This window comes from Osmerus eperlanus, chromosome 3, assembly GCF_963692335.1.
Source record: "Osmerus eperlanus chromosome 3, fOsmEpe2.1, whole genome shotgun sequence".
In the NCBI taxonomy this organism is placed as follows: Eukaryota; Metazoa; Chordata; class Actinopteri; order Osmeriformes; family Osmeridae; genus Osmerus; species Osmerus eperlanus.
Window position 1 is genome coordinate 11809877 of NC_085020.1, and position 72089 is coordinate 11881965.

Sequence of the window (72089 nt, forward strand, 5' to 3'; positions counted from 1 at the left end):
ACTGGCATACATTTATACTTACAATAAAATTAGTTACAATATACTTTACTGTCTTGGCAATGGTAAATTAGCTGGTATTATTGATTTGTCACACAGTAAATACAAATGAATACACTCCTTCAGTTTAAGAAAAAAATAAAATATTGAGTCTGAAGTTGGCACTTAAACACGGCATATTTCTAAAGACGTATTCAGGCCTCATTCAACAGCCTGGCCACCTTAGTCAGACATAATGATAGGTTCCTCTCAGGGTAACAAGTGGAGTCCCACATATGTGACTTTCATATTTCTCTCTGCTGAATCCTCAGTGGACACCTGGATGGGTTATTACCAGCTCAACCCTATTAGTTCAGTTCCCTGACAGAAAGGGTTTCGCTCCGTCTAATCCTACTAACTACCGGAAGAGAAAGAGAGATGTGTTGATCTGGGAGGGGGGACAGTGCCCCACTCTTCCGCCCTCACCTCACTCGCATGCCAAAGTCATGTTCAAACAATCCTACAGGTGTTGTAGCATTGCTCCATACATAATGTATCGCTGCCTTTCCAGCGTTACCGTGTGACTAGCACTTTGGTCATACAGCCAATTATACTGTGATGCCATGCACAATCCCCACCCCCCCTCCCCCATTAGAAAGACAGAGGCTGCTGCAGTGTGTCAACCCCCCCTCAAAGCGCTGTTGCCTTTTGTGCATAATTGATTTTGAGGCGGGAAACTATATGTGTTTGTTCTCTCCGCATTTGGTGTGTAGGCATGAATACTTTATAACCCATTTTGGTGTCCCAGATAAGTCATGTGGTTAGTAAAAGTAAGAAAGAAATGCAACTTCAAATGCCACCACCTGGAGAGAAATGTATAGACTGTAGGAAAGCTTGAGGCGTCAGGACTCACATTGTATGTGACCATATTTATAATTGGCATAGTATTTTCCATGTTAGGCTCTCAATAGCCTCTGCCTATTAGACTCACAATAATGGTGCATGGAAAACACATTTTCCATACAACCAATTCTTAATTTATCGCATATAGACAATATGCATTTGCAGGTGTCGAACGATCGTGTGGGGACTCGAGGACGCTGACCAGGGTGCTGATCCCCCGGCACAAATATATATATATATATACAGTGGCGGCCGGGACTTTGCAGAGGCCCCCCGCAAAGTCGGAGCTCGAGGCCCCTCCCCTAAATCCACTCAAAATGTATATCCATCCTATCTTATACATTGCTGTCTACCTTTAAATATAGACTCTATATGTGAGAGAGAAATAAAAAAGTTTAAAAATAACAAAAGCACAACAGCAGCCTATTTGTGTGGCGTCCTGCGGAAACCCTTCGGATGTCGCGGCAGCTCATTGTTGGCTATAAGCCATAAAAGATCGAAAATCGTTTTCTGTCAAAATTGAGATTTTTGATGTTTTCTATAGTTAACACCCTAAACTTCATTGTAATGTACAAAAAGTATATATTTACTTATTAAAAACAGTTAATTTCAACGGTTTTTGGACATGTCAGCTAGCAAGATTTCCAAGCCATTTCAAATCGAATGCTTAGTTTGCCTGCTCTTATGAGTGCTGCAGCATCTCCAAACAACTCAAAATAACTTTCTAAGAAGTTATTAATGTAGCTTATACTTAAACTGACATTTACATTCACAACGTGATTACGAACAAAATGATTTTCTTTCCATATTCGCCACAGAATTAGAATGAAACGGAGTGGAATCTTTGAATGCAATTTTCTAGCTTATAACTTTTTGACACAGGTCAACTTTAAAATGATGTAACTTCAGTTGTGATAAAGATATCTGAGTGATATGAACAGAGTTGTATTCAGGAGAGTTTGTAGTTTCCAAATATGTATAATACCCAAAAGACCCAAATGTTCACGATGTGAAGGGTTTCTGCAGGCCGCCACACATTTGTCGTTGTTCAAAACCAAAGACAGCGCTTGCCTTCTGATAGTTCAGCACCAAGGATAGCATCGCCGAAATAACACAATCAACGGAGGAAAGGAAAACATTTATTCTTGCCAATAAGTAGGCTAAGCAAGTATATTTATTGTTGGTTGCTGGTGAAGACGTGCTGCTGCTAGCTACCTGCGGCTGCGGTAGTGTTTCGTCTGTGGAGATGTCTTTAATATTCCTCTCTGGCTGGTCTAAATAAGTGTGTAATCTTCTTTTTGTTCGACCTTGTTCAGACAACAGTTTATTGCTGCGCTTTTGGGCACCGCTTGCATATTTTCTTTTACTCATGTCTCTACCGTCATCTAGCAGAACGTAATGATTAGCATTTTTTAAATGTGCGCGTTCAATAGGCGTAATGGCGCAAAAGGCACGTAAGATGCGCAAAAGCCATTGTTGCCAGATTCTGGGATTTTGAGACTATTTAGCCCATGGAAGTGGATGAAGATCTGTTACGTTGCCTACATTACGGAATTCCTTTACCTGGCAGTTGAAACTTGGGGCTCTCAATGAGCGCCCAAAGTGTTTTCCTTATTTTTATATATATATATTTTATATTGGCCATTAGTCTGTTTTTTGATATGCAGGGCGGGGCCCTTAGGGCGTGGGGGCCCCCACGCCTCGCGGGGGCTGCGGGGGCTTCCCAGCCGCCACTGTATATATATAATATTGTTACGCCTCGCTACGCCACCCAACTCACGCCCGGGGTCTCACGAATTTGCATAGGCTACGTGTGCGGAGAACACACGCTTGGCTACGAGTTAGTCTGAGGCTCCCTCCCTACCGGGAAGGAATCTCCGCACCCAACCAAACCACAATGTCACAGACGCTCACCGGGGCCTCCGAACGCAGACCTCAAGAGATCTTTTATAGCAACAAATGTTTATAGGCCCTTTTTTGGGCAACACATCATAGTTTATCGATCACTTATTCCTTGGCTACGTTTCCCTCCCGGTTACAACGCCCTTCCCACCCGATAACAAAAAACGTTCAAGGGCCCTCGTCCGCCCTTATTCCCCCTGTTAGTTTATCTGTGAGACGCAACACCGCACCTATCGAGAGAGTATATGTGTCTGAACAGACGAACACTTCAAGACCCTGTTTCGCGTAAACACCAGCTGGGCAGTTTTCGTGCCTAAATGACTGGTCGCGATTCCCGGGGAACTCACCTGAGTCTAGGCGTGGGGCGCTGAGTGGATCCTCTGGTCTCAAGCGAGGGGCGCACAAATGGGCGGTAGGGCAACGACTGTCTTTTCAAATTTTTATTGGCAGATTATTGGAACAGAAACAAAAAGTGCAAAAATAAAATAAAAAAGGAAACTAAACCTCCTTTACTAAGGCCGATAAAGAAAATAAGAAAACGCGGACCCTGGGTCACTAATAAAACAGCACAACTGACAAAAAGAAGCTCTTTGCTAAAATCAGGCACAGGTGGACACTCTACAAGAAACAGGCTCAGGAAAAAACCTCGACTGCTCGACTCACGACTCAAGAAGTACAACTCAGAGTTCTCTCTCTCCCCCAACTTTCATTCTTTATATCTTTCAATACGGGATGGCCCTGTCTAGACTTTGGGCCATACATGACGCAGGTATCTGTCTACACGTTTCCTGTATTCTCCAAAAAGTCAAATGTGGTTTCATCTATGCAAGCATTTCCTAACCACATCCTCTGCATCTGTCATACTGAAACATTCTGCCTTAAACTTTTACACATTGGCAATTCTACATATCCATTTTAAGGTGCACATCTACAAAGTGTTTAAAATTCAAAAAAGGTAAAAAAGGTTCTAAAACATTTGCAAGCTATTTCTTAACATTCTTTAAAATATTATGCAAGCACTTTCTTAAAAACATTTGCCAATGCACATTCTTTCTAATAAAACACATGCGTATGCTAGAGGTCAAAACTCCTCTTGAAAACACCAAACTTGGTATATGTATGCACAAAAAATTGCAAAACCTTTATATATGTATGCAAGCATCTACAACTTTTTAATGCACAACTTGGATATACGCATGCACAAAGTCAAACACATTTGCCAAATGCACACTTTTCATTATTAAGCATTATTTTTTTTTTTTCAAAATTGTTTCTCCAAAGTCCATCAAAACGAAGGCTCCTTCAGGGGCGTTCGACACAGGCAAATCTACAATGTAAAGGTAAATTCCTAAACAGCATTTCATACCATTTAACTAAACAACACGGTCCACCCTAAACTTACAGTAACACCCACCCTAACTTTGAGCCTATGAAGCATTTGCTATTTTACAGAGATCATGAGAATTTATAGCTCTAGAAAACAATATCTGCTAGATATCCCATCAGAAGACATAACTGCCATGTTAGAGACCCGTCTGTGTCTACTGTTTGCAGAAGGTGTCCAAGGTCTAACTATGACAACCCAAAATGCCCCCATGGTAGCATTAGATAAGCATAAGTGCAGTCAGACCTGGTACAACCTCCACTGAGTCAATTTCATTTTGCCGAAAGCAGCCCTCAATGCATCCGCATAACTGTTTAATTCCTAAAGAAAACAGCAGGTGGGTGTTTGAGATTGTCGGATTTCACCTGACAGTAATCCTTGCATACTAGACTGAAATGGTAATGTATTCAGGCCTCAGAGGTCCTTCTGTGCTGCGCTCAGCTGACAGTACCATCTCTTCTCCAGCCAGGGGTCCTGGGGGTCACCAGCACACTCCAGCTCTGCATTCGGTGATTACAAGCTGGCAGTTGTCAGCTCTCAAGGGCAAGTGAAGCCTTAGGAGTAGTAAGCCCTTTTTTCTAGAATGCCATTATACATTCCCAACTTCAGAGATTTGGATTCTCAGTGATCTGAAAGGTGACTTTATTGTTCTGGTTTGGATGATTTTGTAGAACGTTGAGGCTGGCAGAGTCAGCAGTGCATGTGTTCTTTGTGCCCATGCTTCCCTATCCTGCACCATAACAGATCAGGAGTGACTTGTAAAAATGTCCAACATGACACAAAGGATCTGTTTTGTATTTTCATTCTACTTCAAGCACTGTGATCGGCTCTTCTCATTCCACGATATCCCAAACAAGGGAATGTCAAGGCAGCCATACCTCCCATAGACATAGACTCACATATCTGTCAGATATCCAATGCTCTTCCGGCAAAAACAGGGAATGTAATACTGTCTGTTTATATGCAGATTGCTTCCCACTTCAATATATTTGAACAAATCAAATCGGAGATGGCGCTGGCACTTCAGACTGAAAAGCAGCCTTCCGTAGGTTCAGATGTTTCAATCACCGAAAATGAATCTTTGAAGAAGCTGTCTATAGATTTGGAAGAGGAACGCTTCAGCTGATTTAGCCAGGATATTGCTGACTGTCCAAAACTTTTGCGTGCTGTGTCAATCAAAAGAAAATGCATATTTTTTCAATGTGACCATTTATGAAATACACAATGTTTCAGAAGTCACTGCCAAATTATTTCCAGAGTGGTATGGATGCATCTCAATTGTCCTCAATGTTCCTGTTCAGTAAAATGAGATGAAAGCCATGATTCCAAACTGTCTTAAACCATTTATTATTTTCTCCCTGGGTAAAGTTTGCCCCTGGTCCTATGACAGATGACCAACAGTATAGGCAGTAATATGTTAAATGGCCTATGTCCACTGTTTTTGAGGGTGTAAACAGTACTTTCCAAAAAGATTCCCCTGTGTCAGTGATTGCACTGCTCTCGTGGTCATTGTCTGGTCATTTCTGTGTGAGGTCAAGGGTTTCTTTCGCTCAACCTAAGGCTCATTATCTGGACTCCCAGGAGCAGACAAGACCAATGGCTCTCTCTTCGATGGTGCAGCTAGATGCCCTGAGTGAAAAAATTCAACAATTCTTCTCTTGCTCATTGTCATTCCTGGTAGATAATTTTTCTTCCCACCGTCCGACTATTATTAACTTGTTCTAAAGTAAACCGAGAAACTCAAAAACTTAAAAAAGAAGGAAATCATAATTGTTAACCATTGAAGTTGAACCCAGACGCACAACGATGTTCTCCGTGTGTGAGAAGGGTGCAGAAGGTTGAGTTACAACAAGGTGCCTCCTACTCGCTCCTCCAGGTAGTGTTCTTCTCAGATTGACCCAGGAGAGCATGTGAATCATCCCCTGGTATTAAAACCTCTTTCTGCTGCACCAGCTCCTGCCCACAGCAACTCTGCCCATGTCAGGGTTGGTTGTCACATTTCGAGAGGACTATTTTGAGATGGAGAGTCTACTGCCATGTTGACCCTCCTCTACTCAACTATGCAAAGCTTTTTGTGTAGTTCACTTGGTATGAGTGTGTGTGTGAGAGGAGTTTGCGTAAGTTTATACAAGTTTGAATATGTGTGTGTGTGTCAGTGTGTTTGAACAAGTGTGTGTGCTGTGTGTCCATGTGTGCATCTGTGTGTGTGTGGTGTGATGTATGAATGTTTGAACATGTGTGTGTGTGGTGAAGCACCCTAGGGTTTTGGGGGCCCTAAACAAAAAATGTGTAGGGGGCCCCTTTGACTATTTTTTACTAATGTTTTTTTTGGGGGGGCCCCAAACCAATCGCGGGGCCCTAAACAAATGCTTAGTTTGCTTATTGTGTCAGGCCGACCCTGAGTAAATACATCCAAGAGAAAGTTGCTTCTTGCCTTATGCCAGTTGAAAAAAAATACAGTGCAGCAAAAAAAAACATGTTCCTTTTGTGCCAGAACTGTAGGTGACAGGAGTGAAATTGTATAAAGAGAGGCTCATTAATATATCTCTGCAGTTATTATGAATGCTTTCATCTTCAGACTCTGAGATAATAGAACCTGAATGAACTAGCGACACCTTATTGTGAAGTACTCATTGTAGGCTAGACAACTCTGTCTTTTTCCACAGCATGTATGTTTCAGAATCTTAACTAAACCTTTCATCTGTTCACTGACAGACGCAGAAAGGGAACTGTTTTATCAATATTTTGTTTTACCTTGAGTGAAGTTTAACAAAGTAAACAAAGTTCACAAAGTATATTTTAAGGAGGAAAACATTCATTGGTGTATCCTTGTACCAAGTACCAAATGTTCACCAATTATGACCAACATTTATACAGTGGATGAGACAGAATACGTCAGAACGAGACTGTTCAGTATTGTGTATTGCTTAGTCACCCTCCATGTCCTTCAGTAAGTAGTAAGTTGGTAACAACGGGATATATATGGTAAATTATAATGTGTTATTGAGTAAATACCGCTGCTACTAAGTAGGTAAAGACGGCCAAGCTCCAGCAGAATTACGAACAAAATACTCTACTATTACCCTGCAGTTACGTAAGGTTTATGTCGGTAACAGTCCACGTCTAATGAGAAGATAAGATAGTACTTTACAATAAAATACCTTTTCAGATACATTTATTGATGATGGCCTCATTTACTTGGCTGGTATAGCTACCAACTTACTACCTAATGGTATCTTGTACATTTGTATTTTTTGTAATATTTGTATTTTTATATTGTAATTTACGGCAATTTATATTTTATTGTATATTTAATTCTATTCTAATCCCACTTAGTACTGCTAGTTTATGTACCCTTAGTATAGATAGTCCACATATTTAAATTTTAGGTATATGTTTATTGTATGCACCTTCCTGCCAAAGCAAATTCCTTGTCTGTGCAAACTTTCATGGCGAATAAATCCCATTCTGATTCTGATTCTACCTCCGCGGGAAGAGTTTTCCTCTAGCGTTACTGTCATGGTAAATCTTCTTGGATACTGGGTATGTTCTTGCGCATGTTTGGACTATTTACTCAGTAAGTAATCTGAAACTGAACTGTAAAAGGAAGCTGTGTTTGTTTCCATGGTGTTACCAGGCTCTTACCATACCCTTTGTAAGCGAATACCACTTTGTCAACGTTACCCCTTACTATGAACTTGTACTATACGTTCCAAGGCGATACCAGGTAAAACATGGCTATTTACTCAGTAAGTAATATGAAACTGGACTTTAAAAGGAAGCCGTGTTTGTTTCCATGGTGTTACCAGGCTCTTACCATACCCTTTGTAAGCGAATACCACTTTGTCAACGTTACCCTTAGTAAGAACGTGTACTATACGTTCCAAGGCGATACCAGGTAAACATGGCTATTTACTCAGTAAGTAATATGAAACTGGACTGTAAAAGGAAGCCGTTTGTTTCCATGGTGTTACCAGGCTCTTACCATACCCTTTGTAAGCGAATACCATTTTGTCAATGTTACCCTTAGTAAGAACTTGTACTATATGTTCCAAGGCGATAACAGGTAAACATGGCTATTTACTCAGTAATATGAAACTGGACTGTAAAAGGAAGCCGTGTTTGTTTCCATGGTGTTACCAGGCTCTTACCATACCCTTTGTAAGCGAATACCACTTTGTCAACGTTACCCCTTAGTATGAACTTGTACTATACGTTCCAAGGCGATACCAGGTAAAACATGGCTATTTACTCAGTAAGTAATATGAAACTGGACTGTAAAAGGAAGCCGTGTTTGTTTCCATGGTGTTACCAGGCTCTTACCATATTGTAAGCGAATACCACTTTGTCAACGTTACCCTTAGTAAGAACGTGTACTATACGTTCCAAGGCGATACCAGGTAAACATGGCTATTTACTCAGTAAGTAATATGAAACTGGACTGTAAAAGGAAGCCGTTTGTTTCCATGGTGTTACCAGGCTCTTACCATACCCTTTGTAAGCGAATAACATTTTGTCAACGTTACCCTTAGTAAGAACTTGTACTATATATTCCAAGGCGATACCAGGTAAACATGGCTATTTACTCAGTAAGTAATATGAAATTGGACTGTAAAAGGAAGCCGTGTTTGTTTCCATAGTGTTACCAGGCTCTTACCATACCCTTTGTAAGCGAATACCACTTTGTCAACGTTACCCTTAGTAAGAACTTGTAATATACGTTCCAAGGCGATACCAGGTAAAATGGCTATTTACTCAGTAAGTAATATGAAACTGGACTGTAAAAGGAAGTGTTTGTTTCCATGGTGTTACCAGGGGCCGGTTGCACAAAGCACCTTAAGTTTTTTCCTTAAGTATGACACTTAAGGGTAGATTTCTCCTTAGCTAAGGGATTTACTTAAGGGGGTTGCACAGAATCCCTTAAATGGTTTCCTTAGCTAAGGTGAAACGTTAAGGGATTTACTACATTAAACGTGATTTCACAGCAGTAAAATTCGACCGTTTCCACGGTGACCGCGTCTGTTCAGTTTTATCGTTAGTAGGCCTACATCACCTTACAAGAGCTACAGTAGAGCTAAAAATTGGAAAAAAAAGGGCAAGAAAACCGAATTGGTCAGAGGAGGAAAAGATTGTCCTTCTACAGGAATATAGCAAAAGAAAACACATACTGAAAAGTAAATTCGATCCGCACATAACAGCCCACAAAAAACTACGAATGTGGGAGGAAATAGCAACCAACATAAACTCACAAAGTTTGATCAAATGGTCAATTTCAGAAATTCAAAAAAAATATGATAACTTAACTGTAATGTCCAAAAAAGAGATCACGCATTTCAGGAGGGAGTCCAACAAAACTGGTGATATCAACTTTACTTGTAGGTGTAGCTTACTGTAGTTGCTACACAGTAACGTTTTGTAACATTTACTGTTACAGTAGCTAGTCGAGGTAGACTAGCCGACCCGTAAATAGCCTTCATGTTTAGACTGCAGCAGCACAGTAGCCTATACAGAGTGCTATAAAACAACTACATTGACATAAAATACATTTTGTTTGGAATACATTTTCAGGTGGTGGTCCACCTCCAAAACCACTTTCAGATGAGGCAGTGATGGTAGCAAACATCATTGGTATCGACTCAACTGTAAACGGTCGGACAATTCGTAAATTGACTGCCGGTCAAATCTATAATTTAAGATCAATTGCTCATCATTAAGTGTATCCATTGGGTTTTCGCGGTCGCGGAACACTTCTTGGGATAGGCCTACGTTCATTTATATCCATAAACTCGGCCATGTTGGGGATTAAAAATGAACTAGAGGTACCTTAAATTTTCTTCCTTAGTTTGGTTGCTAAGGTCTTTCGTGCAACGCTTTAACGAACTTTAAGGGATTCCTTAAGTATAAGACGAAGTTAAGGAGAAAACCTTAAATACTTAAGGGAACATTTAAGGAAACCTTAAGGAAAATACTTAAGGGTGCTTTGTGCAACCGATTACATTTTAAGGAAACCTTAACTCTGACTTTAAGGAAAATCTTAACTTAAGGTGCTTTGTGCAACCGGCCCCAGGCTCTTACCATACCCTTTGTAAGCGAATACCTACGGTGGCCGACATGTGCAAACGCGCTGCAAATTAAGAAAACACATGCAAATAGACAAAGCACAAGCAAATTAAGCACAAGCAAATTAAGAAAACAATTTCATGAATTTGACAACACATGCGCAGCATTCAGCAAACGCGCTGCAAATACACACAACACAACCAAATACATAAACGCATTGCAAAAACGAAAGCACGCAAACCAAAAACACTGCAAATACATAAACGCATTGCAAAAACGAAAGCACTCAAACCAAAAACGCTGCAAATACATAAACGCGTTGCAATAACGAAAGCACGCAAACCAAAAACGCTGCATCCAGTTTTCACAACGAAAGTTGTCCAGGCCTCTAGAGGGGGTCCCATTTCCAAAACAAACTTTTCATATGTCTCTCTCTCTCGCTCCGTGGGGCCGAAAATCAAGCTGTTCCACTTAGCGCTCCCCCTAGAGGCCTGGACAACTTTCGTTGTGAAAACTGGATGCAGCGTTTTTGGTTTGCGTGCTTTCGTAAGCACGCAAGCCAAGTAAATGAGGCCATCATCGGTAAATGTATCTGAAAAGGTAAATATTGTTAAGTACTATCTTATCTTCTCATTAGACGTGGACTGTTACCGACATAAACCTTACGTAACTACAGGGTAATAGTAGAGTATTTTGTTCGTAATTCTGCTGGAGCTTGGCCGTCTTTACCTACTTGCAGCGGTATTTACCCAATAACACATTATAATTTACCATATCTCCCGTTGTTACCAACTTACTACCAGCGGTATTTAAATAGTAATATTTATAAGTTTCCAGTTTTAAGTAAGTTTTGTCCTCTGTCTTTACCTAATTAGGACCAGTGAAAATTACCCAGTAATGACCAGCACGTTAGTATTTAGTTAATGGGTAAATACTTCGAATTATCTAGGTATTTACCACCTTACCAATCGGTAATACCCAATAATACAGAAAATATACCCAGTAATGACCAGCACGTTAGTATTTAGTTAATGGGTAAATACTTCGAATTATCTAGGTATTTACCACCTTGGTACCAATCGGCAATACCCAATAATACAGAAAATATACCCAGTAATGACCAGTACGTTAGTATTTAGTTAATGGGTAAATACTAAGAATTATCTAGGTATTTACCACCTTGGTACCAATCGGTAATACCCAATAAAACACATAACATACCCTTTACTTTCTATGTAAATACCTACTTAAGGGACTGTAAAAGGAAGGGTTACCCGTGACCTTACCTTTACAAATTTGTGTCAAACTGTTCAGCGACTCATCAGTATTTCTTTCAATACTAGGATGCTCAGAAAACTGTGTGAGGTCTCACCTCTCTCTTTCTGTGTCTCTGTCTCTCTCTTTATCTCCCCCTCTCTCTGTCTTGCTCTCTCTGTCTTTACCTTTCTCCCTCTCTCACTCCACCTCTCCTGCTGGTGTCACATGTGGAGTTCAGTTAAATGTCAAATGTCTGTTAAACGGTGAGCTCTGATAAGCTGTGTGAGAGTGGAGGGTGAGGGCACAGGACTTCTGTCTGGCCTTGGTGAGAGCAGATGTCGGGGGGTAGCAGGGGATGGACAGGCCTCCATTAGCCTGGCTGTCAGTCTGAATTAAAGCAGAAACCAGAGGAGGGGCGGACACGTGGTGATGTCCCCGCCTCCTTCTCAAATCCATACCCATTCTCTCCAATTTATCCAGTAACATTTAGAATATAGTTTATAGTTGCACAAGGTGGGGATCTTAAAAGTTACAATCAATCTCTGTCTTACAATGAGAAAGCTGGCTAGTTGGCTATCAGCCACAATAATTAATGTTTTTTTTCTAATCTAAAGGACTGGAAATTATTACTGTCTCAGGACATAAATATACAGATGTACACTTGGACTGGGTAATGGCTTCTTCCAGAACACTGAGTGAACTCAAGTTAACCATTTTAAAGGAGGGAGACATTGTTGCACTTCGTGATAATTTAGTGTGGGAATTGGGGAATACAGGATGAAATGGAGTGACTTTAAGTAACAAATATAGGGTTTTGGGTTGCTTTCAGAAAACATTCAGTCTACCATTTCATGAGAGGAACATTATTTTTAGTTGTTGGCCATGGTGCAAAGAAAATTGATGGTGGCTGAGGTTGCTGTGTTACATTTTAAAGTATAGTACTTCTGACTTTTCTTGTTTTCCATTCTCACATTTATATTGTATGTGATTTTGATGAAATCTAAGGTCTTCAAAGTCATTGATGCAGAATCCACTCTGCAGCTTCTCAAACAGATGCATTTATTTTATTTCCGAAATGGCACTACCATAAATGATTAATATATTTTATTTATTCTTGGTAAATTTATTATTCAACTGGTGGAAAAGTGTACCAACGCTTCACTGTTCCCTGAATGACTTTTACTATGTTTTTCTGTGTCTTTTCTCCTTCTTAAATGAATCAAAACAATTCCAAAGCATTAAAGTGGACTAGTAGATGCTTCCATCTAAGTGGTAGGAGAAGGTACAAACCCTCTCTGTGCACCAGATGAGTACCTAATGGATGGCACTGAGTCACAATAACGACTTCTTCCTTTCCTATCCTTCTCAGAAGGCCTGTGGGTCACGACAAGGACAGTCCACTTCACTGCCCGAGGCAGTCATGGGAGGAGGGAACACCCAGTTGCAAATCTTTGCTGATGATATCTATACAGTGGAGAGGTGTGTCTAGTTGGCGTCACACCGTTCAAGAAAAGACAAGCTTAATCTTGTCAATATTGTCTGAATCCTTCCCTGTGTCTTCCATTTGACATAGCAAGCATTCCAAACAGTGCCATTATTTCCTCAGCCTGCAGTGGAACCCAGCTGCTAGAACACATGGGCATCCCTTGGCAGTAAATAACACTACTTACTCTTGACAGGTGGAGGACAGAGTCCCCCTGGTAAAAAGGTAGCAGGTGCTATCAGAGTTTAAAGCCAATGTTCCATTTCAGACAAGAACGATTCACCTCTGTGTTCTCAAAGCACATTTAATTGCTGGGGTGGGGATATGCCAATTTCTCAACAGGCAATTTTCTAACAATTGGTTGAGCCATTTTGATACCTAGGGAGAGTAAAACTTAATTTGAGCATAGCTCAGTTCGTTTTGATTAATTGTTATGAGAAAGGGGCAGTGATACAGCAATCTAATATTCACAGTCCAAGAACAAGCTGAGCTTATTTTTTGCACAAGCAGATGCCATGAGTCACATTTAGCTAATGTTCAGCCTGGTGACAGAACTGAGCTCTTATCTCCTGATAAGAATGAAGCTGTCAATTTCATGGCTGAAATACAGTGTGGGTTGAACGAGTTCCAGGATTCCACATACTGTATATGTCTGTATATATGTCTGTCTATGTCTATATATTACAAAATATTTCATACCTTCAGGAACAGTCATCCACACACACAGAGCACAGGGGGGATGTGGCAGAGCACCTGTACATTGTCTACAGTTTTAATTAATTTGCAGAACAGAAGAGAACTCTCTACACTGACGCTGCAGCCACCCTGTGATTAATGGAGTTTGATTTTGGGCTTAGGTGCCCTTAAACCTGAACAAACGAACAGATGCTGATTGAATTACAGTAACGACTTAATGCATCAACACTTATGTAAACTATAATTACTTTTTTTAAATCCACAATTGTTTAATTTATATTATAAAAAAAATATCACAGTTGCATCTGGCCATTATGATTAATCTCATCCCTCTTTCACAAAAGTGGTAATCTAATTATTTGAGAGAGGAACACTGATGCTAATTAACCTTGGGTGAGGTGAAGGAGGTGTGAGTCTGTGTTGTTTTAACTGGTGAACCAGTGTCTCTCATTGCAGTGATTAATTGGTCCAGGGCTCTGGTCTTCCAATAAACAAGAAAAAGGACACCTTGGGGTTCTACTGTTACTTGTAGTGCAGAGAGAGAGAGGGAGAGGGAGTGGGAGAGGGAGAGATGGGTGTGTTGAGAGGGCCAGACAATAGGAAGGAGGGAAGGAGAGATGTGTTTATGTATGTGAGAGTGTGTGTGTGTGTGGGGGGGGGGGGGAGGTGTTTGTGTGTGGCTGCTCATGCCCATGTATGTGAGGGCCAAACCACATTGGGAAAACAGGAGGGTATGTGTGTGTGTGTACCTTCTCTCCCCATGGGACTTTCTTCACCTTGCAGGCTACAGGGAATCCCATAAAATGTCATGCCAGGTTGTCTGAAGTATTAATTCAGACGCAAGGAGTAAATGAATCCCTGTGTTCCTCTGCAAAGTAATTACATGTTTTGCCATTATTCATATCAAGCTCCTTACTAAATAAAAAAATATTCAAAAGACCTCTATAGTGTACAACTGTTTAAAGACTAAGCCAATTCAGAACAGTATAACTCTTGACACAGTGAACCTAGCTAAACATGACAGGTTGTGTTTAGGTTAATAGTTCATGTCTTTTCCCCAGCTTTAACCGCCATCTAAGAGAATGTGAACAGATATTCCTTCCTAGTTGGCATCTCAGCTTGAGGTACTATATTGCTCGTAATTTTAAACTTTCAGTTCATAACGTTATAGTGGGAGACATATCTCAAACAACAAGATACATTTTGCTGCTGTGTGCTATTTGCATGGAAACAAGCTCATTATTTGTATCCGTTTCATAGAAATACAAATGGTGGGAGCTGAGTGTATGACTGCAGGGTAAAAAATGCCATCACTTAGTTTGTGTCTCTAATAAAGGTTCTCCACACGCTGTGTTCCTCTCTGTTTGTCTAACAAGTCCGTATGTTGTATCTCTTGGAGGACAGTTAAACAGTGCAGGACAAAAGGATAACAACTTTCAATCAAGCAAAGCTCACTGATCTGATGGCTGATCCACAATATTTCTCTGTCCTCTGTTAATGCTCATATGTATACAGTACATCTCAGGGCCGGGCCTAGGTTTTTGGGGGCCCTAAATAAAAATAGTTTGGGGGCCCTTTGTTGGCCCAAAAAAAGATTTTACAATTTTTTTTTACAAATTTAAAAAACAATCGCAGGGCCCTAAACAAATGTTTAGTTTGTTTATTGGGTTGGGCTGGCCCTGGCACATCTATATAAAATAGATAAAAAACACAAGAAAATGACAATACAAAACCCTTAAAGAACTGAAGATAACTCTCACTTGAGAGAGGAAGACGGGGAGGGGGTGGGGGGGTAATCCTCCTTTTCCCTCCATCTACACTGTACAACCAAAAAACAAACATAACATCTAGCCTGCTATTGGTGTAGATTATGTCTGAGGAAACTGGTCTTCTCTGTGAAGATAGAGCTGTAGTCTCATCCACTGTAATTCTGACCTAATCCCTGCAGATTAATGTTATTTTACTAGAAACGACAGCTGGAGGTTTCTGCAGCCTCAGGCTCCATCCCAGCCAGAGTCTCTGCCTCGACCTGTGGACCCGAGCACGCCACTTCAGGGACGCTTCGCAGCATTGTTTGTTGATGTAAATGTTAAATCTGGAGATCTGACATATGTTGCTCTCGAGGGTGTCATTAAAAGACAGACATATCCATAAGCCACTGAACCCAATATTGTTTAGTGTAGTTTTTAGCAATAGAACGGGTTATATTCACCAACTGAAACTCAAATGCAGTACAAAAGTATTATTTCAATCACATTGTATAGCCATTTCACAATATTCCACACACTTTCCTGCCTGAAAGTATTGTCTTTCCGTACAAAGGGCTTCACAGTTGCCCAAAGATCAACACCAATATCTTCATCTGAAACATTTTAAATATCCCATCCCCCTACTCCCACCCCTTAAAAAGGAATGGACATTTTAATTAACTGATCAAATCAACTCAAATGAAGTTCAGTCAAGACAATCACGTATTAGATTTGAGCATTTATTGTTACATGACATGGACATGTAGATTTAACTTTGGCGGAGTGGATGATCTAAGGGAAGCAATCCCTGCCTCCTCGATGCAACAAATACATACATGACATATGAGGCAGGAGAGCAATAGAGATATAATCCCTCTGAAGGATAGAACATACAGACAGCATGGGGGAGAAGGGGACTCCACTGATCATGCAACAAATGGGCTGAGTGGGTGCGTGTGTGTGCGTATACGCGCTGCCTTTTAATGCCGTCTTATCGGACGTGGCCCAATGGGCTTGTGCTGGCTAACACAGGTGTGGTAATGAGCAGATGACGCGCGCTGCCCGATTGCCCTGCCTGAACTAGCTGCGCTTATGAACTGTCTTCAGTAAACAAATATGCAGTGTTACCAGGTGTGACTTGAATTCGGCTCACACTTTTGGCCATGCTTAATCTCACGCTAGTACAGTGCGATCATGCTCATGCTGTATGACATCACACACCAGCAAGTAGGTCGAAGCCTGGATGTATGATTTGAGAATCTATGAATGCACCGTGGGGGCTCCATCATATTGTGTTTCACCAAGGTGATGATTGATCACCCAGTTACAGTCATTCACATTGTACTGTTCACAACACTCACCATTTCATTCCAGAGGTCAAGTGTCTGGGGTATTTTTTTCTGAGAGGTCCTTTGACTGTGGTAAAAAGGTTTTTGACCTTGAATGAAAAGTAGGCATGGGACTCGAGCAGCTTAGCACTAATCTAGAGATAAAAGAATGGACGAACGCCATATTGGCAAACTGTGTCTGTAACTTTGTGGAGAAAGTGTTTCAAGAGGGATGGCCTACTTAACCTTGGTGCTTGTGTGAAGTTTTGTTAGCAACACTTACATCCAGGGGATTTGGTTGGTAACATCAGTGACTTGGAAACATCGGACATCAAACATAAAAAGCCTGTGACTGAGAGAAGATGCTTGTGGAGAACAACAGAAATCCCTGAAGACAAGTAGTCAGAGGTTTATGTAAATTGTGAGAGGTTTAGTAACACATGACACATTGGGAATGAGAACAATTTTTTTGATTGCTGTCATCTTTTTAAAAATTGTACATAAGCTTCTGGATTGCACCTTGATTTGAACCCCTCATTGAGACATTCTTAACCGTGCTACGTTGTTAAGGCAGCTTTAAACCCCCAAAAATGTAGGTACAGTTTTAAAGTTTAAAAGTGAAAAGGATGTTTCGAGATTCCCTGGGGTGTGAATATTTCCCAGCATGTGTAACCTCCTGCAGAGGAAACTCATCACTAACATCAGTCTATTTGTCCTGGAGGTGAGTCATTACCTAGCATGTGGAATGTTGTCACCCTCACCTGGCCGCATCTCCGGCTTGTCTTCTGTCCTGTGAGGCCGGCCCCCGGTCATTTGCTTGGAGCCTGAGTGACAGTCCATCACTCTTTTAATCTCTCCCGACCCGGAGCCAGACAGGAGTTTCAAATGGGTGTCGCCGTTTCCAGCTTTATCAAGCATGACATCCTCTACAGCGCCTTAATACGCCACAGATGGCGTGTCTGGAGATGTCCCCGTTTGTCACTGAAAATACAAGAGTGACAAGGCAAAAAAACTCTGGTGGAATTCAAAGTGAGAGACTGAGTTTGGGTTTATCACATAGTATAAAAAGACAGCCACCTGTTTGAGGCTGATAAGTAGCTAAACACATACTAGTGGAGTTGTTGAGAATCTGGGTCACCAGCGGTAAGAACACCTTGACCTGGTAAGACAGAAATTAGGCCAAGCAGCAAACAACAGGGCATTCTCTGGCCCTGATGTTACACAATAAATGGAAATGGAATTGGAGCGAAACTAAGCTCAAAGTACATTTCTGTTGTCCATTTGTGCATTTATAATATTGTTGATACTGTTTGAAATTGTAAAGTACTTTAAGAGTATGTCTTTTCATCCGGTAATAAAAACAGTAACTCTGGCGAAAAAGATCACCAGGTAAAATCCAATGTTATCTGGACCAACAGACAAAAACGCATTCTCACTTTCTGATTGCATATAATCAATTTAAATATGGCTTTCCTTTTGATCTGCCTAATTCAATTTTTTTATTAATGCAGAGAACAAGTTATTTCACAGATTACTGAAGATAAAGAAACAGCATCTCATCCCCTCTTTAATCAAAGGGAAAGTTGCACGTCGGGGAACATATTCCCTTTTATCTCTGAGGGAGCTAAGGAGCGCGCGGCCTGTAACAGGCATAGCCCCAGCCTGTTTGTCTAAGTGTTGCAGATGTGTTACTTACTCATTTCACAGGCTCTGCTACCGGGCAAGTGCCTGAAAAATACTCCTCCATTGTTTTCATAATTATAATGAGGCTTTCTCCAAAGTGGATATTACTATTAATGAGCACAAACACCCTACAGCAGAGCTTCTGGGGTCCTCTGGCTGTTGGAACGTTCAAGCACCTGAATTTATGAACATGTTTAATATGATATATTATTCCTTTTCAATGTAGGGGAGAAATGTTTTCAGATGGTATTTTCCAGTCATTATTTAGAAACTACAAAAAGATGACTGAATGTGTGTAAGTTAGGACACCATACTGTATATGGAGTTTATCCAACTAAAAGCATTTGGAGAACATTTGGGTCACCTTGCCCTTGCACACACACGTACATGTACACACAACACGCACACACACACACACCTGAGAGGGCTTACGTACGTATACCCAAGTCTATTACAGCTGTTGCCAATACTCTGGTATTTTCAATGACAGAGTTGTGAAATATGAAGCCCTGGCTGGGCGGCACCCTGAGATTTGTGAGCCAGTAATTGAGCGCCGAGGTCAGAGTGTCACCTGCAAGTTAAACAGCTCCCAGGGCCCCATGCCTCACTAATGAAAGGTTTCACTCTCTCCCCCGACCACCTCTGTCCTCCATCGCACCAACGCTCTCTTTCCCGCTCTTCAATAGGAGAGTAGAGATATTAATGGCTGTTGAGATCACTCTACTGTGTAAAACAATCTAAGCCTGGTATGAACAGCCCTCAAAAAAGCTCTATACAAAATCATGTATTTGTTCCAAATGGATAATTACGGCGGCTATATCTGAATATTGTGCTGAGGCCATTTTTGTCCTTCACATTACAGTAGTTAGATCTGCTTCTCTCAGACAGCTGAGTTCAGCCAAGTCTCTGCTGACTGAGGAGCAGAAAGAGTAATTTCCATTTAAATGATATCATTCCACATAGTTTAGCAGAGACCAGACACAGAGACTGTCTACCCTCTAAGCAAGGTCAACTCACATTTGTGCTCACTGAGAAATGTAAACACAGAAATTGATTTCCCCCTGAGCATGGTCCTGGTGACTGTTAGAGCTCTCATTGCAATGTGTTTGTATTTCAATGAGGCTCACTTCACTGTCTTTTGCCCATGAAATGCAATTGCTTTGATCCACTAGGGATGTTAACATGGCAGCTGCTCTGACACACTCTAAACACTGGCACACAGAGACGGTGAATTAGATCACTTGCACATGCACACATACACATTAGCACACAAAGACACACACACACACATTAGCACAGGCACACACACACATCCGCATGCATAAACATTCACAAGCACACATACCCGCAAACACATACACACTGGCACATAACACGTAAATAAAGTTATTTGCCTGGATGGGACAGTGCGGTGTGTTGTTTCACTGTTGCCTGACAACATAAACCACAATGACGCACACATACACAGGATGCACACAACCTGGGGTGTTGCTGGCCTGTTCATGAGAACAATTAGTGGCCTGAACATCTGACTGTCATGTTACAGTTGGAAAACTATTACAGTAAACACACACTCGCACACACAAACATGCACATACACAAAGACACAAAGTAGAAATATTGTTATCCTGTATTCAACTGTTGTCAGCCACAATAAAACTTTAAAGAGTTTTTAACTTTGGCTGAGTCCTGTTTTGACAGAATGTAGAGGTAAACAGAGGACTATGTTTGTCATTTCTGTCTTCCCAGTAGTAATATTCACCTAAAGGTCAACGAGACAACACTTTCTCTGACTAATTAATATAATTGCTGTGACATCTTAAACATCTGTTTGTCCAACATTGAAGTTTATCCTTACACCCAGATTGGAGGCCATCTGTCTGCCTGTCAAAACCGGGGTTGATCCACATCTTGAAAAGACAACGAAACAATAAAAAAAACAGTAAGTTTTTGTATTTCCTGTCATTAACCTTCAAGAGATTCAAAGAGCCCTGATCTGACAAACTCTGCACCCACCAACAGCTCTCTCAGCTGAATCAACAATTGGCTCGCAACACAGTTACAGAGTCTGGTCAGTTTTATTGGCTCTTCTCTTCCCAAGAACTTCAAAGTATAACTGAGAGGCTCGTTTAATAATGCATGTTCCTCGTTTAAGAGACCATCCTCAAACTTACAGTAATTGTTTTTACACATGCGTTTTTATACTTTAGTCAGAGTTTATCAGCTGGGGCAGAGAGGGTATTCATCAAGTTCCGGTTCAGACTCGGTTCAGACTTCCTGATTTGATTTGAAATAAAAGTATATTTTTATCTTTTAACTGTGCACAGCCAGAGTTCTGCAGGAGTTCAAGTTGAAGAATGAGTACACTACATAGTGTATGCTATTGCAGAACAAACAAATAGTCTGTTTGATCTCTTTGCGGTCTGCAGCTTGTTAGAGGTAGTGGCTACATTTTCTTACTGGGCTCAAGACTAAAGTCAACATGCTAAATAAGGCTTTACTAGGCCAACACTTGCTTTGTGTTTCTTTGATTATGATTTGCAGACCAGGGTTACAAAACGGAAGTGCACATTTCTGGTTGGTTCGTCTTGTAATGAGGACTAAAACAATCAAAATCAAATCAAAACCCACTCACAGATTATGTATAATAATGAATATATTTAGTGCAACATTATTTTTATTCATATTTGAAACTGAACACTTTAAAGGCCTTAATTTCTTACTCATTTGATGCCAGATTAGACCTGTCAACTTCAGCATTTTCACATCTGATGGTGGAAAGGGATGGGAACAGGAAGTCACTTCACACTATTGAGGCACACCACTAGGCTGCCATTTAGCTGTTGTTCATTCAATATATTCAATAACCAGTCATTCATAAATCAACTGACAATAATATGTTACACCCTGCATCAAACCATATCTCACATCAAAGGAGGGATGCAGTACTGAGTACTCTGAGATATGCCATTCCAAAGTGATGCCTGCCTCAATCTGGTCCTCAAATAGATTTTTTATTTTTGCCACATAAGCAGTTCTCAGCTAAATTGCTTCAGGAAGTATACCCTTCTCGGTGTGAGCAAGCTCAGTGAACAATTTGTCACCGGTGTCATGGACTATAAGGACATTGTGTGTTTGTGTCTGTGTGTGGGTGGAAGGGTGTGTGTGTGTTTGTATGTTTGTATGTGCTCTACTCTTACTTCTCTGTGATGAGCTAATTGAACACCGTGGATCTGGCTTTCAAATGTAGCCACAAACCCTCTCTCTAGATGAACGCTGCATTTTCAGTTCCACCAGCCCCATTGTACTGGAGTGCTCAGTACAACGCGCCAAAGCCTATTTTATAATATGCATCAGCGATCTGAGCAGAGTGACTAATTGAAAAATCTAAGCAGCAAGGAAAGCAATTTATCCTGTTCAAAATGACTTCTTATCATAACAATACCATGATCCACTGGGTTAGACCAAGGCTTACTAATGCAGTCTATTTCATTTAACGTACAAAGGAGGAAAAAGTCAACTGTATGATTACTTTCATATATATGTTTGGATGAAGACAGACATTGTTGCTGTGTAATGTTAAAGACAAAAATTGGTATCCTATATTAAAAAAATATATTTTAAAAAATTCCACATCTTATAATTCTTTCTAAAAGTGCTTTAAATACATTTTCAGCATCTTAATGATTCTGGTACAAAGAAATGGAAGAAGGTTGAGTCGATTGGCCTTCCTAAAATCAACGGTGCTAGTTTAAAACAGCAGTGTTGCAGGCATAGACTCAGAGAGTGAGAAATGCAGTGAAATTATTGCATCATGAATTATCATAATGTACTCCGGGTTGAACTTTAGCAGCTCAGAAAAAAACTTTGGACCTTTGTCTATAGGCATGTTAGTCATCCAAGATTCACCCAGTTAAATTACTTAATCAGCTCAGTCCATTAACTATGTAATCTTGTTTACCAGATCCTGTAACTTTTAAGTAAGTTTAAGAATTAAGTAAATTGACTTACTGTAACAAGATGGCTGAATTTGTCTGTCTTCTCTGCTTCTCAGTGCAGAAAGGATGAAGTCCTTTTCCAGTTGTTTGACGAATCATCTCTGCAGACACTTATGGAGAAACAAATCATGTCTCCTGAGCTGTGCTGAGGCTTGAAGTGTTGTACTTATAATAATAATATTGTGCGAGGCACACCATTATTTTGAAGATTCTTCCAAACAGCACTGCCTGCCAAACATGTTCCTGCAGTTGACAAATTATATTATTCTGAATAAATTTATTCTGTGAACAAAAACAGGTTTTATCTCATCAGACGTTGACATGACTTTTACATCCATATGATCATATCTTTGATGGCGACACTTACTGGGGTAATACTGTTTATTCCTGTCCACATATTTTACCATTCCAGTAGCCTAGCAGTACAGTCCATAATGTTAAAATATAACAATTATAAACAATGTAATCATTTAGCAGATGCTTTTATCCCCCCAAAAATACAGGGAGGATTTTGAACTTTCATTCCCTTGATCTACTTATCAATATTCACTACATACACATCATGCATACACTTATACAAGAGACGTACACTACACACTAAGACCACCATGACTAATGTATTGTAGCGTCGGCTAGCAATCAAGAATGGAGAAGGAATATTGCTCTTGACTCTTTATTAACATACTCGGCCCTTCACATTGGACTGTTCGAACAGGAACTTTCCAAAACACAGATTAACACCTTATACACATCAAAACAGAATGAACACAACAATAGAACTGTAAACAATGCTTATGTAACCACGCTAAAACCTTATAATTCTTAGCGTTTCTGCCTGCCGCAGTGCATTCTGGGTGCCAAGAGCATGGTCGCTACATGGCCCCCTCTAGCGTGTTGCTTGTCCACAGCAACTAAACGCTAACTCAAAACAAAGTCAGTAAAGCGACGTGGAAGCTGTGCCCTCCGTCTTGGTGCCTGTGGAGTGACAGTCTGTTGCCCACCCCCAACAGTTGCCAAGTCAGGTAGGATGGGCAGGGTGTTAGGTGGTGGTGAAGCTGCGTCGGGTGAGCAGGGCTGGTCCCCAACAGTATGTCGTTCAGCCAGGGGGCGGTAAGGTGCCAACCGATCCCGATGCAACACCACTATCCGCTTCCTGATGTTCAGTTTCACCCGATACACTACATCTGAAATCTGCTCCAACACTTCACAGGGCCCCACCCACTGGCTCGTGAGCTTAGGAGAGACACCCTTCTTTCGTATTGGCTGGTAGACCCAGACCTTCTCTCCAGGTGAGAACGCGCGGCCTCGACAGCGGGTATCATACCCCCGCTTCTGCCGTACTCCCGCGTTGGCCTGGTGCTGTCGAGTGTAGTCGTGCGCCACGGCCAGGCGCTGTTGCAGGTCCCGCAGATATTCGTACCCAGGTATGGTGGGCAGTTCAGTGTTGGGGGGCGTTCCAAAAACCAGGTCTACCGGCGTCCGCAGCTCTCTCCCAAACATCAATGCAGCTGGTGTGCACCCAGTGCTCTCTTGTACTGCTGATCGGTATGCCCACAGGACCATCGGCAGGTGGTGGTCCCAGTCGCGTTGGTGTTGGGAGGTGACGATAGCTAGTTGTGCCACCAGCGTTCTATTAAAGCGTTCGACGAGCCCATCGCTCTGTGGGTGGAGGGGTGTTGTCCTGGTCTTTTTCACCCCCATCCGCTGACACACCTCTCCGAACACCTGTTCCTCGAAATTTCGCCCCTGATCGCTGTGAAGCTCTTGTGGAGCCCCAAACCGGCAGAACATCTCACACACCAGCTTCTCCGCTGTTGTAATGGCACTCTGGTCGGGGACTGCATATGCCTCAGGCCACTTGGTAAAGTAGTCCATTGCCACCAGGACGTACCGGTTTCCGGCATCAGTGGTAGGGAAAGGTCCAAGGAAGTCCACCCCAATCCGTTCCATGGGTGCCCCTACTTGGTACTGCTGCAGGGGAGCATGTGACCGCCCGGAAGGGCCTTTCCTGGCAGTGCAAGCATCACAACAATGCACAAACAGTTCAGTGTCCTGCCTGCACCCCGCCCAGTAGAACCGTTGCCGCAGGCGGTTCAGGCTCTTTGCCACTCCAAAGTGGCCTGCTCCCACGGAACCATGGACGGCTCTCAGCACCCACTGACGCCAGTTCTTGGGCACCAATAGCTGCCATGTGCTGCCCCCGAGACCCGGGGCCCGCCAAATCCGGTAGAGCAGCCCGTTTCGCCTGGCCAGGGAAGCCCACTGTGAGTAGTAAGCCTTGGCCTCAACAGATGCGGCGGAGACATCTTGCCAAGGAGGGCGCACTCCAGTGTCAACACAGCGTCCCACTGCAGCTAAGATGGGGTCGTCTGCTTGCGCTGCCTGCCACTCCGGGTCACTCACTGCTGACAGACACCCTTCTACTGTCTCATCCGTTCGAGTCATGGCCACCCGGGGAGCTTGGCGATCCCGTTCTTCTTGGCGCTGACAATGACGGCAGTCTGCTTCTTCACAGGGGCGGCGGGAGAGGGCGTCCGCATTGCTGTGCAGCCGTCCCGCCCGATGCTGCATCTCCATGTCGTAGCTCTGCAGTGCCTCGATCCACCTAGCTAACTGTCCTTCCGGTTCCTTGAAGTTGAGCAGCCAGGTCAGAGAGGCATGATCAGTTCGCAGCAGAAAGGACTGACCGTAGAGGTAGGGTCGAAAGTGATGAAGTGCCGAGACCACCGGCAGAAGTTCTCTCCGGGTAACACAGTAGTTACGTTCGGGGCGGCTCAAAGCCCGACTGTAGTAAGCCACGGCTCTCTCTCCGCCATCTCCCTCCTGGGAAAGCACTGCCCCAATCCCCACATCACTTGCGTCGGTATCGACGATGAATCGACGTTTGGGATCTGGCAGCGCTAAGACAGGGGCATCCGTCAAGGCGGCGCGAAGTTGAGTGAATGCCAGCGCACAATCATCGTCCCAGATGAATTCCCGCCCCTTGTCGGTGAGGCGGTGGAGGGGACTGGCGATGGATGCGAACCCTTGGACAAAGCGTCGATAGTACGAGGCGAGCCCCAGGAAGCTGCGTACCTCTCCGACGTTTCGAGGTACTGGCCAGTTTCTCACTGTTTCCACCTTTGCCGGGTCGGTGGCCACACCCACCTCCTTGACCACGTGGCCCAAAAACTTGACCTCTCGCCGCAATAGGTCACACTTCTTTGGGCTGAGGCGCAGTCCGGATCCCCGGATCTCTTTGAAGACCCGGTGGAGGTTCTCCAAGGCCTTCCCAAAGTCAGTGGCGTGGACCAGCAAGTCGTCGAGGTAGACCACACACTGGCTCCGGGGAACATCTGTCAGGACCCGCTCCATTAACCTCTCGAAGGTGGCAGGGGCATTGCAGAGGCCAAACGGCATAACCCGGAACTGCCAGAGCCCTTGGCCAATGGTGAATGCCGTCTTGGGCTTGTCCTCAGGTGCCAACTCTATCTGCCAATAACCGCTCCGGAGATCCAGTGAGCTGAACCACCGTGATCCAGCGATGCAGTCCAGAGCCTCGTCGATACGGGGTAGAGGGTAGGAATCTTTACGAGTCACGGCGTTCAATCTTCGATAATCGACGCAGAACCTCCACGTCTCATCCTTCTTCCGGACTAGGACAGCTGGGGCGGCCCAAGGGCTGTTGGAGGGCTCGATCACACCTGCTGCTGCCATCTCTTTGATTTTTAGCTCGGCTGCCTCACGCTTGGCTAGTGCCAGCCGATGAGGGCGGAGTCTAATTGGTGCGGCAGAACCAGTGTCTATCGAATGTTGTACCAGCCCTGTTCTTGTGCATTCCTCATCCCGTGCCGCAAAGATATCAGAAAAGTCCCGGAGCAGGGCTCCCAGCTGTTGACTCTGCTGTGGGTCCAGTCCTTCACTGCTGCGCCGCCACAGGTCCTGTACTGCCTGGATTGTGACGGCAGAAGGCCCCGGAGCCACTGACTCGGCAGATGTAGCTGTCAAAGTCATTGTTGGAAGCTGGTTAGGAACTGCCCGAGCATGTGGTCCGATTGGATTGGATGACTGATCCGAGTGGTGGTGTGTAGCTTCCGCCGCAGGTTCCCGGAGTGGCACGACAACCAGGGCCGCCGGCTGAGCTTGGTCATGCACGTCCTCTTCTCCCTGGCAATGCTGAAGAGCCACAGTCTCTGTGTTAAGGTGGATGACATTCTTCAGCACATCCACCCGGGCCTTCAAACTAATCAGGAGGTCCAACCCAATGATGCAGGGTTCCTGGATATCAGCCAACCAAAACTTATGGGTCACAGTGGTAGAGGTCCCAGTCTGCACCCTCAAAATTTGTTTACCCCGCATCCCTGCGAGCCCCCCTGTTACTGTCCGGATTTTACAATCAGTAGGGGTCCACCCTGGCAACTGTTGGCCATTCGTCTCCGGCAGCACTCCAGGGCGCACAAGGGAGATGGTGGCCCCGGTGTCCACCAGAGCCCGGCAGGGAAAACCATCGAGGGAACAGAAAGGTAAAGTCCATGAGCATGGCCCAATCTGCCAATTTGAGCAGTGCAGTTGTTGGGGACTAGAATTATTCCTGTGGGTGGCATTCTCCCCGCAGTGCCACCCCGCTCTAGTTTCCTGAGTGGGGAACGTTGAGTTGGCGTGGCGCCGGGGCAAGACATTCTCGTGCGATGTGTCCAGGTTCTCCACAGCGGTAGCAGGGCTCAGCCTGTCGACGCCTCTGGAACCGTTGTGGTGGTTGCTGTCGAGCCAGACAGGCAGTTTCACAGTCGCCCTCGTTGTCGCTGATATCCGCTTGGCGGATTCGAGGCTGGGGTAGAGGTGATGTGGACAGCACAGCCTCGACCCTTTCAGCTTCCTCCAACGCGGCGTTGAGGTTTGCAGGGGCCAGGATGCGGAGATGTTCTCTCAGCCGCTCGGGAGCAAGCCCTTGAATAAAGGCATTCAGTGCCAGCTCCTCCAGGGCTGCAAGGTCAAAACTGGGGTACCCACGCCGCGCATAAAATTGAATGTCAGCGGCATAAGCTCCCAGTGTCTCATCCTGCTGCCGGCGGCGTTGGGCGAGCTGGTTCCGCATACCCTGTGTCGAGGTTCGTTGCCCAAACCTTCGCTCTAGGGCTGTTGCCAAGGCCGTGAAGTTCCTCTGTTCAGCTGACGTCAGGTCCATCAGCACCTGCAGTGCCTTACCCTCTAGAGCCAGGGCTACGTGACCAGCCGTCTCTTCAGTGCTCCACCCATTATGTAGGGCGTCTAGTCTGACTTGGACGAGATAGGGCTCCGGAGAAGCTATGCCGGCATAACGCGGAAGCTTGAAACCCATTTTTGGCCGCGGGTTACTAGCTGCTGCTCCATCAGGAAGTGACTGGGCATGGTCTTCTGCCTCTCCGCTGAGGCTCGTTGAACAGCAGGGTAGACAATCTTTTCTGGCTTGTGTCCTCATGAAAGCCTCCACGTTGTAACGGGGAGCAGACTCTCCCGCCCCGGATCTTCTTCCGCTCTTCTCGTGCCGCGGCGGGCTGTTCCCGTCGTAGGGTTGGGCGGACTCTCCCGGCGCTACTGATGGGCCATCTTCTCCCGCCAGCTGGAGAGTTAGGAGCTCATTCCGCAGCCGCTGGACGTCTTCCTCCATCCTCCACAATTCTTCATCGAGTGTTCGTTTCGTTGTCATGGTCATCCCACTTCTGACACCAGTGTAGCGTCGGCTAGCAATTAAGAATGGAGAAGGAATATTGCTCTTGACTCTTTATTAACATACTCGGCCCTTCACATTGGACTGTTCGTATAGCCCTCAAACTAGCCAACATTCACCATCAGAGTTAGCACTCAACCTATCCAAAACACAGATTAACACCTTATACACATCAAAACAGAATGAACACAACAATAGAACTGTAAACAATGCTTATGTAACCACGCTAAAACCTTATAATTCTTAGCGTTTCTGCCTGCCGCAGTGCATTCTGGGTGCCAAGAGCATGGTCGCTACAGTATACACGCAAAATCCATAATACCTACACAAAAACTCTACGTTTTTCCTGGTCTGTGGCGGAATTGTTTTTCTGAAACTGCAAAATAGCACCAGGGAACGTTTGCATCAGAACACGCCTCCTTTTTTTGCTGAACCGACCCCGGGAGCTCAAGGTCATTCCCTAATTTAACGACGTGCGTCTGTGGAGGGAAAAGTCTGCTTTGCGTCGAGTGCAACCTAGGAATAATACTTGCGTCGTTGACAAAGTCAATTGCGCTGGGTGCAAGATAGGGCCCAATAGGTGTGTTCGACTTCATGCAGCACCGGCGGCTCCAACAGCCAGCTGCAGCTGTCTGACTTGAAGCAGTGAATGCCATTGGCTGCTTCAACTCAGCCGGCTGCAGACGGCTGTCGGCGCCGCTGGCGCGGCATGAAGTCGAACACACCTAATGGCGCATTATTCAGATGCTATTTTAAAGATCCTGTAAAGCAAATTCCATGATTTGCTTCTCAGTACATTATATACGTGTGAAATTAGTTTCTGAAAGCATGTGCAAAGCGCGAAAACATTGTCGCACTGAAATGTGGAGTTAGACCGTAGAACCGTAGACCGTTTCTCTTCCGTTTTAAGATCAGGTTTTAAGGGCAAGGCACTTCACCCTACTTGCTTCGGGGGGAAATGTCCCTGTACTTACTGTAAGTCGCTCTGGATAAGAGCGTCTGCTAAATGACTAAATGTAAATGTAAATGTAATGGGCGGAGCCAAAAAATGACCTATCTATGTCATTTTGACCCATCTACATCAGATCACTGAATTGCTCCTCCTGCTGTACTGTTATTGTAGCCTACATCAGCTAGCTAGCTAGCTTCAGGATGTCTCCCTCCACCTGCAACTGCATCTTCCCTGGATGCAAGAACTTCAGCTGCGCTGCAACGCTATTTAATTTCCCTATTGATGAGGAAAGGAAAATAGGTGGATTGATTTTGTAAAGAGCCACGCTAATGGAAAGCTTCAGATAAACTCCAATTCAGTCAAGACAATCACGTATTAGATTTAAGCATTTATTGTTACATGACATGGACATGTAGATTTAACTTTGGCGGAGTGGATGATTTAAAGGAAGCGCTCCCTGCCTCCTTGATGCAACACATCCATACTTGACATATGAGGCAGGGAGCAATAGAGATATAACCCCCTGGTGGAAAGAACATACAGACAGCATGGGGGAGAAGGGGATGGTGGAGGGTGGAAGCAGCACTGATCATACAACAACCGGGGTGAGTGTGTGCGTATCCGCGCGTCTTTTAAAGACGCCTTATCGGCCGTGGCCCAATGGATATGCGCTGCTAACCTGGGTGTGGTAGTGGGCGGAGGAAAGGAAGGTGGAGTAAGACGCCTTACGTGCCCGATGACTGACGCGCGCTGCCCGATTGCCCTGCCTGAACTAGCTGCGCTTATCAGCCGCCTCCAGGGCCGGAGTGGGGCCACTTTTCAGCCCGGGAGTTTCAGGCCCAAGACCGGCCCTTTTTTTTGTATACCAAACAGGGCCGGGTGCAGCCTGCTTTGACTGGGGGTGCAGTGAACCTTTCTGGGGGGTATCATGATTACAGAAAGGGATCGTATAATTTTTTATGTTGATTCAATTTTTGAGACTGCTTAACGATCCGAGTGTTAATCAGGCACGGAGCCAGACGCTGTAAACATTCGGAGCTTTGCCCCAACCTAGGACTTGACACATCACATCAAACTGGGTTTGATGTGATGCAAGATAGGGACTTCTACACTTACATGTAATGCGAGCACGCACTGCGCGCGAGCGAACATTTTTGGCCATTATTTGAGCGCAAAATAGTTTTTTGAGCTTTATGTAAAATCAACAGACGTTTTTCAATTGGTAAAACCTTGTCTAGTGATGCCATCACTCCGGCCCTGCTCCCATCCATCCTCCCTGACGCGTATCGTTACAGTAGCGCCGCCCGTCCCAGCTATCGGTAGCCGATCTGAGAAAACTTTTTGGAAAAGACGGGCTATGGACCCAACCAACTCGGGGAGAACTCCCTCACATGGCACAACCCATGCAGAGGCTGAGGTGTCAGAATGCAGAACGTGTGTAGCCTACTTTATAAGAGAAGATAGACTAACGTGACAAATGTCAACAACAAAAAAATCCTCGACCGGCCCAAAAGTGAAGCGGCCCACCGACCCAAAAGTGAAGCGGTCCACCGGGAACTCTCCCGATTCTCCCGATTACCCACCCCGGCCCTGGCCGCCTCTGTAGTGACCATTTCACGGTGGATAATTTTAACATGGACGGGGTTCAGGTATCTCTGCTATGAGTTAGTGCAAACCGCTAACTTGATATTAGGCTACTCGGTGTAGAATGATGGTATTTTGGTGAAATGGTAGCTAATGTGCTAGAAGTAGTATGATAGCTAACTGTCTGCTGTCTCTGGTGTCCATTTTTACTCCTGTGTTACAGCTCAGGGGAACATTTCATTTATATGCATCTGTATGTTTCACTCATTGAACAAATAAATTCTAATTCTATACTATTTTCTTCGGCTTGACGTAGCGTCAATTATCTGGGTCGTAGGTAGGCAGCGAGGGGCGGAGCTTCAGCTCCTTCAGGCGACACGCCCCCCAGTCTCAAGCAGAGAAGAGTGCTGATTTTCTCACAATTTCAAAGCCTAATTTAACATACTTGTCTGTGTTTTTTTTTCATTCGAATTTAATAAAGTTAATAACACATTGTTCTGTGGTGTGCTGAACTTAAAACTCGTTTTCAATTCCACTTTATAGGATCTTTAAGGGCGCATGCTTGTAGCCTGCCCTCCTACTGCCCTCCTACGTACTTCCGCTCAATTTTGATTTTGCTTCTGTACTAGGTCTGGGAATTCGGCACATAAGTCGGTTTTCTCAAATACATTTTTTGTAGGGCCAATCAGTGAACAGAGGGAGTGGCTGAGAACGATGACATTTAGTAATTTTTAGCAGACACTCTTATCCAGAGCGACTTACAGTAAGTACAGGGACATACCCCCCGAGGCAAGTAGGGTGAAGTGCCTTGCCCAAGGACACAACGTCATTTGTTACGGCCGGGAATCGAACTGGCAACCTTCTGATTACTAGCCCGCTTCCCTAACCGCCACCTGACTCCCCGACGTTGATATTGTGTGCTAATTTGAGTTGTAGTTCAGTAATGGCAGCAGAGAAAGATGTGAGCGAAGCCATTCATTCGGTCCGTTGTGGCAACGCTGCCGAATATCCAAAAGTTAAAGCCGGAGCAAGAACAATCTTTGCTAAGTTTTGTTAGTGGCCTTGATGTTGTGGCCCTCCTCCCCACGGGGTTCGGGAAAAGTTTGATTTTCCAGCTACGGCAGCTAAATCCGTTACAGTAGTGGTGAAGGAGTTGGCTAAGGCGAACGCTAGCGATTGGTTGTGGCACATCAGAGTGGTACCAGCCTTCAAGGAAGTTAATGCTTGTCAATGGAGCAATCCTATACCCTCTGTACAAATAAAATGTACTAGGCTCTGGTTAGGACCAGGCTAGGCAAATCCGCCGTTATAATAGCAATCCGCCAAGGAACAAGCGTGCCTGCTCTTAAAGGGAATGTGAGATGACGCTCTGATTGGTTTATTGCACGTTACGCCCAAACCACACCTATGAGTAATGTAGCTGCTTCAGACCAACCCATTTTTGATTTGCACCAGACGCAGAGTCATTTATCCCACCGGTATAATAGTAACAGCGCCGGAGTTCCGCCCACAAAGTTACTTGCGTTTCGCGTTTTGATACTTGCGTTTCAGATCGTTAAAATAGGGCCCTAAGTCTATATATACAAAGACCACCACATATATATACCCATTTTCGTTTTCCACACTGAAACATAATTATTGATCCTATCTAATCATTATACCCACAGGTGCTCCTTGTTGTTACAGGTCCAAGGCCTTGGTCTAGAGTTGATGAAACCCTCTGTTGGCCATGCGTAGAAAAGCCTGGTGGATGACCAGGGAGCCTCTGTCTATGTCAGTGTGCTGGAGCTAGATAGACATAGAGCTGTTGCATTTTCTGCAGTGTCATGAATCTTTGGGGTAAACAAGATCCGTTTCCCTGGTTCACTGACATCCGGGCAGGCTGGCCACTGATGCGCGTCAGACAGTTTTGGCACACAGCTTCCTGCCTAGCAAGGATTTTTGACTCGCCTCGTTGAAATTTACCTTTTTTTTGCAGACAGTCTAAGCATGAAGGAAGTCACCTCAACTGACAGGTCGGAGAGAGAGAGAGAGAGAGAGAGAGAGAGAGAGAGAGAGAGAGAGAGAGAGAGAGAGAGAGAGAGAGAGAGAGAGAGAGAGAGAGAGAGAAGAGTAGAGAGAGTGTGAGTAGATACAAGGAGAGAGGGAGAAAGAGAAAGAGAAGAAGTGTATGACCTTATCTAGATGTTTGAACAATTTAATAAACATTACATGTGCATTAAATAGAGTTTTTATTTGAATGGGGGGCCATCTAAATAATTACATCCAGTTATGGAACTCCACTAACATACAACCTTCTTCTAAGCTCTGAATATGATAGCAATTATAAAAGCCTTTGGGTGAATAAAAACAAACTTTAGATCTTCTCTATCCCATAGCGGGTGATATAATTGAATATGTCCCATAAAAATCCATCTCAGGTTTGCCATAAAGTCGTCTGGTGAGAAATAGATGTCTATGTTCTGAGACACTGTACACATGCAGAGGCCATGTTTATGGACTGGATATATGAGATGTGACAGAGAATGTGTAGACAGAGGCAGTATTCTGTACCTACAGTACAGCTAGGGGGAAACAGCAGTGCTCCATCATCAGTGCTATGCATCGAGACGGCGCAAATGTCAATCTTTATGACCCTCCATGATAGGGAAACAGTAGTACATGCAAATGTCATCTCCATAGAAAAGAGTCTGTCACACTGTTAATTATGCATGGCACCTTGCCTGCCGGTGCGCTGGGCAAATAGACTGTCTCCCTCACCAAGAGTATTTCTAACCTTTTACATAAACTGCAGAGCACAATGCTTTCAGGGCAACGTCAGAGCATCAACAAACAAACAACATAGAGCTTTCCAAGGTCCATGTGTGCTACACTGACTTCAAACAATTCATGTATGAAGGTACAGTACATTAATACATTAGGGTACAACATGTCCTCAATTAGCATTTTAGGCAGTGTGAGCAGGAATAAGTCTGTTTGCATGCCCATTCAAGACTATCTCCATCTTCAGCAAAGCATTTTTCCTATCTAGACAAGCGGAGAATAATTTAATTTTGAAGATCCAATACAGCAAGTCAATGAACTAATCTAGTCTTTCTACAGTCCATTAAGGAATTGCCCATCCATGTCCAAGGTAGCCCTCCCCCTAGACTTGTAAGCGAAACGTCAGCTACGAGAGGTGTGCTAACGTGTTCAATTTAGTGTACATTACCGCCAAGATAAATAAAAATAGATTTTTATGCCGCTTGGAATTGTATTGGCACTGGCTCTATTGACATGCAGAGCAAGATGTTAATCCACTGAATTTATTTTATATTGATTAATATAATTAATAAAATACAGGACTAAAATTATAATTGCAGCTAATAAATTAAGTTTAATTGATAGTGTTATGAAGACGTCAGGTTGGTTTTACAATCAATTTCACCAAAGTGCCTGCTGGGAACTGCTATTATTTCCTACTGTGCTAGTGTATCTGCAGTGCTCTCTATTTGGATTCCTTCCAGAAAACTGTGAGATTAGGTGGACTAGCAACAGTGGCAAGTGCTTTTCATTCTCTGATCCCCCCTGCCCAGCCAAACATATGTTATTGAAAGTTTGACAAGTTATTGCTATCCATTGTAAAAAATAAAATAAAAAATGTAATCACAGAACACCATCACATGATTTGACAAGATTTATTGCTCAATCTTTGGGAGAAATCACAAAGTTGGCTAGAACATAATAGTTCTTTATATAGCAAGCCACTTGTGCCAATGAGACCTCTGAGTTATTTTGGGGTCAGTCACTTTTAGCTTGTGTGAAATCCTCTCAGCAAACAGTGTTGGTTGGCAGGGGACAGAGAGAGAGAGGAGAGGGAGGAGAAAAAAGAGAGAAAGAGACATTGGAGAGAAAAAGAGACAAAGAGAGAAACAGACAGAGAAAAGAGGAGGAGAGAGGGTTAGAGAGAGAGAGAGAGAGAGAGAGAGAGAGAGAGAGAGAGAGAGAGAAAGAGAGAGAGAGGAGAGATACCAAGCAGGTGAAACCCCTTGTAGCAATATTATCTTATCTATTGTATATTATTTGTAATGTGTATGTAATATTAAATAAAATTATTGTATGTATTTAATAATTGATCATTTTTCTTTATACACATACATTTGACTTTAAATGTCATTGTCACATTTGTTTTTTTAACTTAATGTAATTAATTGATTTATTAATATTATTGCAGTTATTATTGCTATTATTTCGGAATTTAGATATGTTCAATCGTTTATGGCTTAGGCATCAATGCCCACTCATTCATTCCAATGAAGTAATATTGAATTGAAAGGAGAGAAGGAGAGGGAGAGAGCAACATATATACAGGAGAGTGTTGTTCAAGTGTTGTGGAGTTTAGAGAGTGTGATGCATTGTTAGACCCTGGTCAGATGATTAGATCATGTATGGTTAGATTGTAGCTGTATTCCCAGGCCCTCGTCCTGGTCCCAGAGATGATGAGCTTGGCCAGTGAGTGTGTCGTGTCAGCCAGCGAGTTCACCCTGTTCCCCCTGTATCTATCATATCTGCCAGCAGAGTCACCCAGTCAGCCTGGATCAGGGGAGGCACTCCAGTGTCCCCTCGACCCCTGGACACCCCCATGGGTCAGCTGGGTAGCACTGGGGAATCAGTCACAGATTGAATGAGGAGAAAGCTAGCAGAAAATTATCAGTGGTAGATAATGAATAGGACTAAAGGTCTAAAGGACAGGGATCTCTGGAATGAAAGCAGAGGGGAGAATATGTTTGCTCTTAGAAAGGCTACTGCTGTATCAACACAAAGGTAGCTGCGATTATGTGTGTCTGTATTGACATGACTGACCTAACATATATACATTCACACCACACTGTGTTTTTTATGCGTACAAACAACTCTTTCTGTGTGGAAGTAAGACACAACCAATTCGCATCTAAACTCCACTAAATCTAGTGGACATGAGACCAGGTCTCATGTTTAGACTCTGGCAATGAAGCATCACCTCAGTATTGTTGTGGAGGTGTTCTCCAGTAATTGGCTCCCTGTGTGTTGTTAGAGAGCATGGTTTCTGCACAGGAGCTTCATCTGGTTGCTTCCATTAGCCTAATGGTCTATTTGTTCCTGTGTTGTGCTGAGGTGAGCCCAGACGAGGTGAGCACACCTGAGTTTGGCTTGGAAGCAGTGACCACTGCAATTTAGGGCAGTCTCTGCCTTCCGTCTCCACCATCAAGCACTCCCCTCTTTCTCATCTAATTGTGTGAAATTAAAATGTGGCCTTCAAAGGCTTAAAAGCTACTTTTTTAATGTTGAGGATTTGCACATAATGTAGCATTCACTGAAGCGACCATGGGCATTCGGTATTCTAATCAGGCATATTTTCAGGGCTGAAACTGAAGTTGTCAAGCTTAAAACTGTGTTGAAAATAGCTGCAACACTGAAGCCAAGTAAGTTCTTGTAAATGTATTTATCTTTCAATATAATTGATCAATTCCAATACTGACTGACATTATACAATATGATGGGTCAGTAGTTTGGCAATTGCACGTAACAAAGGTGCCTGAGATTTATGTTTAGCTTTGTTTTATATAGCTATGGATTGGTTTCCAAACAACACACTGTTTACCATTTACATTCTTTCATTATTTATAAATAATTCACTTTTAAACATGACCTACATCCTGTTTGCTATGAAACTTAAATTAAGTAAATTTTTGCTCTTTTATCCAAAAATGTTGTTGTGAGGAAATTTCATGTATTTTCTCTACTCTTGACAAAATGCTGACATTTAAAAGAGTCATAATTTACCGTTGCCTTTTAGCTTTTGTCATAAGACAGCTTTTTTGCACACTTTGCAAACTTTTTTCACATTCCCCTGCAGATCCTCTTTGACGTTTCCAGAAACACCTTTAGATTAGGCTATTGCACATACACACATACACAAGTAGAACGCCTTAAAAAAGACTGCTACTATTCAGTTGTAGAAGTAGGTTACAGTACAGTGTAGTGAACAGAAGACCAGGATGGTGGCTTGTTCCTGTTTATTGTTTGTGTATGTGGAACAGGGCTTGCCTCCGGGGGCAGATTGCTAAACCAGGTTTGACTGTTACTGCAGTCAGTGGGCCATCATCTGGATTTGCTACAAGAACATCTGGAATGCTACAAACTTCCAGGGGACACTCCAGCTGTTGGAACACCTAAAAAGGGGGGGCGTGGTGGGGTATTGTCACACCTGGTAACCCTCCCACTTTCAACCAAGTTTTTACTCAAATCCTTGGATCTGACTTCGGTAGAGATGCACACTTGAGTTGTGTACACACATACATTATGTTAGAGTTAGTCTGTAGAGGTGAGATGTCCTTTTAAAGGCTTGCCCAATAAGACGTTTTCTTTTACTTTGACAAAAAACTACTAAACGTTCTTATGTGAGTCACTAAACGAGTGCCCATTTTTTATTTGCTTCAGTCAGAAATAAAGGCTGGAGATGGAGAATGACACAAGGCCCAACTCTTGTAGGACGCTGAGAGTTGACCAGTCCAATCACTATCATACAGCATGAATCACCTCAAAGCATCAATCACTCTCTCACTCAATTTTCTCTGAAACAATCCTCTCACAATGTGTGCATGAATGCTGATTAGTCCCTTCAGATTCTCTGAAAGACTCTTGAGAAGGGAGAAGAGCATGTTTCATGTTCAGAATGATAATAGTCCTTGGTACAATATAATTGCTAGCCTGGGTGTGGGCTCGTAGTCCAGAGAGACATGGTTGTGGGTTAGTGGTTTTCATAGCCGACTTAATCACTACAGAATCGGATGCTTGTCATGGCAGAGCATGCTTGTGCTCTATCATCCAATTCTTGTCTTTGAATACACTGTGGTAGATACCCATGAGAATGGGATCAGCTTTTCCCCCTTATTCGATTATTCCACACTGGAAAAGATCAGACTTTTTAATACAGTTGCTCTTGTTTAAGATTTTTGGGGTTATATTATTATAATTTTTGAAACACTGTCCCCATAAGCCCTGTTTTAGTTATGCAAGGGTGCGACAACACTCTCAGTTGATTAACAAGCATGTGTCATTCAGTGGTCAAGCTTGCGCTAACCCACCGGGTGATTCTGACTTGTTTGTGTCCAACCACAAAGACTCCCATCTCTCGGGTGTTATGACTGACAGTGATTCTCCCCACAGCGTTATCTGATCTCACGGTACCACATGCAACGCTGTGATGGACAGCCTGTCAGACGCATGCACAGATGAATAGAAGGGAAACCTGACCATCATGCTGTCGTCCAACAAGTGTCTGGAGATCTTCTATCTTAATCCTGTTCAGGCTCTCTTTGGAATGTCATTTTGAATCTGTGGTGTGTAAAGAAATTCAAAATAAAGCGAATTCCGTTCCCAGAGCTCCATTTTTATTATATAAACAATTTTTGTATCATGTTAATGAAATCTAACTTTATTTGAATATGGAATTGTACAAGCAATGTCACAAATGGCTACACAGTTAAAGATTCTGTAAAGCATATTGCATGATTTGCTTCTCAGTACATTAAATACGTGTGAAATGAGTTACTGAAAGCATGTGCAAAGCGCGAAAACTTTGTCGCATTGAAATGTGGAGTTAGACCGTTGAACAGTTTCTCACCCGTTTTCAGCTCAGGTTTTTATAGATGGGGCAAAACCCATCTATCTACGTCACAGCCACCTATCTACCATGTCTGATCATTGCATGGCTCCTCCTCTCACTTGCCGTAGCATCCATTGTCCGGGTCGTAGGTATTTGAGAGGGCGGCCCCTTCCACGCAGGGAGTTGAGCTTCAGTTCAATTTAAAGGCCTAATTTAACATACTTATCTGTGATTTTTTTCATTCGAATTTGGATGGGTAGTTAACAAAACATTCTTCTGTGGTGTGATGAACTTAAAACTAATTTTCAGTTCTGCTTTACAGCATCTTTAATATGTGGTGACAGATGTTGCTATATAATAAAACTGATGGTTTACTTCTGTACTTCATTACTAATATATATATGCAGTCATGTGACGTGGATAAAATGTCCATTCCAGAAGCATTGTCCCTATGCTTTTCGTTAAGTGTACTGTAGTCTATATCATGAAAGCGCCTGTCTCGCATTATGAAGAGACGGACAAAACACTTTCTTCATCACTAGCGATGGCAAACTCTGCAGCAGTAGAAATAAGAGAAAGCAATGCAAGGAATACATGCCAAGTATTTTGATGTGAAGTAAAAATACTTTAGTAAAAGTAAATGATCTCCAAGTAGCTAAAAGGTGACAATGATGTAATTCAGAGAGTTATCCGGTACGTAATTTCCTCTCTAGCCCCTCCCACTCCTTCAGTAATTTATCATCAGAAACAAATACAACCATAGTACATCCATCTAAAATACCTACATGATGTGTAGTTACCAGTGTTGTTGCTTGTCTTTGAACATCTGTATTTGTATGAGTTTGACAGCTTAGCAGATGGGTTTAGATGATGTTGGTTCTGTTGTCTGGGGAGAATTCCTCCACACCATTTAACAGAGAGAAGAACAATATAAGAGATGTTTCCCTGAGAGGGATTCTCATCAGATAAAGGTCAAGATCCAAATCAGGGGATTTTCTTCCAGCTAGGCATGTTTACATGTTTCTCACAGCAATGGGGCTGGTAATATGCCAAAATGATAAAGCGTGGTCACCATGGTAACCAGATTTTTAGATGGTTTTCAAATGCCCCTGCTGAAAGCCACGCTAAATGAAACTGTTTGTCAAGAAAAACGTGATTGGATAAAACCGGATAGAGGGATTTCTACACCTAACGGTTATATGTGCGTTCCAACAAGCAAGAAGAGCAGCTTTAAAGTGCTTACATCACATATTCATGGATCATCACTTTTTCCTTTTTGTCCATAACTTATTTAACTTTTCTCAGACATAATTGCAAAACAGTCATTACCTCTTAAACAATAAATGTGCAACAAGGTTGTTTATCAAACTAAAGCTGCACCTGGTGCTGCAGTTTCATCATAGTTACAACAAGAGACACAGCAATACATCTTACTGAGTATAAAATGATATTTCAGATACATTGTGCTACTGGTAGGGTTCCCACAAAGTACTCTGAATGTTCATTTTCTATTACTGCAATATTCTCCAAGTTTCAACTGTGAAAACCTCCATAATCTATGATGATCTTTTCAAAATGAGCTACTAATGAGTTCATACATCATAAAGACCAAGTAAGAAATCAGATCTTAACTTAGGTAGGATTATGAGAATTACCTGGAAGAAAAATCTAATAAAATGTGACAAAGCAATAGGATTTAATTGCTACAGTAATCTGAGATTCAAATGGATTATATAGGAAATGTGTCAGTATTCAAAGTTATGTTCTTCTTAAAAAATGCATAGCACTGGATCCAGCTGCATGGCAGTTTAAAGCTATTTAAGTTCGTACTCTCAACTGTATAGTTAATTGTCAGTTACATGATGTTACGCATGCAGGCTTCCCCTATATGCATTTGTGTTTTTTCCCTCCTATAGTTTCCCCAGGTGTTCCTTATGTTCCTGATTGTGCTCGTTGGTGTTTCCCACCTGGCCGGCATGAGTGCATTGCCTGACTGCTGAGGGACCAATCAGTGGACACCCACTCTAGTTGCACCGCCTGTTCCGTTTTCCATTACCCAATCGCATCACAAATCTCTGTTTTAAAAACCCAGTCAGTTGGTTCTCCTGGGGGAACCCTTTTGCTTCCCCCCAACATGGACAGACACTTTGTTCATGCATACCTCACTTAGTTTAGCATACCTCTCACTTTGTCCTGTTTCATGTGAGTATGTATTGCTGTGAGGTTTTGTTTGGTGTTGTCTAGTCAATTGTTTGCTGTTAGCTGTTTAGTCCCTGTACAACCTGTGTGTTTTGTTTATCCCTGTGTCCCTGGGACTTAGCAAGTCACCTTTGGGCATACACAACCCGTAGAAAACTTTGACTAAAAACTAAAAGTTAGAACTGAGCGGACCACCCACTGTATTTTTGTAAAGGTTAGTAGTCACCTAAGTGGTTCTTGAGGAAGGCAAGTTCAGTTTAGGGGTGTTTTGGACTATATCATTTCATTTCATAGCCTCTGTTGTCTGTGTTGATCTCACTGTGCCTTTACACTACACTAAGTTGCATGAGTTTTATGTTATGGGTCGCTGTACCATCCACCCTAGACTGCTAAAGCCACAGGGTTCGTAACACATGAACAACAGCATTATGTGCATGTTTTGTTTAGACCGCTGAGACATTGCTGTATGGAGCAAGAGAGGGAGAAGGATAGCAAGTGAGAGAAAGAGATGAACAAAGGGATTCACTAAGGGCCAGGCTATGCTGATGAATCTTTGATCCAGACAGGTTCAGACATAAGCAGGAGCACAAAATGGTTTCTCCCACATGGCTGTACATGGTGTACTGTAATGGTTGCCTCAAGTCATTTGAGTTGCGTTTGGTCCACTAGCCTGTAAAAACTATGCACTTCTGATCCTTGCCTTTCTGCTGTTGTTTATACACGTACAACAGCGTCTACAGAATTAATAGCATTTCATTAGACAACCTAAACAAGACAATCTTTCACCCAGGCACCCCTGGTCATCCTGCCCTGCACATCTGAGCGCAGAGGCTGTCTGATCCTCCAGGCCTGACAATAGGGGGGATCCAAGCACCATGCTGATTGAACTCCTAGGGAGGCAGTTGTCAAAACTGGTGCAGGGTGGGAGTGGCCAGGGAATCAGATGGATGTGCTCGTGTTTACTGGTCTAGTGATGCCAGGCTGGGAGGGAAACAATGTTGTTCTCCATCAGTTTGACCTGCAATGGAATAACATCATCCATCACAATGATATCTAACTGTATTAATCTGTGTTTTCTATAGTATGTAGTCTATACGAATGCATTGTTAATATTTGGAATTTCCATGATAAGGAATAAAGAAACTGTCACATTTTGCGTTACATGCACTTCACAACGGATCATTAGTTCTGTATATGTTGTAATAGATGATGGTTATTAGGGTACACTGGTTTTCAACCTGGTGGATATTAATAACACATTGCTTTCCTTAAATTGATCTAAAGATAAATTGATTTGAAAAACATTCCTATAGTTCACACCTTTCTAAATAGCAACAGTTTGTCACACTACAACATGACTTACTTATTGGTTGTGCAGGTGTCCTTAACACATCCAACTGTTTCCATCTGAAGAATGTGGAGGCAGGGACAGAACAGCTCTCAGAGGCGTGTGGACCAAATGCAACTTATGCTTCACATGACATGAGGCCACCATTACTGCAGACCATGCACAGCCATTCGGGAGAAGCCATTTTGTGCTCCTGCTTATATCTGAACCTGTCTGGATCAAAGATTCATCAGCATACCCTGGCCTTTTGTTCATCTCTCTCTTTATCTGTTTCTCTCTAACATTCCTCCTCCCTCTTGCTTTATACAACATAAAACGTCTCAGCAATCAAAACAACACGTACATAATACGCTGTTCTTCCCCTCTGATTGGCTGTGTTCCCCTCCACCACCGTCACACACCCGACGTCAAGGTGTTCCAAGCATGGTTGTTACTTTGTTTGGTTGATACATGACTCAGATTGTCCCTCACTATTCAGAGCACTCCCCCCAACCAACACTCCATCACACCTCCCTCCGTTCTGAGGGAACAGCTGGCCTGAAACCACTGAGGGAAGACGGATCACACTCGCACGCCATCCTGAATACATTTTGTCTCCGCGTCTCAGCAGTCTGGTTAAAGGTTATGGATGTGCAGTGGAATACCGGGAGGTGTTGTGGTATCAGAATGCTCCTTCAGAGGCCTACAGTGCTCCTTTTCTTTTAATCCGGATGTGGCTCTGCGCCAGTCAAGTAGAACAGGAGGAAGGAGGCATGTTCCAGTGATGACTGGAAGGGTTGCAGTGGAGCACTCACAGTACAGAAGGACCTTGGTTTGGATGGAAAGGATTCTGAATGGATCCACACATCAAGGGAGCCTTGTCCTTTCCGCCTTAATTTAAACTTGCATTCATGTACTACAAAAAGGGCTCTCACCTTACCTTTTGCGCCCACTGCCTCTTGCAGTCTGTGATATTTGTGACCTGACTGTTGAGGGGAGTTTATTATAAAGGCATATGTATTTGTGGTAGCATTTCTTATGTGGATTGGAGAAACAGGTGATCCCATTATCTGCCCATCTGTCATCATACCGCAAAAGGTAACTACGCCATACTCCACTCAGACAGGCTAACCACAGGCCCAGTTTTTTTCTTTTAGACTGTGTAACAGACGTGGCCACGCTCCGTCAGAGGTATACGGGCCGATGTTCGCCACCCGCTGGGCTCGAACACGCCACCTCTGACCTGCCATATACTTAAGGAGTGAGTTTCACCGATTCACACCGGTTGAATTCACCCCTCTAAACTCACTCCGGCAGGTCAGCTATAGCTAACCAAGTGATCTGGGTCACGGCACCATTGTAACAGCATTGTAAAAGATTTTCGTTTGCGTAGCTGGTAGTGGTCGCACTTGGCAGGTCAGAGGTGGCGTGTTCGAGCCCAGCGAGTGGCGAACATCGGCCCCTATACCTCTAACGGAGCGTGGCCACGCCTGTTACACATGCATACAGGTACATATCCTGTGTTGCTAACTGGGTGTTAATTGTATAGACACTGTTGCTCATTAGAAAGGATTGACATCATAATGTTGATTTATATAAAGTGTCATTTCAAAAATTATTTCTAATTCAAATCTGTATGATGGAATAAAAACCCAATTATTTAGATGTCAGTCTTATGGGTAGTTTGTGGGTATTTGGGGAGTCCAGTATTTTAACATTTAACATACAGTCAGGTACATGCCATATTGTTCATCAACATAGACTGTCCGTTTGTATGTGTCAGTACAGGTCAAGCAAGCTGGCTAGGTCAACTATTCCTTTTATAGAAGCAATGTTCTCTTCTGACTGTGTCCACATTTGTTTTCAGAGCCTGCTAAACCATACAGTAGATATAAACTCTTTCAAACTCTGCATTTTAATACTTGCAGCCTCTTAAACTGCAATTAAAGGCTCAACCAATGAGCTATACACACCCCTGTGCCTTACTTCCATTGTTAATACGTGTGTATTAATGGAGGGGTCAGTGAAGATAGACAATCTTTTACTCTTTGGATTATTTATAAACTTGAAATATATATTTCATATTTAGTGTGTGTCCTGAAACTCAACTCCAGCACAGCTGTTTGACAACAGTGTTTTATAAAAAGGTGTTGAGACTGGCAGCTTATACCAAACCACACTACATTTTTCTCTGCCAGAGAATCTGCAGCCTTCACAGCTTTCACATCAACGCACTGAGCACTGTCTCGCTCCACACAATGTATCCCACCTAACTAGGAAGGGGAGCAATGAGCTGGCCGCGCAGACAGACAGGATGTGGAAGCACCTGACATCTCTGGATCTGGCACTCTCTCACTGCTAAACTCGGAGCAGCATAACTGACATGAAACTGGAACGGCAGAATGATGGCAACTTTTCTACTCACAGCAGCTCGCTGCATTGGAAAAAGTCAGCTTTGCAGCTGTAGACGGCTTTGTCTGTTGTAATTTCTTCCCGCGAGTATAGACATGGAGAGGGAGAGAGGGGAGAGAGAGGTCAGTGCCAGACAGGGAGGAACATGACTTGTCTGGGCTGTCGGTGCTCACTCTCAGTTTCACTCCAGCAGGTAAAATATCCAGCTTAGTGTTTAAGCAGTCAGAGACGGGACTCATCACTTCTCACTGATTACACTGGTCACTTTACTGTTTGATTGTTTCAAGGTTGAAGCACAACATTGTTTCCTTTGTCCTCCTTCAGCCTCAGTGTCTAATGGAGGTAAGTGCCAAGAGCTACAGTGTGATAAATGGGATATATGACCCTAGCAGGAGAGACGAAAAGCAATTTTGTTAGATGACACACAATGGCAGCTTTGATTTGAGCAATATTTTAACACTGTGGTATAACAAGACTTCACAATTAGGGGATAAAACAATGTCACCAAGGGCAGGTGACCAATGCCCTCGATTTAATTGAATTTCTCTCGGCTTGCAAGACGAGGGGAATAGGCATATTATAGTTAAGAACACAAACTTTTCTTGTAGAAGCTGCATAGTACCAAATCTGCAAAGCTGTTGTGGCATTTAAAGTGTTTTTCCTTCCCGTGTTATCTTGTCAATTGATAGTATCAGTCATGCTCTAGTTTCAGATCAGTTTGAGTGGGGTAATGATGATGTATGGAAGGCTTCCATTCTAGATCCCCAGCAGTCCTCGATCCATGCAGCTCAATCTCAGGCCATCTTGTTGTTCTGTTCGTTTAATCGTACCTCAGGGAGATCACATGCCTGCACACAAGGCTTCTGCTTCTCTCAGCACATCTCCTGACTCACCCATTAACTTACAGAAGCAATTAAGCGAAAATGCTTTGGAGAAAATAATGAAATTAAAAGTAAGCAGCGTTTTAGAGGAAAAATCTCTCAGGTGAAGAATCTCGTCCACTTGTGTTGGTTCTGTCAAACAGTATTATGGATTGTGCACAGGAACATCTCTGTAGATTGTAGAATGGATTACCTGTGAAACAATCCCTTTTTTATGTTGCGTGCCTGATGAGAACTGTGCAGTGCTCAGTCCTACAAACACCAACCCAAGGGGCAAGAATTGCAAAACTCATGCATATTCCAGATTTGTGTTAAATCAAACGGGCCTTTCTCTCTGTTTGAGCTTCAGAGATGAGGCTGGAGACTGACCACAGAGCCGAGAGTGTGAGAGGCTCCCAGCATCAGAGACCGCAGAATGTCAGACTCACGCTGCTCTACAAGCAGCCGCAGGACAAGATGGCCTGTCCAGGCGTCACAACCCCCCCACCATTAGACCCCACCCCCCACAGCCATGTCTAGCTTACCTCTAATTTGAGGCCTCCTTCTTTGATCATGGTGTGTTCCCATCAAGGCTCTCTCAACCAACCTGATGGTCTAATGGGTTTTCCACCTCCCTGCGTTGTGAGTGGACGACCACTGACTCCTGCTTTGATTCATTCTTGTGAGACCTTCCAAATGGCAGAAAACAGATACAGTAGCTTCTTCACAGGGAGAGCCTCTTACAAGCTCCATCCTGGATTTATTTTTATTTTCCAATTATTATCAAATAATTCTGGTCACAGATCTACAGTTCTTACATGTTTAGGTGCCAATAATGTCTTCCATGGTTATTTTCCATGGGGGATTTTATCTATGGGTTCCTCAAAGCATTCCTCTAAATTATTGATCTGTTGTACGTGTATATTTATTCAATGTTATATTTCCAATGAGTCCCTTTCTTGATCTATTTTGATATTTCATTGCTGCTTTTGTGTTTTTTTATTGCATGTGTTACCACTGGTTTCACACATTCTGTAACTGTACACTGAGAGTTACCTTAATTTCCTTTGAGAATAATAAACGGAATGTAATTTAAATTAACTTAATTTAAATCATATGAACAGTATTTGTACCCAAACAATGAAACAATCAATTGATTCTAAAGAAACAATTTGACATTCGGCAGTTATGGAGGTCTTAATCAATTCTCATCAAAGGTTAAAACAATCTTAACACAAATGTCAGTGTTCTTCTGTATGAGATTACCTGCCATTAGTGAGTGTTTCATGATGGTTCCTGCAGGGTAAATTACACTGAAGAGCGAGAATTACATTAGCAGCTAATATAAAAGGTCATGGCCACATGGTGCCTACTTGGAAAAATCTCCTGAATCTTTAACTTTGCATGTACTCAGAGCACAGATCTGTCCTGGCTGTTTGATGTATGGAGCAACCAGGGATTGATGTTGTTGGGATGGAATTCCCAGTAATCAAGTATTGATCTGTTATACTGGATAAAGTCCTACTTTGGAATGAAAGGGTTAAGACGTGTGAATATACTGTAATTCAATTAAAGCCATCGCTCATTACAATATGGTAATTTGACACATCTGATAAATCAAAAAGGCTGTGGAGAGATTTCTGTAATTGTAATCATGCCATCCATGTCAGTGCAAACACACACACACCTCATTATTTCTCTTTTCTTGCTCTCTCTCTTTCTCTCTCAGTTTAATGTCTTGCCTTTTTCCACCTTTTTTTGTTAATTGTTTTACACTTCAACATAGAAATCATACACTGACATTGTTTAGAGCATATATATATTACCCCAGTCAGATCTTACAGATAATGAACAATGGAAGAGAGTATTTATTTCAATTTGGATAAATTAAAAACTTTTCATATTCCTGAGCTTGATCTTGTCTTTTAAATTTATTTTGTGTGTTGTTGTTGTTTTATCAAACCTCAATGTGAAAGCAATGTCAAAGGAAACCATCTTTAAGCAAAAATAAAATTTCTATATGCAAAGAAATGTTAAGAATCAGGGTTTGTAATAGTGTTACACCACATGGTATCACTGCATCATTTGAAAGAGTTACCAACCATCTCAACAGCAGCCTGTGGAGCTCCAGTGCTGTTGGCCGCAGAGGGGTGAATGGATCGTGTCATCACAGGGATCCTCAACTTCTCTCTGTTGAGCACTGCTTACAAACAATATCACCAGAAATGTCAAATGGATGTTTATTCCACATTAAATTAATATATTTTCCTTGTGCTATTCCAACAGTGAGATAGTGTGTTGTTGTTTTAAAAGTCCCAGTTTGAGACCACAGGTCAATGTCCTGGTGGTGGAGTACACCACAGATGGACTGCAGAGGTGAAGGTTCCCTTCACGCTGAAACTGGCCTCAGTGAGCACTTTCCAGTCCCATCTCTCCCCTGGCCAGATGCTCTGGTCAGAACAGAAGTCAGAATAAGGGCAGTTCAGTGGCAATTTTTCGGATTGATAGTCTCAGCGGTCAGTTGACACTATTTGTAGACCACTGAACTTCAGCCTGACATCCAAAACGTTTTAGGGTACAATTTGTTTGATGGAGAAGTATTTAATTAAATGCAATACAATATTGTAATTTTACCCAATGTACTTGAAATAGCTTCTACTGAGTATACTTTCCGATTTAGATATGTAAAGTAAAGCAATAAAAATGTGTTCTACAAATACTCCTCTCTTTCAATGGTTTTATACACATCCAGAATGTTCCACTGGTGTCCTCGATTTATCTTAGGTATTGTCCAAACTCTTGTAAAAAGACTGGGAAGCCCTTTCAGTCTTGAGTGCCTGGGCAGTGTGGGCACAGCCATTTATCTTGGGATAAAAATGACATAGTGCCCCGGTCATTTAATTTCTCCACAGATTTGCTGGCTGTACATATGAATTTTCAGAGCAAGGTCACCATTTAAATGACTCAATAATTTTGCTGTGGGAATATTTTATGACCAAGGCCACATGAATGCCTAGAAGGCATTTTCATCCATATTCATATGGTAGTTATAGCGATTCAATCTATTTTCTCTCATCTCCACCCCTCTGAGCAATTCTCAACACGGGCTAAGTAGAACTAAATATTTAAGTGAGGTAGATAGGTACTTTCTCTTCATGTGAACATTGGTGCAAAATGACCACTGTTAGCATTAGAACAAAGACACGTGGTATTGAAAGTGCCCTTTTATGTCCAAAAAGGATAAAATCCCCAAAGGCACTTTACCTTTTGGACATTTTTGAAACAAACTGCCCTAAAACATTCACACCAATCGGAGGTACAAAGCACTCCATCTCAATTAATTGAAAAAGCATTTATTACAGTTGCCAATCAATTAATATTAATGAAATATAATAAATGCCATGGAAAGTTCATGTAAAGTATAAAAAATTCTTAATTCAATATTTGCCCTATATAAATTATCCACTATTATAGAGTATTCTCAAATTAATTGAATGAGTTTCTTCAATGTTTACCTGTGAGAACTTGTTCCAAAGCTTTTAGTGAACAGCACTGTTGCACCTTCTCCCCTGTTTGTAAACTGGATTTTGGATGAGAGATTTACATTCTTCCTAACCCTCACCTGAGAGAGCCATGGGCAGGATTCTGATGGACAAGTTATGCCATTACATCACATTGCATAATTCTGGTTCATCCAAAACCTCTTTCAGTGCAAAATTCTCAAACTGACAGTAATTGGAGGTTTTCTGTCTAAACTAAAGACCAGACGGTTATTTCAGCAACTTCATCAAGTTTTCTATGAATGGATTAGAGTGTAATAAGAATTTGGAATTAGACTCTAATCTAATGAATATGTCTGGAGTCAGTGTTCATATTTTCCTTCACTCCTACTCTAGATGACTAGATGGAGAGCAGTCAGTTTTAAGATAATGCCTTAATGAGAAGTGATGAAGAAAGTGTTTTGTCCGTCTCTTCATAAACGGAGTGACTAAGTTCAGTTGAGTTCTGGATTTTAATAAGTATTTATCAATCTGCAGATTGGGAGAGAAAACCAGTCTTCTGACCATAAATGACAACACAACACCAAGCTTAGGTCTCAACCAGGTCTCTCTCAGCTCCGAAAGCCGGAGGACCATCTTTTATAGGGCACAAGAATGTAAACATAGATTGTGACAGTCAGGCAGTAATGATGTTTCAACAGTCTCAGAGAAAGAGATTCACTGCTCCCAACACATGACAACTCTCAGACTAGAGAGTTCATAGTTGGAGCTCTCCTTGTAGTCATGACAAGGAACGTTTAGCCAGTACTTTCTCCTGACCCCGAACATCTATTAACCCTGACACATAGACACAATATACTCTTATTAATAGCAAGCTTACATGAGAACGTACTAACTAGTATCCAATGACTAGTTCTATTGATTAGTGAATAATGTAAGCACACAGGAAATCCCAATTTCTTCCACAGAAGTGACATGTCATCACCTCTTGCATTTATGGCTGTCACTGTTGGAATCTGTTTGCTACTGCAGTCTTCCAGGACTCATTGCTTACTGGATGGTTTTCACACATTTACTAATGCAGTCATGACATAAGTATGTCTTCTCCAGCAAGCGAAGACAAAGCCATTGTTGATAAATGATCATAAACATTTCAGCTGAGCTATAGAGAAGAGCTTAGTTATGAGAGTCCTTATCTTCAGAAGAAGCACAGAAACTCCTGGCTGGTTGAACATTGTTGTGCTATCGAGACCGAGGCTGACTGGATGTAATCCACTGAAGGCTGAACAGGCAAGAACAGTTCCAGCACACATGAACACGTAGCTATACACACAGTTTCCTTTTTTTGCAAGTTTGTTTGGGAATTACTTAGTTTGGTGGGAGTGTTGGTGGGGTTGTCGAGAGGTTGTTGTTACTGGAGAAGAAGTAAAGCTTGTTCAGTCAGTTCAGTTGTAATGCAGATTAAGGAAACTCCTTGGAGCCATGTCAGTTTACATAATGTTTGTTGTCTCCTGCCGCTGTGAGCACAATCTACCTGTGGAGAAAGCTGAGATGTTTGCTCATCATCACAGCACCTTCAAAGCAACATGCAGAACAATTTAAGGATGTTCTCTAAGAATTCAAATCTGTTACAGATGGTAGCATTTTTCAGACAGCAGATGAAAGGCTATGGAATATTTGCTATGGCATGTTAAATCCAGGTTATTTCGTAGGGTTACTCCCATAATCGTGGCTGTTCCTGGAGCTTGGTAATACAGTCTGACATGAAGTGACTGTTATCAAAGCAGAGACAACAGTGGGAGCCTTCTCACAGTGTCCCCTTTGCGACCCAGGAGTCCTCAGAGTGACAGGGGTGCTTGGGAAAGTGTCAGCAATCGAATTCACACCATTGGTGTTGGATCTGCAGCATGAGACTGTTCCTTCCCTCTCTCTCTCACACATACTCACTTTCTTTTTCTCTCTCCCTTTCTTTTTTTCTTTTCTTTTTATTAGTTTCTGTTTACCTCTGTCTGTCCATCACTTTTTATATATCCCTATCTATTGTTTCCTTAATTCTCTTTCTCTCACTTTCTGTTTCTCTCGCTCTCTCTCACTCTGTTTCCTCCTCCTTTTTACAAAGACATTAAGATAGAGGAGGCAAAGAAGGCAGTACCCACCCTCTGTGTTGTGTTACGAAATCCCATGAACAATATGTATCATTTCATGAGATCCTGGGAATGTCTTTATTGTTGATATTGTATGTTGTTTGGAATTGTCCCACTAGGCTCATAGCAAGAGACAGGAATTTTAAACAAATAAAAAATGAAAGAAGCAATAGTAGGGCTTGGTCAGCACTTCCTTAAAAATCCAGAAATCTGATCGCTTATATCTGGTCGTTAATATATGACCACAGACAAAACATTTGAACATGGTCGTTTTTGAACCTATCTCCATAGCAGACAAGGTTCACTGGTATATCGGTGTGTGGTGTCTCTATACATCCTTCAAATCAGTACTTCTATGCTTCTAGTCCCTCTGGTAGCATTTTAATAGGGAACCAAAGCACACATGCTGTGGGATCTCTGTATGATGTACCCATAAGGCAAAACAAAGGGCCATGCTCTAGTGTAGGGCCACCATATTTCAGTCCTCATCTAAATCAAATAAAGGAGTTGTTTTATCTTCTTAATTCAACTGACAGAAGTCTTTTTGTTTTATTCAATGTCTGTAACTGTCCGTCTGTCTCTTTATCTTTCCATCTTTGCCTGTTTTTCTCTCTCTCTCTCTCTCTCTCTCTCTCTCTCTCTCTCTCTCTCTCTCTCTCTCTCTCTCTCTCTCTCTCTCTCTCTCTCGCTCTCTCTCTCTCTCGCTCTCGCTCTCTCTCTCTCTCGCTCTCTCTCTCTCTCGCTCCCTTTTTGTCTCTCTAACTCATTATCTCTCAAGCTCTGCAAAGTTTTAATTTGTTGTGCATCTTGCTTCGAGCCATTGGCATTTTAGTTGTAATCATAATCAAATGCCAAAGATTTTAAACCCACAACCATTACTGCTCCACCACTGAGCACGGAAGGGCAGGCTTGTTTTCTAAACACGTCTAGAGACCTTTCCTGACTTGAGTTAATGGTAGAACTATCGTTTTACACCTTTTGATCCAGCAGTATGTCAAAGAAGAGATGACAGTACTTTGAGGATAGAAAGACAATATATTGGTATACTGGATTACATTTGACCAGGAAACATTATTTAAAGCTCAGCCTCAATTTTACAGCATCAACCTTTCATTTGTGGAGTTCAGGCTATTTTTGGGCTGCAATTCTAAGCCTTGGCAAGCATCCTCTCATCTGTGCTGTACACATAGTATTTTATGTAAACTTTATTCAGTGACATCTTAGTAAATTAGCATTACGCACTTACCTTGTTATTGTTACATCTTTTGAAAGAGTTGATCTTGAAACAACTATGTGAACCTGAAAATAAAGAGAATCAGCCTGTTAAAAAGTCTTACTCATAAATCACATTCAGGTTTAAAAAACAAAAATGGCTCTACTTACTATCTGGATAGGCCAGCTGCCTTGGCAAGAGGGGCCTAAGTATTTTTGTCATGTGGCCAGGCAACACCGTCCCGGACATCAAAGTAGGAGTGAGATAAATGATTCATGAACAGCTGTCATTGTTTTCATTGTATTGTGTAACTGGGGGGTCAAGCAGTATTCTGTGTGCATCAACAATAATTGTGTCGTCCTCAACCAGACCACTGGGGCAGAGGGGGAAGTCATGGAGACCTTGACCTTGCTGAAAGCCCACTTAAAGAGTATGTAAAAACAACTGTCTAACTCATCGAACAATTGTCAAACATCCTGACCTTCCATTATTGTTGTTGGATTGTGTGAAGAGATCTGTATTGAATGTGGTTTTGATAGTTGATAGTAGTTTCAGTTACTGGTGGCCAATGCCAAAGCTTAAGTTTTAGGGAGAGTAACTGGCCTCATCTGTATGAAGTTCTATGTCCACTTGCCTGTCCATGAAGTAGCCATCCTGCTTGCTTAGCGCCTGCAGTGTTGCTGTCAACAGTCCTGAATAGGTGGAGTCACAACACAGCTGTCCAAGGTACTGAATCAGACCTTGGGTAACAGTGCTGGTCCTTATGCTGAGAAGATCCTTGATCTGATACTAAAACTTGATATGCTGAGTGTGTATGCTGTAGGGTACTAGATGCTGATTCGCTAAAAAGCAATTACATGTCATCAGCCACATGGTACTGGGCTCAACAGGAGAACAACATCCTTGAGGTTGTTTTCACTGCAGTCTTCCCCGGTCTCTGTATTATGATAGACAACATTATGAACGATATGAAGATATCATTCAATAAAAAAAGAAAATGGAAGTTAATTTCACATTCTCGACTTTGCAATTCTATCCAGAGTATCCCTGACATTTCTGATCTTGGAGCGTGACATTCATCTGTGTGGACTTAAAGGCATTTGGAGGTGAGGGAAGGGAAGTGGGGGGAGAGGGGAGGGAATGTGTCGCTTTGGAGCGAGGCTTCTTAACCTTTAGTTTCAATTTGTTTCTATTTCCAGAACGGGGCAGAGTGCCCTGCCAGAGAGAGCAGTGTGTTCCAGCTCCTCTTGCCGCCAGCAACTCTCTTCTATGCCTGAGCTCCAACTAGGTCTGTAATCAAACTTCCAATACAGCACGGCTGCTCCAATTCACAGTTGGATAATGTACTCCTTTATGACATATTGCTGCTCTTTAGTCACGCACCGTTAAAATATTTGGATTCACACAAGCCAAATGTATTCAATGCACACTACTATCACTTTGTATTTAACTTTTATCTTTACTGAACAACATATGTTGTTCAGTAAGTTATGTTCTTTCTCTGATGGTTTTGCACCTAGGTAGCTCCTGAAGGTAATTTTCAACTAACCTGTACAACCTATTTTAGATGTCAGCCCATCCTTCCATATGGCTTACCATTCATCTCTCTTTTCCAGATAATGGGCCATCTTGCTTTACCTCTGAAGTGAGGCTCGGAGCAATTTTTTTATTGTCGTAAAGGAAAACCAGGATGTGGTCGAAGGGAAGAACTGTGAATTGCTTTGAGAAGAACAGATGGAAAACATTTTCTGTCTAAATCTTTGAGAAGGATTTCACGCTGAGAATTAGAGGCCTGGTCTGCTTTGTGAATATTATGAAAGCATGACCCGTAAAAATAGAATGCAATGAACACTGACGGTTGGAGTCTCTTATTCAAAAAGAATGTATTCCGGCGTGTCTCACTAGAATTGAAAGGGCAGAGATTTCAGAATCCTTGTGTTTTCATTCTCAACCGTCTGAAATGGTTGCAAAGTTTTTAAATATATTGTTTGCACATATGAATGAAGATAAATTATTGTTGTTGTTAATACCATTATTGTGGATGTAAATTCTACTCTAGAAATATTTCATACTCTACCCATTACGTAACTGTAAAACCTTATTTTCTTGTATCCATAACGTCGTCAAAACATCTGACAAATGAAGCTTGCGCAAGTTCAGTCAGGCAAGACCGATCTCTGCACTCAGGCTTAATCGTAGTGTACACTTCTCACTCCCCCCGCTAAGAACGCCCTACCTTCCCCCCGTTCCCTGGTCGGGCGGTCACTAGGGTTCAGGTCGATTAGCGCTCCCGCTATCAATTAATGGTGTCACATGATCCGTGCCTTTAAATATGATTCTCTCCCTGTGTAGTTTGTCCATGCTATCAAGTGTGCGATTGCTATTGATGTGTCGTGTTGGCTGGACCTTCCCTTGTCTTGTTTTTTGGAGGCTATGTCGGATTTCGAGCTGGAGTTGTTCGAGGAGGTCGTCCCGGTTCCGGGTTCCGCCTCCCCTGCTGCTCGACGCAGTTCCCGGCTCGCGGCTCGTCGGGGCTCCGACGGGTCTGCGTTAGAGGCGGGTCTGCGCGCCGTGGGTGTCCTTCCAGCGCCCGGGTTGGGGCTTTCCCAGCTCCGCGCCCTGGCCGTCGGGGTGGACTGCGTGTCTCCTTGCCGAGTCCCGTCGCCCGAGGCTCCCCCTGTCTCCTCCGCTGCTCAAGGTCGGAAGCGTACAAGGAAGTCGCGCCGTCCGGAGGTGCTTGATTCGGACGCTGGGCCGTCTACCGGCCCTGCCGTCGCTCCTCTGTCTGTTCCCGTTTCCGATCGGCCCGGGGAAGCCCTCTCTTCTACCCTTCTGGTCCTGGCGTCTTCCCTTCAATCCATCGATGCCCGCCTGCGGTCTCTGGAGAACGCCGGGGCTTCCGCTCCCGTGGCTGTGCCGCTCCCAGCCTCGGCGCCCCTGGTGCCCATGGAGGAGCCACTGCACACCCTTGCTTCCGCAGTAGCTGTTCTGTCAGCAGGTAGGCCTTACATCCCTTCGGGGGCTGACATTACGCCCCGCTTAAGATCCCACATCCTGCAAGGCAGGAATATCAATTTGATTCGTCTGATCCTCCCCTCGCCCGAGTGTGACGCGAGCGTCTCCACCAGCGATCAGTACAGCACGGTGCTCCGTTCTGCTGACCCCAGGTTGGCAAGGGACCTGTCTATCGGGGAATTTCTGGTAGCTTTCGGGATCTTCCGCGATGTGGTGTGCTCCGTGTTTCCCCTTAGACGGCAGGAACTAGACGGCTACATGGCTCTGATTGGGGACCTGAATCTGCGCTACGGGAGAAACCTGTTCTACCAGTATCACAAAGAGTTTTCGAGCAAGGCTGCTCTCTACGTTTCCCGCTCGAACGTGTTGCTGGACTGGTCCGTGCTGGATACCGAGCTGTTGGTAATGCTGGTCGGGGGCTCCCAGGCCGTGTCTTGCGGCACGTGCGGCGGCTTGGGGCATGCTGCTCCTTTCTGTCCACTGGTTCCGTTTCTCCCGGGGGATCCCGGGGCCCAGCCTCGCGCTCGCGGGCTTGGTGCTGCCATCGGAAAGGCGAACGTGGACGTTCGTGGCCGCAAGGTGCACGTTGCTTCCAGGAGGGTCATCTGCAATAATTTCAATGAGAGTGTGTGCTCCTACGGCAATTGTAATTTCCTTCATGTTTGCAGCGGCTGTCAGGAAGCCCATCCGTGGTCGGTGTGTCCACGTCGGGGCCGCCCTCAGCGAGGGCGTCGTGGTGGTCCGAACTAACGGCCGAGCACCCATCCACTCCAATAAACGTGTCTGCACTGGCTTTCGAACTCTCGTCCCATCCCGATTCCGTGTTCGTTGATCATCTACTCACGGGGCTGACCCAAGAATTCAGGGTGGGGGTTTCATGTCCATTGTCGTCTTCACTTGTTTTGAGCAATCTCCAGTCAGCGGTGCGGGAGCCAGCTGTCGTTTCCCAGCTGCTGGCCAGAGAGTGCGGTAAACGCTACGTGATAGGCCCGTTCGACTCGTCCCCTTTTCCACAGTTTCGCAGCAGTCCCCTCGGCGTCGCTACGCGGAAGTATTCCGGTAAGAAACGTCTTATCCTGGACCTGTCTGCTCCGCGCTCCGGTCCGATTCCCGGCATTAACGGGCTTATTCCCCTCAAGCCTTTTTCGCTTCACTATGCCACCGTGGACCACGCCATTAAGCTCATAAAGCTGGCGGGGTCCGGTGCCTGGCTTTCCAAAGCAGACATCACTGACGCGTTCAAGATCGTCCCCGTTCACCCGTCCCAGTGGCACTTGCTCGGGATGAAATGGGATAACCGGTTCTATTTCGCCGTGCGTCTCCCGTTCGGGAGCAGGAGCAGCCCCTCCATTTTCAACCGGGTTTCCGTGGCCCTTTGTTGGATCCTGTTAAACCGGGTCCGGGTCCCCGCGTTGCTCCACCTCTTAGATGATTTTCTCTTGGTAGATCCTCCGTCCGATGCGTCCGGCGCTTCCCTGCTGCTGTTAAAAAATCTGTTCCGCGGACTGGGCATTCCCCTTTCTGACGAGAAAACTCTCGGGCCGGCCACTCGCCTGGAGTTTCTGGGCATCACGCTGGACACGGTAGAGATGAAGGCTTCCCTGCCGGTTGAGAAGCTCGAGCGAGCTTGCAGCATGGCCCGGTCGCTCGTGGCGTCTTCAGTCATGTCCAAGCGGCAGCTGCTGTCTCTCCTCGGGCACTTCAATTTCGCCATGCGCGTGATTCCCCAGGGCCGCTCGTTCATCTCCCGGTTGCTCGTTCTGGCGTCTTCCGTGTCTGGTTTGCTCGATCCAGTGTGCTTGGACGAAGGTTGCCGGTCCGACTTATCGTTCTGGTTGCAATTGCTCGAGGGTTGAAACGGCGTGTCGTTCTTTTACGACAACGTTGTTCGGTCTTCGGACTCTCTGCGGTTTTTCACCGACGCCGCGCCGTCTGTTGGTTTTGGGGGGTTCTATCAGGATCAGTGGTTCGCCACCCCGTGGCCCCATGACTTCGCTGCGCCCGGTGCCTCTTCCGCCCTGTACGAAATCTACCCCGTAGTGGTCGCTTGTTACCTGTGGGGCCAGTCGTGGCGTCGTAAGCGCATAGCTGTGTTGTGCGACAATCAGGCCGTGGTGAGCATCATAAATAAGGGGCGCTCTAACTGCCCACACATAATGTCATTCATGAGACGCAGCACTTGGCTCTCCGTTACTCATAATTTCATCCTCACAGCACGTCACGTGCCGGGCCACGATAATGTTATAGCTGATTCCCTGTCCCGTTTCAATTTTCAGGTGTTCAGGGATCTGTGCCCGTACGCCAGCCAGTGGCCCCTGGCCGTCCCCCCCCTCGTGTCACTGGTCCTAGATTAGAAGAGCACTCCTTGCAGGCATATTTAGAGGTAGCCAAGGGTTATATGAGGAAGGGGTTGGCTGCTTCTACCCTTAGATCGTACGATTTCGCCTGGAGAACGTACGCTATGTTCTGTCTGTCTTTGTCTGTCCCGCTGGTACCCGTGTGTGTTAACGTGATGTGTGCTTTTGTGTGTCACTGCACTGATGTTTGCCACTTCCAGCCACGCTATATTAAAGGTCTGGTTGCGGGTATTCAATTCAATGCCAGATGCCATGATCCTTCGTTCCCCAGCCTTTTCACTAATCCAGCAGTCAAACTCCTGTTCAAAGGCATAGGCAAAGCTTTCCCCGCTAAGGTAGACGATAGACTCCCATTCACTCTGTCTATTCTGCACGCCATGCTCTCGGTGCTCAGACGCGGTTGCTTTTCCCCCTACATCGATTCCCTCTTGGATTGCACGTTTTTAATGGCTTTCTATGGGTTCTTACGGTGCGGGGAATTCACAACTCGGGCAAACGTGTTCAATCCTGCCACTGATGTGTGTTTTTCTGACTTAACGTTTCACCCTGATTTCTTCATTCTGCTTCTCAAACATTCCAAAACCGGAGGCTCTTGCTCAATCATCATTGCTAACACGGGTGGTCCTTTCTGTCCTTTCTTATCTATGTAAAGAGGAGGTGCCCTTCTGATCCACTCTCCCCCCTCTTCTTAACCCCTAGCAATAATCCTATGTCACAATTCTGGTTCAGCACAGGTCGTAGCCAAATGCAACCTTCCCCCTGGACGGTATTCAGGCCATTCATTTAGAATAGGCGCTGCAACGTCCGCTGCTTTGCAAGGGGTGTCCACTGCGTCTCTGCAGCAGCTGGGCCGCTGGTCTTCATCAGCGTACTCTTCGTACGTTCGTCCAGATTCTGCTGCCATCATCGAGGCCCAAAGATCGCTACGGCCCTAACGGCTCTCTGTGAGTACTTGCAAACAACTGGTGGTCGGTGTTGTTACTGTGTCTCTCGTTAAACTGTCTCGTGTTTACAGGCTCGATGCTAACGTTGCCTGCGGATACAGCGACTTGGTTTCTGTATGCAAACAGAGGGTCCCTGGTTCCTGCCTCTCTTGCTAGCACAAGTCACGAGGGCGTCGGTCCTCCTACCAAAAAAGGCTCACGTGCACTCCAGCCGGCAAAGGCTGCTCACACACTCAAGGGTTTCGGCCCGGTAGCCTACATAGGGTCATCAGTACGCGGGGACGTCGGGCCTCCAGCCGGCACAGGCTGTTCACATAGACTCAAGGGCGTCAGCCCTATAGCACACTTAGACTCACGTACGCGGGGACGCCGGTCCCCCAGCCAGCGCACAGGCTGTCACATAGACTCAAGGGTGTCGGCCCCCTAGCCTACATAGGTCATGTACGCGGGGACGTCGGTCCTCCAGCCGGCTCAGGCTGTCCACATAGACCCAGGGCGTCGGCCCTCTAGCCGACCAAAGCCGCAAAGGCTATCACATTCACTCCTGAGGGCGTCGGGCCTCAGCCAGCCTAGGCAAACACCGACAGCATGAGGGGGTCGGCCCTCTAGCACATAACTCATTCATGCACTAGCATACAATACCGCCTACAATCATTGCTTCTCTTTCCTTTGGGTTCTCGGTATAGGAACATGTCTACGGATCTGTCCGTGCATGGCTTGCCATCTCCTGCAGGTTCCTGCCCGGGTATGTATGCTTTTAGCCTAGGTCCTTCTGTACGCCTTCGTACTGATCACGGTCGCTCCGATCGGTGCGGTGCACCCATGTCGGTCGCTTTCCGTGTCGTGTTTGTGTTGCTTATTCCCCAGCGGTTCATGGTTCCTTCCTGTTGGTGAGTATGTTTTCTTTTTGTTCTGGTCTTAACTTCCTACCTTTTTACTTTTGGGGTATTCTTCTTCGGGCGTTGGGCAGGCGCCCTTTGATCTATATAATTCCCCGTGGGGTTCAAGCTCCAAACACCATAGTACATTTATTAGTCTGTAATAAACATCTTTCACTCATCCCAGGTCTCTCCTGATTGAAATGCATTTATACGTGACGTTCCTGCATTCTTGTGGACTGAGATCCTCAATTGGGAATAACTTGAATGCACTGAACATAATCTAATCTCAGGAAGACTTCAGAGCATTTAATACTTTTACTGTTGTCTAAGCTCAGATCCCAGAATAGAAAATGCATCGGCTTCCTATTTTTCATAAATCTGGCTGTACTGTGTCAGCTTCATGACTGATTCCCCTTGGAGCATGTGAAGCCTCAGGGGACTGACAGAAATAACTAAAAGCTCTCTTGATCTCTGTTGCATTTAATTACACCAGAGTTGTTATTTACAGTTTGAAAAGCATGTTAATTAAAATAACTAGGAGGCCTGAAACGTCAAATCAAGACAACCTGCCTTTTTTAGTGTTCTAGTCTATTGGGTTTAGGTTTAAGTACTTGGTCCAAACATGACTTAGTTTAGACAAAGACGTACATAATTTACAAGCATTTGTAACGTTAACATATATAGCATGAAAGCAAAAATACTGAATGTATAAGGCATCATCTTTAATTTGACTGAGAATCTGATTATTAATGTATGGAAAAATGCAAGGTATTTTGGCCTCCTTGTAAAGTTCTTTGTTGAGCATGCCTTAAAAAGTGGGCCATCCTCATGGAAAAGTTTCTCAAGCAGGTTTGGAAGCAACTTCTCTGCTTACTTTTATTCGACACATAAATAAAATGAGAAACATGCAAAAATAAGGTGGAATGTGAAGATGGGCTAGTGAAACATCAACAAATACGAGCCTGAAGCAAACCCTCAGAGGGGAACAGGAAGTAGCAGGATTGATGTCTATTTTCTCTTCAAGCAGTGCCTTCGTTCGCATCCCTGTGGAGGACTGTGCCTCCGCCCTCCTCCCAAGAACATGTCTCACTTTCCTTCTCTTTTTTTTAAAAGACGTAGTTCTGACTTGTTTTCTACTTGGACGCTTGCGATGGTGTGGTGCAATTACAGACAATCATTTAGCTGAACCAAACATCACAGAAAAGCAAAGGTGGTGTCATCCTGTTAATAAGAGGTGTTGGAAAGCAATTAGCAACACTTGTACACCATCACATATGCCTTGTCTGTGTGAAGTAATTATCCAGTTAACTGCAAGTTGGAGGAGAAAAAGCAGCTCCAATGTGCATACCTAGATTTGGAACATGAATTCGTTTTCTCCTCTTAGCTAGCTTTACGAATGCAGGATGCAGATCTCTGGCATGCACGTATTACACAAATCCTTTCTAAATATTATACTGTGAATAAGCATTAGACTAGGTATTATCTAACGTCTGGACCATTTTGAATTGATTTTTCTATGGTGTACTAAGGATATTTGACTAACAGACCCCAATCTGTTAAGTTAGAACACGTATCCTCGTGCACTATCACCCTGAACATTGGTGTGTCACAAGGCTGCAAAGTGAACCCTCTACTCCTTTTCCAGCCTTGACTGTGCTCCTGTTTTTGGGTCCAACACCATGATCAAGTTCACAGATGACACCACGGTGGTAGGCCTGATCAGAGACAATGTTGAGACTGCTTTACAGGGAGGAGGTCCAGCACCTGGCTAAGTGGTGCACTGACAACAACCTGACAATCAACACCAACAAGACCAAGAAAATCATTGTGAACTTCAGACAAGCTAGGAGCATCACACACATCTTCATCCATATCAATGGAGAGGTAGTGTATCTAGCTTCAAATTCATTGGCATCCACATCTCTGATGATCTTACCTGGTCCCTAGACTGCAGACTTGCATATTTTGCACACTGTTCATACTGTCATATTGCACATACTGTACATACTCTTCTACTGTAAATAATGACCATACTATCTCTAATGTCATTATATCTCTATACATACTGTAATTTATAGCCTTAAGTTTGCATTACTGTACATAAATTATTATTTTTCACTTCTGGTTAGATGCTTACTGCATTTTATTGGCTTTGTACCTGTACTCTACACAATGACAATGAAGTTGAATCTAATCTTTAGAATTGTTACAGCCTTTAGATTCCAATAATTACTAAAGTATTGTAATGGGTAGTACATTATTTTGCTTTAGGTTTGAGCAGCTTTGATCCCTATAAGTGCAAAACTAACCTAAATGTTACAAATATCGAATTTCACCTATACTCTCAGGTTAGGGCTCAAGATCTCATGTATGGATGGATAGATATGTTGTTTTAATTAAAGGGGTTAAGATCCCATCACAAAGTCATTAAAACTAAATTGGGAAGTGAAGGATTCATATATCTATGTGTCTATTCCAATATGTAATGATAGTATTCAATGACACAAATCTGTGTTCTAGAAAGAGTGGTCTGGAGTCGCAGAGGTCCCATAATATCAGCTTTAATGCAGCAGTTGGAAATCAACAAATACAGAGCTCTGGGGTTGTCTACGTTTCCCTACCCGCAACAGAGTTTGGGCTGGTTCACAAAGTCCAACTGGCTATCTTTCCCTGCCCCAGCATATCATATACAATACAATTGAAAACACAAGTATCAAAAAAGGGTTGAGCTTGTTCTCTCGTGCATCAGGGAGTTGTTCTTGCCTACGCGTCCCACCTGCTCGGGTGCCATCTCCACCCAGTTTCAAGGTTGTTTCTGAAAATGAAGAGATAGAGACACAAAGAACAGCCTGCTTCCCACACTCAGTGTGAGACCCAATGTTTAAGCCTGAGCACACTTCTAAATTCATAACTTTAATAAGCACAATGCATAACTTTAATAAGCACAATATATTCTTTAGAAGCACCAAACCAAAACTAACTGTTTAAGTCAAACTCACTAGTTTTTTTTCAAAAGAATATGTCACTTATTTAACACACTATCATATCTCTATAAAACCTCAGTTATCTCTTTCCCACACAGCATATTCATAGGATTACAGTTTAATGCTGTATTCACTGGCACATCAGAATCAACTGTGTCCAGTTTGTCATGAACTTACATGATAATTCTCCTCCACTGCAGATGGCATAAAAAAGAAATAATAGTTTCAAAAGATTTCTGACAGCTGAATGGAGTTGGGCTGCTTTTGTTCCATGAGATTTCTCAGCCAGAAGACCCCACTATTGTGCTTCTGTTCACTGTTCTATGGACATAATTTGCACATTTACAGGAGTAGATGAAAGCATAAAAACGTTGTGTCTTATATAACCTTGTATGCCATACAAAAAATACTGTTTGAAGATAAATGGTCATTACCAAAGGCAAATCCTGAAAACTGGAAAGTTCAATTTTTTAGTTCACGCATTTTATCTTCAAACTGTATTTTTTGTCAGGCTGCAACTATAATGTGTGATATGAATATTGCATTTGTTGTTATTATTTTTTGTTAATTGATTATTCAGGTGGATCCCTTGCCTGTTGCACAAATTCATTTCAGTAACCTAAGCCAGGACACATTCCCACTGATGCTAGGCATGATTTAAAATTCCCTTCCATGACAAGTTATGGCACTCCAAACAACCTGTTGTTTGGAGTGAAAATGATGAGAAAGTTATTCTTTACAGCAGCAACCCAGTCATCCTATTGTCCCGTTTTTATGGGAAATGTACAAGCAGTTTCAACTTAGGCTGAATCTAACAACGCTTACCACAGGAGAAACAGCTTACGTTTTTATACAGTAACTGAACATGACAATATTCAACACTGAGAATAGCTCAATGGGCTGGGATGGTGACCTGGAAAGTATAAGGTCGTAGGTTGGAATCCAGCCATAGTCTTTTGGCCTGTCATAATTTTGATTATCTGTTTAGTTCAACAGGATGACATCTTTCTGAAGTACCACAAACTATTTCACCTTGGTATGTCAAAATATTATTGAATTAAAGCTGTTTCAACGTTGGCTGAATCTAACAACGCTTACCACAGGAGAAACACCTTACTTTTTTTATACAGTAACTGAACATGACAATATTCAACACTGAGAGTAGCTCAATGGGCTGGCATGGTGACCTGTAAAGTATAAGGTAGTTGGTTGGAATCCAGCCATTATCTTTTGGCCTGTCATAATTTTGATTATCTGTTTAGTTAAACAGGATGACATCATTCTGAAATACCATGCACAATTTCATGCAATTTCACCTTGAAATGTCAACCGTTTCTTAACCTTTGTCCCAAAGCTGACCAAAGATAATACTTTGCCCTTTCTATTCATACAATCTCAACAGTTGGTGTGTAGCAGAGGATAGAGAGACTGACTTGTAACCTTATGCTCATGAGTTCAAATCCCCATTCAGCCTGTTGTTGGCCAAACATTAAGTAGTTTTGCTCCCTTGTTGTCCAACTCTCCATCTTCTACAGTGTACATGTTTATAATATTTTGCCATTTTGCGGAGGAACCCGCATCGCTGCTTGCAGCTATATTTTTTAAGTGTAATTGTGTTAGGTTGTGAATTGACTGGATTCAATGTATGGACAAGCTACAAACAAACTGTCATTTATTTTTTAGACATGCAGCGCCCTAATCCTAAACTCTAAAAACATCTAGCAGCAAATTTGCATTTCAAAAGTGACACTGATGCTGTGTATATGTTGCTAATTGAGAACCCGCTAGCATCAAAGTGTGTGTGAGTGTGGTTTAAGATGTATTTGATCTGTGAAACCTCATCAAAACATTACTCAGAATTCCAGATCTGGTTGATTTTTTTTAATTTTATGCTGCACATTCCCAGGAACATTATTGGAGAACATAACACTGTTAGATTTTTTTTTTTGCATTGATTCAGTTTTTATTTCACTGTCCTCACTTGATGTCTTCAGAAAGTGTAATAACGTTGTTACTACTGTTTTGAACTATCTTCCCCAGTGTGAATCCATTGAGAAATGTAATTTATTGATATCACAGATATGTCTGTGCACTATTCAGCAGTCTTAAGCCATACAATACACTTGGCCCTATGCATAAAAGGTAGCATAAAACATTACATTTGTTATTTTCATTTGATAAGAAAAATACCTTTGTTGCCTTTAGGGGTTTTATTGCCCTTGCAGAATGCAAGATATTAGAGACCAAACCCAATCTCTTCAGTGGCAAGAAAAACACAGACTGAGCACTGCGTCCACAAGCTGGAGCTTCTCCGTGACTCCAGAGCCAAACGGGGATTCGCTTCTCAAACACATCGCCTGCAGCTGTAAATCACAGCAACCCTTCTGTTTTCCCCAAAATACCTTACTTTCACTGGAAACATCAAAGTCTCGTTTGTCCTCCTTGTAGATCATGGGAAGAAGAAACTGATTTTACTGAATCGCTTCACACCAGCAAGTTCCAAAGTGGGAGCATCGACATGGGAAGCCTCCCTTGAAAATACTTTTTTTAAAGGTTCCCAAGGTACTGACACAAGGTAGTGGTACTCAATGGTAAATACAATAATAAAATACAGACTCTTTCAGCAACAATTGCCAACAAATGAAAACTGTTTTAAGTGTTTAAGATATGCTTTGAATGACACCGAATGTTTCGGTCATTACTGAATGTTTGATTTAAGCTTTGATTGCATGTTGCATATATTTGGCATCAACTTTAGCATATCTCATTGGAAAACTGTACACAAATGAAGAGGAATGATTAGAATTTTTTAAAGGCATTTTCAAATGCCATTAGAAGAAGTAGCTGCTCTCCCCCGCTAATGAGAGTCTTGACCTTTTAGTGGACCATTCAGTCAGAGTTCAGATACATAAGGCTTTAATGTCACCATTAAAAGGCTACTGAATGTAAAATGACCCACGTGAAGACAGAGCAGGCTTGTTAGTAAAACGAGACCTCAGTCGTCTGGGGTGACTCGCTTTGTAAATTTGAGTTGTTGCTGGTTCCACCGCCTTGGGGTTACATTAGTGGAAACGCTTCATTTACGATGCTAATGGTCTAAGCGGTGTCATGACATCTGCAGATCTAGCACTGCATTATCAAGGTTTCTATCTCAGAAATTGGAATGGCTCAGATGTGAATTGTGCTATTAGCAACATTAGCAACCTTGTTTTATTGCTTCTCTAATACACCATCGTCTAACTATCAGTTCAATACAGAAAACATTTGTATATATTTCTGTTCCTCAGCTATACTGTGCGTCTGTATAGGCTGTTGGTTTAGTTTCATTTTAGCTAAAAGATTAACATGTATTACTATTATTCTCCTCTATTATGAAAGAAAAAACTCTCAAACTCTTACAATCAAAATGAATCAATACCTAGTATTTCACTCTTGTGACAGTATGTATGAACAATGTATTTTATATAAATACAAATAAAGTAACTTATTATTGGTATAATTGGTTTTTATGGTCATGAACTACTGCACTTGGTTGGTTGGTTTTGTGATTCTGTCCCTGTGGCAGATGTCTGGGATCCGTCTGCATCTTCTACTGGAGAGCGGGGACCTGATCCATCTCTGGGGCCCAGTCCACTCACAGATGTGGCACAACGTGGGGGTGTTCAGCAGCTGGGGGAGGAACCTACTGGGACACCCTCCCACACAGTGTCCCCAGGACATCCATAGCTCCAGCTGTGGCTCAGCCAGGGACACACAGCCTCAGAATAAACAACAGCAGTGTTGCAGCATGGTGCTCTAATAGTTTCCTGAGGGCGAACCCACAAGGAAAGACCAAAACACTGCAAATCCCTCTGTACCACAAAGTCCCTGTCAATGCCGAGGTGGATTGTTTCGTAACTGTGTTTTGTATTCTGTACTCTGACATCAATGTTAAATATCTTCATGAAATAGTAAATCAGGAAAGAGGATTTTGACATTGCTTCATTTTCAATGTAGAAAGGAATCTGAAGATCCTCTTACAGGACCTTACTTTTTTTTTTACGTCAAGATGTATTTTACATTTAAGGATGTGTCCTTTCAGTTCCTGTTGGTCATGAGACTTGCAGTTAACTGGAAAATCAATGGCCTTCGGTGGTACTGAGGAGAGGAGGTGTTAGGTAATTGGCATGAATAGCGGATGGGACAAAAAGCATGACACGCATTACTTTATATTCTGTTAATGAATTGAAATTACACGGATAGGATGGACTATAGAGTCTCTATTCCGATGCTGAATGCTTTTGAGAGGTCTGTGGTATGTCTAGATCCCTCAAAGCATTTGGTAGTCAGCGAGGCAAAGAGGCCTTCAGTATATAGATTGAATGAAACAACGTGTTCTCTTTTTTTGTTGAGTTTTGTTGAATTTTAGAAAGTTCAAATAATCTCAATCGATTCAATCAAAACATTTCTAAAAGAACTCCAATCATCAGAAAATATCCCAACATCAGCAGTCATCCGCAATATTCATTACATGCAGTGTTTCAGATCAGGGTGCAATGGCCCATGAATGAGTCTCACGTCATGCCAAGATAATATTTGAGTGTCCCTCCCGACCATGAGTTTGGACTCCCAGGGGTGTGTCAGCTTTAGTTCACATCACAACCTCCACCAGTCTACCAGTTGCTGAATATCTTCCATAACATAAACATGTGTAGCCTGTGCACCAGGCTAGGACTGGGTTCCTTTAGTCTCTCTCTTTCTCTCTCTCCTCTGTGCGCTCTTTTCCAGTGCCAATGACGTCACTAATTGGGAGTGGAGTGGGCGTCTAGTGGGCCACTTAATTACCGTAGAGGTAGGCGTATATAAATAGACACCTGGGGTCCTTACACCGGTAGGGTGTCACTCTGCTGCTGGCACTGGTGTGATGTAAGCCATGATCTGGGTGCTGTCTTAAAATACGAAGTGTGTGTGTGGAGGTGCAGACGCTGACCAAACCGTGGTGTACCAGTGGTTGCGTGACTGTCCGTAGACAAGCACCCGCTGGGTATTGTGGCTGCCAAACGCTACAAACGTAGCGCTCCTCGCAAATTGTGACGTAGGCGGCAGACTTGTTCAACTGCAGCCGGCATTGTTGGTTGCTGTTCTCTACACGCATGATTGTGGTGTTGCTCATAGCCTAACTAGTGTATTGATTTGCTTTATTTGTTTTACCTGTTGATCAACCAAACCAACACCTCTATACTAATAAAGACTGTATTTTTATACTTTTCTAAGAACCTGTGTCTGTACAGATTATTAGTTCAGAGTTCCCCTTGCTCTGGCATTAGCACAGACAAGTTTAGCACAAGGGGTGGCGTAGTCTGCTGTACACTAGGGGGCGCTACACATGTATGGGGAAACACAGCTGTCTTGTTACGAACAGTTCTTCATTAGCAATGGCTTGACTAAGCACTTGCCAGATGTGAATCTAAGAACGCTCGATTCTATTTACAACTATAGCTATCAAACACAACAACATTTTGGTACCCGATGTTAGAGATGGCCCTATAATTTTGTTGAGAGTACATTTACATTTTGTCATTTAGCAGACGCTCTTACCCAGAGCGACTTACAGTAAGTACAGGGACATTCCCCCGAGGCAAGTAGGGTGAAGTGTCTTGCCCAAGGACACAACGTCTTTTAGCACGGCCGGGAATCGAACCAGCAACCTTCGGATTACTAGCCCGATTCCCTAACCGCTCAGCCACCTGACTCCCACAGTAAGCACATTGTGTAGTAATGAAAGGTTCCAGTCAGGAATACTGAGAAGCGCCATCTGTCTTTCTTGGCCGCAGTGCATGTGAAACTTTTGTGAAGACTTCCAATGAAATGTGGGCGGTAATTTGGTGAGGACTTTATAACCACTTGTGAAAACCATGTTATTCTCCAACATATGAGTCACGCTTTATCTAACAACTATTGTTTAAAACTCTTGTGACCCTTACATGCAAAATGACTGGGTTACTGCATGACCTCTCAATCTCTCTGAAGTTTTCATTTCACCCTGTGTTTGTCCCATGTTTAGACATATCATGTAGCAAATGACAATAAGTCCAGTTGTTTGTTTAAAACAACAAATAAAAAATGAGCTGACCATGTTTGTTGTAGGAAACTATTTAGGAATGTTTCCAAATAGAGTATAATGGATGATTAAAAAAAGAGCTAAATTCCCCAATCATAATTGATAATTACAATGTATTTTAAGAATGATTGTGTTTACAGTGATATGGAATTCTGCATGATTCATCAATTATCTAGTGCTCCTGATAGATAAATATAAAAGTCACATAAGTAAATAAATTGGTTGTGTGTGGAGCAAACGTAAGTACTAAAATACAGTAAGTAAAAATGCCTTTATGATGTGACAAATTGTGCAGTACTATCACTCAGGAAGTAAAGTGTTGACGTGTCATGTAATGGATTCCCATGGGGCATCCATAGCCTGGGGGACACCCTTGGAATCATCTAGAAGGCAGGGGTCCAGCAACAACCTGTATAAACAGGACCTGCCTTTGCCTGGGGCAGCTACCGCACACATGCTTCAGGGAATTGGTGGAAGACCTTGGACTTTTTACTGTAGACATACGGTATGTAATGTCTTTCTTTGCTCTAAAACAGAAAGCTTTTGTCACTTTGCATGAAGTGACTGTGTTCACGTACTTACGATTGAACGGTCGATAATATTGTACTTTCACTCATTGATGTGGGAAACATAGATTGAACCATGACAGGATGGCCAGAGAGAGGGATGTGAGACAAGCTTTGTTCTTTTCTACTACAGCATTTGGATTAAGAAACCCTCAGCTCTCCGTCGAGGATTCAGACTTTATCTTTCGTTCTCACACTCTCCGTCTGTTGTCAACCTCAGACTCCCCCCATAATAGGAAAGGACATGTTTGTTGACACAATGTTATTGGATGGTGCACTCCGTCCCCCTGGTTATTGGCAGTATTCTCAGTCTCAGCAGTTCCTCTTATGACAGATATGCCAGGTGGCAGCGTCCATCCTCCCAGTGCTGAGGTTTCTGCTACTCCATCACTTTGTGCGACCTTACTTTTCTTATTGCGTCGCCAGTCTTCCAAGTTCCTCCGCTCACACACACTGTGTTTATTTCACTGCCGTTTTCTTCACTATGAAATGATAATGCCTACTTTAACTTGAGGTTATTTATAATTCACCACATGATTTGATCTGGCTTCTACCTTCCGAACCCTGGATAGGAAGAATGTGTGGACTGTTGGAGCTTTGAGGGGTGTGGTACAGAAAAATAAGTTTTTCCTTGCACTGTGGCTACTTGTTTTATTAAAAAAAAAATTGTTCATAGAGGTTATGATGCATACAATGTTGTTGTAAATTGAGTATACCCTGTGTATAAAGTTTATTTTTATGTGACACTGAATGACACTTAACTTCAGACAAGTTACATAAATTCAGTTCTGCATATTTAATTGGTCACTATAATGCCATACTGTCTCCTAGAAACAGGTCTACACATACTGTTGTATGACTGCATATGTTTCACTCTCTTTGTTACATACTGAGAATGGCAGAAGACCGTGGGTGAGTGTGGGTGATAATTGCGGCCGTGGGAACAGACAGTTCTGTAAGGAACCCAGCAGAGTTCCAGAATCTGTGATGAATGAGTGCAAGACTGTGGGTTTCAGCCAATCATGTGGGCTTGCTTGCTCTCTGCCCAGCATTGTTGTAGGCCTGTATGGAAAGGGAGTGGACAGCAGGCTGACAGGGTAGATTTCGTAGGTGTCCAATGACTTATTGATTACACTCTGTGCTTTTCAAAGTCGTTAAAAGTCACTCCTCTCCATGTCTGACGAGGCCAGTGAGTAATTGTGAAAAAGAATCAGTCGTTGGTAATTGAACGTCTGTGGTTGGAAACAGATGGCTGCAGACAGGACAGAGAAAGAGAGAGAGAGAGAGAGAGAGAGAGAGAGAGAGAGAGAGAGAGAGAGGGAGGGAGGGAGGGAGGGAGGGAGGGAGGGAGGGAGGGAGGGAGGGAGGGAGGGAGGGAGGGAGGGAGGGAGGGGGAAAAATGGGAAAGACACAAAGAATGGGGGCTCTGACGATGGAAAAATTTGTATGAATTGTAAATAATGTAAACATGTAAATCAAGACAATAAATTTGCCTTTCGGAATGTCCCATTTTGCTGTACTGTGCTCTCTAAACACACCTCATGGGAAAAATGTGTGACATCACATTCAATTGCTATCATAATGTAGTTGCCATTATCAAAGCCTCCTCTGAAATATGTATTTGCCAATCATAGTTCCTTAAAAAAAAGTTATTAAAGTAAAAACTTTCAAGTCATACTTATTTGTGTACATGTACATATTAATTACTTTCAAAAATGGGATAAAGACAATTAGTGTAACCCTGCTGTTCTTTCTGCTTGCACTAATGAGCTGTCAGTTAGTTTTTCATGCTAAGGTACTTTAGTTTCCTTTGTATGTTTCAGTCTGTATTTTCCAAGTCATTAACTGTGGCTTTATTGGGAAGCGCTATAACAATAGTAAAGGACCCTGTGTCTGCAGTTAACATGACTTATTATATTAACGACAGATACGGTTATTGAAGTGTGGCGGTTCAAATTATAGAAACACCCTGGAACATTAAACAGTCTTTAATTAAGTGAACCAGTGAACCGATCCCAGAGAATTATACCCTTGTTTTCAAATTGTTTCAAACTCTACTTTCATAACTGAGGTTTCATTTTCTGACAGATACTCTGCTGTGGTTTTACTTGAAACTCAATAAGAGCTTTCAAGCAACTTTCTCATCTCTGAAGCCTGTTCCTCTTAGCTCTCTTAGCTGGCCGGCATTCAGTGTCCTGGTCCAATCAGATCAAGCCCTGTTTTATTCTCCCAGGAAAAGAGTGGCAGTGAAAGAGACGACATTCACTGCATTAGCCAACACAGGGTGACGGTGATTCTCCCCAACGCATCCATTTTCCTCATGACCGCGGACGTAATGGAGACTGATGGCGGAGAGAGAGGTTTGTCCTACAGGCTGGACCCTTAATCCTGGGTCCTAGCTCACAGCATTCATTAGAAGTCCCTTGGCGGCCATTGAGTAACGACATGACAGAACCCTAACACTGGTCACCTTATCACATCCCAGCTAATCGTTATATAAACTCCTTTTATCCCTTTCCCATGTAGAATATTTGTAAAATGAACAAAATACGATGCATTATGTGGGTAAATGAAGACATACCGACTAAATTACATCATTTACAACCAGGAGTGAGACATTCAGAGGCATTGGCTTTTAGGGTTATTTTAGTTTGGCACCAAGCTTGTTCTGGCATTGTAGACATAGTTTGGCCTTTAATACCGCATTATAAACTTTATGCCCTCCCCTTACCTGCCGTCTGAAGACTGTTCGGTGTATGTTGTCTGACCTGATTTAACTTTGCTCCAAGATTGGCTTTAGACGCTCAATACTGACTCCACTGTCCATTCCAAGACACCTTTCATTTTCTCGGAATTAACCTGCTCTGGTCTCACATCAGCAACTTCAGGGACCTGAAAACCTTTTTTATTCTCGGCTGTATTTCTGACTCACATAGCTGTCACAGGCTGTCAAAGGTAGGGCTAGCACATCCCAGCGCTTTCATGTACCTATTGATCCAGTGCTGAATATAATACCATACAATTTTCTTCGGTTCATTTATTGTACAACATTAAAGCACAAAATCTTCCATTCATGACAACTGCTGAAGGATAGTTGCCTTCCTTTCTCACTTTATTATTCAAATTCAAGAAGAGCCCCTCAGCAAATATACAAGCAGTGACGTGTCCAAGTCTTCCTTTTTCAGACCAGGTTTTATTCACCTTAAATATGACAACTGATGTGATAGTCGTAATAGTACATTAGCGCAAGTCGTCATTAACTTTATATCAGACTTCAGTACAGCTTGCAAAGCCGTTAACATCTTACCTTTTTGACAGTC

General features: G+C 43.2%; 3 long non-coding RNA genes across 3 annotated transcripts; 2 read left to right on the forward strand and 1 right to left on the reverse strand.

Annotated features, from left to right (window-relative positions):
- Nucleotides 1–16617: 16617 nt before the first annotated feature.
- Nucleotides 16618–52455, reverse strand: LOC134017538 (uncharacterized). The gene is made up of 4 exons (XR_009929761.1): nucleotides 52093–52455; nucleotides 51956–52008; nucleotides 47168–47265; nucleotides 16618–17718 (listed from the first exon to the last, which is right to left on the reverse strand). It is a non-coding gene; the product is annotated as an uncharacterized LOC134017538 (long non-coding RNA).
- LOC134017539 (uncharacterized) lies at nucleotides 40343–46429 on the forward strand. The gene is made up of 2 exons (XR_009929762.1): nucleotides 40343–40469; nucleotides 45436–46429. It is a non-coding gene; the product is annotated as an uncharacterized LOC134017539 (long non-coding RNA).
- On the forward strand, nucleotides 52246–53939 carry LOC134017537 (uncharacterized). Its single transcript, XR_009929760.1, has 4 exons — nucleotides 52246–52352; nucleotides 52963–53028; nucleotides 53122–53210; nucleotides 53539–53939. It is a non-coding gene; the product is annotated as an uncharacterized LOC134017537 (long non-coding RNA).
- Nucleotides 53940–72089: the final 18150 nt, after the last annotated feature.